The sequence below is a fragment of the Dama dama genome, chromosome 6, assembly GCF_033118175.1.
Source record: "Dama dama isolate Ldn47 chromosome 6, ASM3311817v1, whole genome shotgun sequence".
NCBI classification, from domain to species: Eukaryota; Metazoa; Chordata; class Mammalia; order Artiodactyla; family Cervidae; genus Dama; species Dama dama.
The window spans coordinates 32,427,185-32,499,273 of NC_083686.1; the positions used below are offsets into that span (position 1 = coordinate 32,427,185).

General features: G+C 38.3%; 1 protein-coding gene across 1 annotated transcript; it reads left to right on the forward strand.

Annotated features, from left to right (window-relative positions):
• Positions 1 to 343: 343 nt before the first annotated feature.
• Positions 344 to 58,276, forward strand: TMPRSS11A (transmembrane serine protease 11A). The gene is made up of 10 exons (XM_061145581.1): positions 344 to 471; positions 16,066 to 16,187; positions 17,877 to 17,995; positions 38,543 to 38,610; positions 40,558 to 40,718; positions 45,158 to 45,196; positions 47,122 to 47,293; positions 51,731 to 51,990; positions 56,124 to 56,266; positions 58,115 to 58,276. Exons 1-10 carry the CDS (start codon positions 344 to 346, stop codon positions 58,274 to 58,276), a joined length of 1,374 nt encoding a protein of 457 aa, XP_061001564.1.
• Positions 58,277 to 72,089: the final 13,813 nt, after the last annotated feature.

Consider the following 72,089-nt stretch of genomic DNA (forward strand, 5'->3'; position numbering starts at 1 on the left):
TAGAATGTAATGAGCAAATAGTTGAAAGAAGTTTTTTTTTTAAGTTTTACTCGGTCCCCCAGGACCCTGCCTTGCCCTATATTGCCTTGAGACAATGTTCACCTGTTTTTCACACCAGTCTAGACTCAGCAACCCAAACCACCAATTTTGGAAGTATCCAGGAAAATTCATACAAAGGAGAGAAACTTCTGGGAAAGATAGCAAATGATCAGATGCTTTCAGGTTTTCTTTTCCTCACCCTCACTCCTCCAGGCTTCCAGCACTGGTGAACTGAAGTCTAAGAACATGATTTCCTCCGAGTGCTGCTTCACTCTGAGAGCCCAGATCTGTAGTTATTAGCATCATGGTCAGCCTTCACCTGCAGAAGAGCGCCAACACTGAACTTCTTAGTTATGCCCAAGCCCCTCCCACCAGCTCAGTCCTGGTGGCTTTGGTAAGCGGCATGGGCCTGCCCACGGTACATATCCACCGGTGGGTCTTCTGTTTTCATATAACACCCATTCCAGAATGGCCATTTTCCTTGGCCTTTTTAAGTATCTGCCAGACCAACTAGGGAATTTCTGCTTCACTCAGTCTTAATTGTGCTTCCTCCAGACGGTTAAGATCTACTCTCGCAAGTGTGCCCAATCTCCTTGGTCCTTGCCAGGATGTTAAATTCCCTACCTCAAGAAGGTCAATGGATTCTTACTTACCCCATCTTCAATTCAGCCCTCCTCCATCAAGCAACTTCAGAACCCAATGCCAGGAACAGGAGTACTCCTCTGCCAGCACATACTCACTAATTCTTACAACTTCTTCTCCTTACCTCCTTCTCAGGCTCAGCGCATTCTTAGCTGAGTTATTGGCATGGTTGTCAATAGAGGAGGGGGGATATCTCAAGAAGCCATTGGTTGCACGTGAGGGAGAGAGCTCTGCAGCTCTTCCAGCCTGGGAGAAGTGTTGGCTCCTAAAAGATTGTTGTTGGCTCGTGAGGTTCAGGAAATCTGCAGGACTAATACCAGTATCTTTCCACCTGTCTCCATCTTACATTTCAAGATTCCAGGTTTTCTTTGTGTGTGTGTTAGTCACTCAGTTGTGTCTGACTCTTTGAGATCCAGGGACTATAGCCCACCAGGCTCCTCTGTCCATGGGATTCTCCAGGCAAAAATACTGGAATGGGTTGCCTTGCCCTCCTCCGAGGACCTGCGTCTCTTACGTCTCCTGCATTGGCAGGCATGCTTAAACTTTAACTGATTTTCAACAACCTTCAGTTTCTCCTTATCTCTCTGCAGGGCAATGATACAATTTAACAGTAACCAGCCAATTCTACTATCTTTGTAGGCATTCCCCCTTCTCATCCCTTAACTGCTGAACCATCACCCCTACAATCATGTCCCCTCCACCAGGAAGTTTTCCCAGATCTCTGGCGAAATCTTTAGCAAATTAGGTGTCACCTCCTGCCAGGGATTATCTGTGCCTCACATGCCACTCAGAATGTCCTCTTTACCAGTAGGTGGGGAAATGAGTTTTTTGGTCTTCAATTTTCTGAAATCACTCAATCAGACCCCACAGTTGGATTTAAGGCACAAGAGATTCATAGGGGTAAATTTCTGTGAAAAAAAATGAGACATATGTTGGAAGAGAAAAAGAGACCCTTCAGGATGCAGTTCAGGTCCAAAATTTGTGTAGTAGAGAGGGAAAAGAAGAGTTAGGAAAAAAAGTATCATGTGCTAGTGCAGGTGCAAGAAAATTTGACCTAGCCTATGGGGAGTCTTCAAATTAAAGTTAACCGTCAGAGAAGTCCCACATTTTCCAAGAATATGCTTGCCTTAATAAGCCTGCTGTGTGTTTGTATACTGCTTCTGTTAGGTAAATAACACCATGGATAGACTGGAAAAAAGATATTTAAAATGTTTAAAACTGAAAAGGTAGTGATATCTTTAGCAAAATACAAAATACTCTTGCAAATCAACAGGAAAGAAACAACCACATTAGAAATATGAACAAATGATATGAAATAGCAATTTATAAAAAAAGAAGCAAGCATATAAAGCAAATGCTTAAAGAATTGGTATTCAGATTATTCAAAAACAGTTAAAGCAAAGGTAAGGCATGGCTTTATACCTAATAAGCAAGGAGAATAATGGCAAGGGCAAGGAAGGATGTAAACCTTTCATGAACTACTGATATTTGCAGTTAGTCTTAGTTAAATTATGTATACACTTGTCCTATGACCCCCAAATTCTATAATATATCATATCATGCACAAAGTCAATTTCAAATTGTTTCCTTCTATATTTTCTTCAGATCAGATAACCTGGAAAAGTTTTAATTTTCCCATATAATTTCAAGTTCAAGCTAAAAATCAAGAACACAGGAAATCTTTATTTAACAACAGTTTAGCTATGAAAGTAGAAGACTTATGACAGAAGGAAAAGCATATATTCTCAAGTAATGTTGTCAGCCTTCGCAGTCTGGAGAATTGATGACCCATCTCTATTGTTGAAGGAAGGAGTGTTTTCTCACTTTGAATAAATTTCTCTAGGTTGTTAGAGTAAGCAGTAAATGGTGACCCTGGCATTCTATGCAAAATAAATGACATATTTTCATCTCTCAGAGGTGCAAGGAGTAAGGGAAGGTTTTGAACATTAATCTTTTAATTTTAATAGATTCTTATATTTATAACTAATACCTGTAACTGCATTAACTCACAATTTTGATTGAAATTAATATATTAACAAATTTTCTTCCTTTTTTCTATTTAATGTAAGATATAAACAGTATGATATCCATGCCAATGATATTCCTAGATTATAATCCAAGTCACTTTCTTTCTTTTGCATAGAACAGGGTAAACAGTCTTCTGAAACCTCTAGGGCAATAGCTTTCAAGGGGACCATCTCTCAGGAGACAGAAATGCTAAGTAAGTGGGATTCCAGTTATGCCCTGCTCAACTCAACCAGAATTACTTCAGTGTGATTTGCTCATGTATTTAATTTCAGTATAAAATTCATTTAGAGTAAATGGTTCCATTACTTCATCTCCCCCACCCCCAAATAACTGTTGTAATTCATTGTTTTAGGAGGATGTTTGTTAACATTTTGTGACTGAGTGGAGGTGGGTTATAGATTCTTATGTTAATGAGAAGGAGATTTTGAAAAGAATAAATGCAAGTCATGACAGTTTAATAGATGTAGAAGACCTGAGAATGGATGAAGGGAAATTAGAGAACAATATCTTGTTTGGGCATTTTAAATTTGAGATATCAGAAACAATACCATGTAGAACTATTCCAGAAAGCAGAACTTTAAATCAGAAGAATTATAATAAATATTTAAAGATATTTGTGGGTCAGATGCTTATAGATGATATCTGTGGCAGTGGATTAGAAAGAATGGAAGACAAATTTCATGATATGAATTTGGCAGTAATTTCTTCAACATGACACCAAAAGAACAGGCAACAAAAGAAAAAAATGGATAAACTGGACTATGTCAAAATTTAAAACTTTTGTACATCAGTGGACACTATCAACAGAGTGAAAAGGCAACCCATGGAATGAAAGTAAATATTTGAAAATCAAATAAGGGGTTAATAGCCAGAAATATATAAAGAAACCCTATGACTCAGCAACTGAAAAACAACCAACCAAATTCAAAACTGGGCAAAAACTTAAACAGCTATTTCTCTAAAGATACACAAATGGCAATAGGCACATGATATGTTGCTTCCCTGGTAGCTCAGCTGGTAAAGAATCTGCCTGCAATGCAGGAGACCCTGGGTTGATTCCTGGATCAGGAAGATCCGGAGAAGGGATAGGCTACCTGCTCCAGTTTGCTTGGGCTTCCCTGATGACTCAGTCAGTAAAGAATCCACCTGCAATGCGGGAGACCTTAGTGTGATCCCTGGGTTGGAAAGATCCCCTGGCAACCCACTCCAGTATTCTCGCCCGGAGAATCCCCATGGACAGAGGAGCCTGGCAGGCTGCAGTCCATGGGATCACAAAGAGCTGGACATGACTGAGCGACTAAGCACACACACGTGTTGCTCAATATCACTAATCATTAGGGAAATTCAGATCAAAACCACAGTGAGATACCACTTCACACCCACCAGGATACCAAAAAAAAAACAAACAGAAAATAGCAAGTGTTGGCAAACATATGAAGAAATTAGAGTACGTGTTCATTGTTGGTGGAATATAAAATGATATAACTGTTACGGAACGTGGTATGACATGTCCTAGTTCTTTCTGGCTGCTATAACAAAAATAGCATGGAGTGGGTAGCTTACTAATAAACATTTGTTCCTCATAGTATGGAGGCTGGGAAGTTCAAAGTCAAAGTGCAGGCAAATCCATGACTGTTAAAAGTTTGCTTCCTGGTTCTTAGATAGCCATCTTCTTGCTGTGATCTGACATGGCAGAAGAAGAAACAGAGTTCTTTGGAGTTTCTTTTATTAGGGTTCTAACCTCATTCATAATGACGCTACCCTCATGACCTCATCACCTGTGAAAGGCCCTACCTCCTTTATCATCACATGTGGCTTAGTGTTTCTATGTATGAATTTTGAGAAGACACAAACAGTCCATAGCCAGTGGTTCCTCGAAAAATGAAACAGAGAATTACCATATGAACAATGATTCTATTTCTGGGTATATATCCAAAAGAAATGAAAACAAGGACTGATATTTGTATATCCATATTCATAGTATCATTATTCTCAATAACCAAAAAGTGGAAGTAACTCAAGTTACTCAAGTACACCGACAAATGAATAAACAAAATGTGATATGTATGTATACAATGGGATACAATTCCAGTTTTAAGAGGAAGGAAATCCTGACACATGCTATAATATGGATGAACCTTGAGGATGTTAAGGGAAGTAAGCCAGTCACAAAAAGACATACTATATGATTATACTAACACAAAGTAGCTTTAAGGTCCTTAGAGTCATCAAATTAATAGAGACAGAAAATAGAATAGCAGTTTACAGAGTCTAGGGGAAGTAGGAAATTAGAAATTAGTGTATAATGGGTACAGAGTTTCAGTTTGGGAAAATGAAAAAGTTCTAGAGATGGATGACGGTGATGGTTGCAGAACATGTGGGTTCAATCCCCGGTCAGGGAGTTAAGATCCCACACATCTCAGAACCAAAAAATCAAAACATAAAACAGAAACAATATTGTAACACATTCAATACTTGGAAATCCCCACATCAAAAAATCTTTAATGAAATAAATAAAATGGCAAATTTTGTGATCTGTATTTTTATCACATTAAAAAAGAGAGACAGAAAAGGAAGGAGCACAAAGAGAACAAAGAAGATATCCATGTCAAGACTGAAACAGAGATTGGAGTTTTTAGATACAAGCCAAGGAATTCCTGGAGCCACCAGAACTAGAATAGGCAAGGAAAGGCTCCCTTTAGCCTTTGGAGGGAGTGCAGCTCTGGTGACACCTTAATTTCAGACTTCTGTCTCCTGAACTGTGAGAGATTAAATGTCTGTGTTTGTTGCAATTTGTGACAGCAGCTTCCGCAACCTAAGATAATCATGTAGGAAGCAAAGTCATCAGCTAATAGTGAGAAGTGAAGGGATTTGAGTAAAGAAGAGAGGTGAAAAATCGCTCTTCAGGAGTGTGAGAAAGGGAAAAGCCTATGAACTATAAATTGATTGCCTGCAGCAGTAGGAGCCACTTTAGAATGGCAGACAGAAATTTAAAATTAGATCTATCAATTTGTGTGTTTTTCTACAGGTTTGTATACCTGCATAAGTTACAGGTGTAGAATCATAAAAAGTTGGATTTATCTAAGGTTATCTTTTTATCAAGAGAGTACTAAGTGAGAAAGAAGTTGGCAGCATATGAAAGTGAAGTGAAGTGAAAGTCGTATCCAACTCTTTGCAACCCCAAGGACTATACAGTCCATGGAATTCTCCAGGCCAGAATACTGGAGTGGGTAGCTTTTCCTTTCTCCAGGAGATCTTCCCAACCCAGGGATCGAATCCAAGTCTCCCACATTGCAGGCAGATTCTTTACCAACTGAGCCACAAGGGAAGCCTGAGAATACTGGAGTGGGTAGCCTTTCCTTTCTCCAGGAGATCTTCCCAACCCAGGGATCGAATCCAGGTCTCCTACATTGCAGGTGGATTCTTTACCAACTGAGCTATCAAGGAAGCCCCAGCATATGGAAGGAAGCAATTTTTTTGTCCAACTAAAGTTTAACAGTATTTCATGAGTCATATTATAAATCTAGGCTTTAAGAATAACTGATTGTTTTTATTAAGAACTTTTTATGTGAAGGTTTCTTTAAGATATTTGTATACCTACCAATAATCTTCTTTAAACTCTTAATCCTAGTGCATTCCTAAGGTATTTCTCACTCAAATCCCTGGAACCAGTTTCTTCTCCTTTAATAAAATTAGTCAATATCAAAAAAAAAAAAAAAAGAAAGAAATATTGCTTTCTTGTTGGGACTATGCTCTCTCTGGGCTCTTTTCTTCAAGCTGTTCTATGGGTTGAGGCTTCTCTGTTCAGACTTGTCAAACTAGTTTCAAGAGCTTGTAATTCGTTTCCTTATTTCTTCCCAGTCGTAGACCTCTAATATATCTAGAGATGTCATACAGTTGATTAGAAGGTCAGATTGAGTGGGCACACACCTTGAGATCATATTCTTCCTCCTGCAGATGATGTATCGGTAAGTTCAGTCTTGTTTAGTAATGGCTTGTCTGTCTACTCTGTCAATGGCTAGATTCTCGGTGTTTCTGGAGGACTGCCTATGAGGTGTCCTCCGTGGATTCACTCTTCACTGGATGTTGTAAGAGTTCAGAAATTATTATAGCAGCTGGATTAATTAATCTTTACAGTTAAAATGAGTATTTTTGTATTAAAATCATTATTAGCTTTATTTCATGTTGCCAAATTCAATAGTTGGGATTTTAGAAGAAGTTAATGAAAACCTATATTATGTTGTGTCCTGATTGCTTCTAATTTTGGAGGGGATGGAAGAAGGTGTTAATTTGATTTAAGAAAAGCCTCCTTTCAGCAATCTGACTAAACTTATCTTCTGTAACACTTTACCTTCACCTGCTTTTTCTTACACCTTATTGTCAGACATTGGGAACTAATGCAGACTGGGAAGTCAAAAGCTGCTGAGACACTTGCCTTTAACTGGAAATGTTAGGACTTCTTGCTGAGAGAAAGAAGATGAATTAAGTTTGGGGAAAATATGTTTACTCCCTAAAATTTTTCCTATTAAATATTAAAGATAAAAGAAAACAATTATTTCAAGGTTTTTATTCAAAGTAAGGTTTGCTTACTGGCATAACCTTTGATACAATTAAAATAGTGGTTTCAAACATCCATGATGACAATAATATTTCACCATTGCTTATATGTATGCCATTTCCAAAACATTTTTACATATATTATTTCATTTATATGTGTATGACTATATTTCATAATAGTCAGGCCAACCCTGTGAAATCCGCAGAACAGAAATCAACTACCATTTTAAAATGAGGAATCTGAGGAAAACAGATGTTAAGGGGCTTCTCTGTGTCGACAGATCTGTGATACCAGAATCAGAGTACCGCAACACACAAATCCTTAAGTCCAGTTCTCCTGGACACTTGCAACCTCTCTAGGTGGCAAGGATTCCACCTGGGGAATTTCAAAGATGAGAGCTTGACAAGATCAGCCCCTAAGCCCAGTGAGCTTCACTGGATTTCCTTCCTCACTAATAAAATACACATTTGGATCAGTTCTTTAGTGAGCAAATAGTAGCTGTCGGAGGGTCTCTGAGATCCTTAGGTGGGGTCTACAGTACTTCACACAAAATTGGCACTCCACATATATTTGTTGAACAAATTAATGAATAAACAAATGCAAATGTCTAGCATTGGTGTTTTGCTTATTCAAATTCATTGAATTTGAAAATGTATATTCCATGCCTATGGAAATCATGATATTGTAAAGCAGTAGTTCCAATCTTTCCTATTTCACATTCTCCAAAGTATTCTTTTAAAAATATCAAGTCTCATGATTATAAACACCAAAAATTCTCCTTTTTAATGAATATTTATGTGTTTAGAGGAATGTTTTCAGCTTACGGGAAGTAAATTATAGGAGTAATACGGGGAATCAGTGCTATTATTTAGAACCTCCTTGAAAAAGGGGACAGTGAGAAACACTGAATTTTTATGTTTTCTTTAAGATAAATTCAAGGAACATTAATCCAGGATTTGGAGGATTTGCAGGAGTTGGCCAGTCAGGTTTAAAGATTGAGGCAAAGCAAATAATTACTATGACGCCCTATGCCTCACCTACACAAATTCTACAATACGCTCTAGAATTGTGCTGACCATCCTTACTTCTTCACTAACAAGAAACTCAATGTAGAAACTGTGTCAAAGTATACTTGATTCATATATTCGCTGTTTCTGTTAAATCTTGGACTTTTTCCTGTGGGTTTTGTCATCTTCTTCTTGACCTTTCAGAGATAGTCCTTAGTGTTCCAACTTTGCCATGAATATCCACTTGCATTTGCCTTTAGCGATATCCTTACCTCTACTCTTTCCTATAATTTATTAGTTGGGTGATGCAGTCACTTAAAATCTCAATTATTTCTCTTATAAAAGATAAAATATCAAATGACTTCTTCATCTGAGATTGCTGTCCTGCACCCAGACGACTGGCATCTCTTCCTGGGCTCCCCTCATAGCTCAGTTGATAAAGAATCCGCCTGCAGTGCAGGAGACCCCAGTTCAACTCCTGGGTTGGGAAGATCTGCTGGAGAAGGGTAGGCTACCCACTCCAGTATTCTTGGGCTTCCCTTGTGGCTCAGCTGGTAAAGAATCTGCGCGCAGTGCGGGAGACCTGTGTTCGATCCCTGGATTAGGAAGATCCCCTGAAAAGGGAAAGGCTACCCACCCCAGTATTCTGGCCTGGAGAATTCCATGGACTGCATAGTCCATGGGATCCCAGAGATTGGAGACGACTGAGCAACTTTCTCTCTTCCTATCACCTCATAAATGCAAAAATTAGATTTCTCCTTGTCATTATCCTCATTTAGAGAAAAAGACCTGAAAAGTCTTTGCAAGCATTCATGTTTTACACTTTAATTTCATTTTGAACACTCATTTTAATTGACTTATTAATTTGCAAGTTCTTTCTCTAATATACTCAAACACTGTATCTTCAGAGTTAAAGTCAAAATAACAGGCTAAAACCTCCATGTTACATACTGATCACTAAATTTGTATAAATTATCAATTAAATCTTACTGTCTTGTTAGTTTTTAGCAAATTCATAGTGCTTGCTAGGTGCTACATATGCACTGCATTACACTAGCTCATTTAATTATCACAACAATTCTTTGATCAAGCAGTACTATTATCTCCATTTTATAGAGGAAAAAGTAACTAGCCCTACATAACAGGCTAATGAGTAGAAGAGTGGGGATTTAAGCAATCTGGAGCCAGTACACGTGGATTCAATCATGCTGCATTAATGAAAACTAACATGTGACTCTGTTCTACCTCTAATCTGAAACCTAAATTCAATGCCATTTATTTAGACTTTGTGCTAAACTACCACAATAAAACTCCCTGTTTTGCTTATATATGAAGGTGAGAGAATTAAATGCCAGTCATTTCTCAGATTAAGGCTAGAGAAATCCCCCTTACTGAATCAGGACAGGGAAATCTAGAAGGGACACATTAGGGCTGGGTAGATGCTAGAGGAAAGACAGGATTCAGAGCAAATCCAGCCCAGCAGGAAGATATGATAAGCAGTGAGTAACTGTCTATGCCAGGAAGAGGCAGGGGTGGGAGGATCCCTCCAAGAGGGTGAGTACATTCATAGGGATTCCAGGAAAGGTGTTCTTAATCCCTTTAGTTCACGTTTTCTTCTTCCAGACTCAAATGCTGAGTTATGTTCCGTTTTGGTCAGTGAGATCATTTTTTTTGGACCAGGGTGAAGGTATTTCCCTAAATAGGTAAAGAAGTAGGGTCTTGCCTCTTCTGGTCTTCTCACTTTTTTTTTCTGAGTCACCTGAATTCAGTTCAGCTTGAATCTCTTCATTATTTTCTACAATCTTCTTTGGTCTGGCATCACAATGATGTTTTATTCAAGTTTGCCCCTCCTTCTTTGTCACAGCCCTCACTTTATTCACAGCTGAAAATTAAATACAGAATGAACATTGGAAGTTTTCTTTGTTTCTTTTTTTTTTTCCTTAACCTTCTAACAATGAAGCATTCCATGGAGTAGCACATCAGTGTAAATACATCTGCTGTTGTTGTTTAGTCTCTAGGTCATGTCTGACTCTTTTGCAACCCCATGGACTGTAACATATGACTGAGTTCAGCTGCTCAATGGGAATGATGATTTTTATTGATGGAAGGAGATTTTGGCACTTTGGTTTATAAGAATGTTCCTCCAGGGATGAGTGCCAGGCTAGGAAAAGAAGAGCAGTTTCCTATACTAATTGGCTCCCAGGAATTCAATGCATTTAGCACCTTTGACAATTATGTTACCAGTTAAGTAGACTATAGTTTGGCCTGGGAAGCTAACCAATAATCAAAAGGTTAACAATAATAAACCTTTTTAAATCATTTAGTGTATCTTAAACCTCAGGAAATTGTCTCTATGAAGATTTATGGGAATATAACCTGCCTGTAAATTGGCACTTGTATAATGATCACATGTATCTAGATTTGTATAATGATAACATGCAACTGCAAGAAAGCAGAAAACTAATGCTAAAAAGTAAAGATTTAGGGCTTGTAGATAAAATGATAAAGGGCATGTAGTTGACTATGGAATAAACCATATTCCATAAACCTGAAGGCCTTCAGGGGAGGTCTTTTTAGGAAGGGAGGAGGATCTTAATGGAGGAGGGGATTCATAATGTCTTTTGCTAACTCAAGTCATCTTTGAACTCACATATTTAAAAGTCATCAGCTTAGAGTTTGGTTACTGAGAAAATGAACATCCCAACTCTGATCATTAACAATTCATGCTGCTCTGTATATTCTTCAAGGTGTATATCCTTCAGTCTTCAAATTTGCAGAAAGTAAAGTCACAAAATTATGCATATTATCACCATGTTTTTATTGATAACATCTTTGGAAAAATCATACCATAAATAAACTCTTTTAAACAATGAATAATCAAACTTAAGGAAGGTAATGGATAAACTGGATTTCACACAGATTATAGGTTACGTTACTCTAAATAAATGTCTTCTGTACTTGTGCTTTCTTTAAAGGAAAGCAATGTGCTAATTAGGTCACAACTAGGGATTACTTTCAGCTCTTTTCCTACTTTATACGAGTTCACTTTGTATTCTCCCAAGTTGTTACTTGAATAAAATAGTCTTATGATTTATCATTAAAATAAAATTCCCTTTTAATAGTCTCTTCCCAACTCCACAAAAATTACAGAATATTTTATGTCTCACATGCTTTCCTCTGAAGACTGCAGATTTCTGTCCCTTTTTATGAAAGTTATATTTTCCATTGTGAAAAAAATTTCTAAGATCCTCCAAGATTTCCATATGTCTGTGTATGTATTCCTTCATATTTAAACACTAACCTAGGTGCTGTTGAGTGAGGATTTTGCAGATATAATGAAGATCTTAAATCACTTTTTTTATTTGTAACATTTATTTATTTGACTGCATCCGGTCTTGGTTGATTGTGACACGCAGGATTTTCATAGCACCATTCAGGATTTTTCCTTGCAGTGCATGGACTCTCTAGCTGTGGCATGTGTAATCCACAGCACACCAGTTCAGTAGTTGAGACACACAGTCCTACTTGCTCTGTGGTGTGTGGGATCTTAGTCCCCCAGCCAGGGAGTGAACCCACATTCCTGCATTGCAAGGTGAATTCTTGACCACTGGACCACCAGGGAATTCCCAATCAGTTGACTTTTAAGTGGAGAGATGACAGTAAGCCTAACCTAATCAGATGACACCTTTGAAAAGAACAAGACTCTACCTAGAGAAAGAGATTCAGAATGTGAGAGAGATTTGACGGGAGGAAGATTCCCCATAGCTGGCTTTGAAGATGGAGTGGGCCACATGGGAAAGAACATGGGTAACCTCTAGGAGCCAATAGAGGCTTCTGACTGTACAGTCAGCAAGGGAATAGGAATCCTGGTTCACTGTGAAGGAACTGAGCTCTGCCTAAAACCTAAGTGAGCTTGGAGGAGGGTCACAAATGTTAGATGAGACTGCAGTCCCAAACAACAGCTTGATTTCACCTTCATGAGATCCTGAGCAGAGAACTCAGCCATGCCATGTACTGAACTGTGAGTGAATAAGTGACTGTTGTTTTAAGTTGCTAACTTTGTGGTAATTGTTACAGCAACAGAAAATTAATACACCAGTGTTTGTTTAATGGGTGCAGGTAAAACAGGTAAAAAAACATGCTTAAGCATCTCTACTTACAAACAGGCTAGATTCCAAAAGGCTTTATGAAGTATATTTCTTTTCAAATCTGAAGTGATATGATGCAAATCACTAGCAGAACCTCTTCATAATGGGTGGTTGATGATGTATATTTGCTTTCATGCATTTCTTGTTCATATTCATCAGAGTCGATATTGAGTTGAAGTTTATTCATATAGGATTAAGTAGCTATGGCTTTAACCTATGAACCCTGCAGCTTTCGCAATTTGGCATTGTGCACCCAATACATACCCCAAAGGTTTTCTGAAAAAGGAGACATGCTCTAAATGATAATGTATCATCCCTGTCTGTTGGCCACCATCTGCCCCCCAATGTTCACAGCTCCTTTTATGGGCTTGGGGACGTGACTGCCAGGGCACTTGAAGAAGCATGTCAATGAGTGTTGAAACATTCTCATAGTCTGTAATAATGTGAGTCTGCATAACTCCTGATGGTGGGGATGTGATCTTGCTGTGTCTACTATCCTCATTTGTACTACTCAGAGGAACTATGTCATGATGGGAAGATAAACTTGAAAGTTTGTGAATTTCCTTGAGATCTAGTCTTTCTCCTTTGGTCTATTTTTAGTTTTGAATGAAGTGAAGATACACTGATAAGATTCAATGTATGGCAAAAACCACTACAATATTGTAAAGTAATTAGCCTCCAACTAATAAAAATACATGAAAAAAAATAAAATAATAAAAAAAAGATTCTCTAAGAAAATAAATGATCATATATGACCATAAATGAAGAATGAACTGACTCTTTGCGACCTCATGGACTATAGTCCACCAGGCTCCTCTGTCCATGGAGTTCTCTAGGCAAGAATACTGGAGTGAGTAGCCATTCCCTTCTCCAGGGGATCTTCCCCACCCAGGGATCAAACTTGGGTCTCCTGCGTTGCAGGCAGATTCTTTACCATCTGATACACCAGTGAAGTCCAATATGAATATATATGTGTGTGTGTGTATTATAATAATCTAGTTAAGTATTAAAATGCAATCAGCATTGGGGAGGGGAGAGTGTTACTCTGGCACTGAGAAAAAAAAATAGTGTCCCTGAAGTTAAAAGACAGGAGCGTGAGATGATTGCTAGTTCTTCTATATTGAAGAAGTCACTTAATCATCTGTAGGCCTCAGCTTCCTTAACTGGAAATGTGCTGCATTGTACTAAATAGTCTATAAGTTTTCCTTCATTTCTGAATTTAGATTTTAAGTCAACTAAGAGGCTAAGTAATGTAATCTCTCTTGAAGCTTCTGTCTGTTGTTTTTATGTTCTGGCACCTTAGCTCTTGTGGAAAGAGCTTTCCACAGGGAGTTGTCTAGATTCTTTTTAATCAGTCAAATGTGCATTGTCAGTATTTTCCATAACCAACAGAACTCAGGTCCTCAAATTCTACTAGGTTTATTGGCTAAATGTAATTCTTATGCCCAAACTATCACCTGACTACTTAGATCCAAATAGTTTGTATAAAGCTGGCATTTATATATGAAGATATTTTATATTTTAAAAGACTTACTGTAAATCAATTAATATTTGTTTAAAAGTCTATTACAGTGGCCTTCCTTGGTGGCTCAGTGGTAAAGAATCTGCTTGCAATGCTGGAGACTTGAGTTTGATCCCTAGGTCAGGAAGATCCCCTGAAGAAGGAAATGGCAACCCACTCCAATATTCTTGCCTGGAAAATCCCAAGGACAGAGGAGCCTGGCTGGACACAGTTCATGGTTGCAAAGAGTTGGATATGGCTTAGTGATTAAACAACATCTACTACTTACAGTAAATCAATGCACTAAATTTTGTAAAACATGAAAAATAGCTTCTGCCCCCAAAGAATTTAGCTTATCAATACACACACAAAAAAAGATAAATTCTAATGAAAGGGATAAATTGATTACAATGGCAAATGGCAGAGAAGGAACACTAGAAAATGAGTTACATGTCCTTTCAAGACTCTTGACTAACGAATACCATATCCTCTCTCTCAATCTCACTCAATTCATATGAAAGGCTGATGTAATACCTGCCTGATTCTCATGGATTTATAAAATTTTCACTTTGTACTAGATACCTTATTAGATCTTAATAATAAAAAAAAAAAAAATGAATAAGACTAGTTTAACTCATTGAGGAAAGTGTTAGCTGCTTTGCGACTAACACACAGAAAGTGTGTCTGACTCTGCAACCCCACAGACTGTAGCCCACCAGACTCCTTTGTCCATGGAATTCTCCAGGCAAGAATATTGGAGTGGGTAGCCATTCCCTTCTCCAGGGGATCTTCCCCACCCAGGGATCAAACCTGGGTCTCCTGCATTGCAGGCAGATTCTTTACCATCTGAGCCACAGGGGAAGCCCAACACATTGAGGAGTTCACAGGTAAGTAGAGGCTAATATACATGAAAATAAAGTTAATACAATGTGATTAGCACTATTCTTGAGCATATCTAGAGAAAGAGCAAAGATTTACTTCGTCCCTCCTAAACTGTGGTAATTTCCTCTAATTCAGAGGTGATGCAATATAAAATATATAGTATCACTTTTGAAATATTTTGTCAAATGCATTAAAATCTAATCAAGTATTTTAGATCTAAATTTAAACTCACAAGAAATGACAAATTAAATGAGATCACACAAAAACATTCAGAGAAGTCCAGAAGCTGGTCATTTTAAGGGAAAATTGGCTTGATCTCTTCAACAAGTCAATGTCATTAAAAATTAAAAAGTGATCAGTACTCAAATATTTAAAAAGACTTAAAAGACATAACAACCACACTACTATGAGGTCCTTGATTTGTACAAACCGTCTCTAAATATAATAGGGACAAAAAAGGAAACCTGAAGATGGATTTGGTATTATGAAAAATCATGATCTTCTATTTTACATTAAAATACAGAAGAAAAAAATGAGTAAAGCCATTATAGCAAAATGTTAACAACTGATAAAATGATGTTCTAGTATAATATTTTTTCTAAATTTCTGTATCTGAAAATTTTTATAATAGTTAAACATGAAAGATTAAAAAGTAAATAAGATAATAGATTTGAAATCACTTTGTAAACTTTAAAACTATAGATAGATAAAGAGATTTTTAAAAAGACTATTGGAGAAAGAAGGAATAGTTCTTTCTCATGCATAGGTACTACTTTGTACCACATGCTAAGACTGGCCACCACAGAGATCCATCCAATGCCTCTAGAAATAGAATCTAGGAGCAGTAGTATGGATTCTCAGATCCTGATCTTCTTAATACCTCCCTTAATGCCAAGGTGAACTTGATTAAGTGCTCAGTTGCTCAGTGGTGTCCAACTCTTTATGGCGCTATGGACTGTAGCCCACTAGGCTCCTTTGTCTATGGAATTTTCCAGGCAAGAATACTGGAGTGGGTTGCCATTTCCTGCTCCAGGGTATCTTCCTGACCCAGGGATCAAACCCACCTCCCTTACATCTCCTCCATTAGCAGACAGATTCTTTACCACTAGCACAACCTGGGAAACCCCAACCTTGACATAAATTCAAGACAACTGTCTTCTTGCTGAGGTAGGCTAAAGCAATATGCCCTTATCCAAGAAGAACCAGAAAGCCTGTAACCACTGCAACATGAGAGTAACTCATGAGTTTTCCTTTTTGCAGAGTGACAGGATTTGACACCCGGAGCAGAGGTCTGAAACCATGGATGATTGCCCTTCTCATTGTATTGTTACTGACAGTGGTCGCTGTGGCTATCGGTCTTCTGGTTCACTTCTTAGTCTCTGGTAGGTAAAATTATAGATTTTGCTCAGTTTGATTCATTTTTTCTGTAAAGCTTCATTTGTACATATGCAAATTTAATTCCATCCAAAAATAATGTACTTTCACTAGTAAATGTCCACCTTTTGAATTGTTTAATTTACAATCACTTCATCACCGACTGTCTATTATGTTCGAGTATTTTTCAGGGCACCAAGAAACAGCATTAAGCAAAGCAGATAAATTTCTCACCTCCTTGGAGCTCACAATCTAGTATTCTTTTGAGCGTCTACACAAAAGATCAAAATATTAATTGTCTAAAATTTACCAATAATCATAACAAACTCTAGTCATTCATATATATGCAAGTGAAAATTTTGATGAATTGGTGATTAAAATTGGCCTTTTTACTCAGCATTTTCTGTCTATTAGCATTTCTAGAGGAAAACAAATACATGTCCAATGAGATAATGAATTTTGAAATGATTAATAAACTACAAGTGTGATGCAATATGATTACTTATTTTTACAGAAAAAGATGTACTCTTTCAAAAACAATATTCAGGGATTATTTTTCTATTACCGGATATATTTATAATTCCACAAAAATTCATTTCAGAATTCTCTTTATATTTCATTACTCTGCAGAATGCAAAAACACTTTGGATAAATGCCCACAATGTCAATCTCCCACAGACATATGTGATAAAAACAACTAGTTTTTACTGGAATGGACTTATCTGTTGTCATCTTCCCCAGACTTGGTGGAACAGTGAAGATTCTTTTAGGAACTTTACAGGGCTTCTAAAAGCATAGTTCTGGGCCTCATATAATAACCCTATCCATAGTTTACACCAATGGCAAAAGATTCTCAGGTCAGTTCATTTAACATATAGAAGCCCCTTCACTATGAGTATAATGTTCAATTATAAGATGGACCATGTAGATTAGTTATTGGAGGGGCCAAAAAAAAGTGCTACCAAGTCCAGAGATGTCCCTCAGAGACAGACCATCCTGAGGCCCCCTTTCTTAACTAGATCCATGGCTCCCTAAGGAGAGAGTAGCTCTGTGGTTCTCCATTCTCTGTCTTGAACTCTGCAGGTTGCTTGCCCACTGGTACCATACTCCTAAGATTACCACATTCCTCAGGAGCCAAAGTTTTCTTACCTTTCCTGAGGGACAAGCAGAGATCTGATTGATTCATTCCTATTACATACTCTTCTCACCTGCAGCCTCAGACCATCTTTTCCCTGCCTTTCTTTTCACATCTTTCTTAGTGTCCCTTGGTCTTCCATTACAGATCAAAATTTACAAAAATACTCATTTACCTCTACTTTCAGTAGGGTATAAGGTGGTATACATTTCACCTCAGCAAGAAGCAATATAGTAATTAAATATGCCACCTCTAAAGCTACACATGTCTGGGTTTAAACTTGGATAGCCACTCACTAGTTGCATAGCTCAGAGCAAGTTATTCAATGTCTCTTGCTTCACTTTCTTCATATGTAAAATGAAGGTGATGCCAATCTTGAACCTGGTGATTGAACAACAACAACTATTAATAACATAGAGCATTAATCATTATTTTATTGTATTTAATATTATACTAAAGTAAAATCTCAGGTATATATTCAAGATTTCATCGTAGTTGGGCCTTAGATCCCAAAATCTATCCTCAAAACCACTTAATTTCACAACTTTTCTTTTCATCACAGACGAGAAAATGGAGTATTATCATGCCACTTTTAAAATTTCAGATCTACGAGTCAACCGTAATTCTGGACCAAATAGCCAATATCAGTTTATGGAATTACGGGAGATTAGTGAAAACCTGGTAAGTCAGATAAAATTCTATCATAAAATAATGCAGGTGGAAGGAATTTTTGTTAGCTGTTTCCCCTACTATTTCTTAAAGCATGATTTTAAGACCACTTGCACCATAATCATCTTGCAGATTCCAGGGCCCCACTCCAGACCTTCTGAGTCAGTGTCTGATGGGATGGATGGGTGGGGAGAGGGGGCTAAGGGAATCTACAATCTGGCAAATGGGTGATTCTGATAAATCACTCTTTATAGAACTCAACCACCTCACTTAAAAGTGAGAGAACAGAAGCCAAAGTATCCCAGTCCATCACTCCTCCATTCTACCACAATATTACCCAAATGAAAAGCTTAATCATACCAGAAGTGGTTATATGTAAAACCATATGCTTTTCTTAGACCACATTTTAAGATTTAAACTATTTTTTAAGAATGAAAAAAGAAAAGAGGATTATAAATGTTTATGTTATCTCATAAACATGCTAATTAAGATAGAAATCATAGACATTGTGAAATACTGAAATTTCAGTATTCAGTATAATGCCAACAACTTTGTTAAAATTGAAATACAGGACAGCCCTACATCCCCCCAAAAGGAACCTCATTTTGTATAATAGCTCTGCTCATGATGTGTGTGAACCCTCACTCAAAAACTAAGGTCAAGTTAACTTCCTTGACAAGGAGCCACAGAGCATAGAGTTATTTTAAAAGAGTGGAAATGTCAAGTATGTTGATTTGTTTTAGTCAAAGAATCTTTTTTTATTCAAGACATTTCCTTTCTTTCTCATCACTATTTGATCTTTGTCCATGTGGATACCCAGTTGCAACATATTTACAGTAATATTATTGATGGAGTTTATAAGTTATATTTTCAATTCTCATTAAATTATTCATATATGTTCTGTCTTGCAGTCTCATTCCCCCAAATCAAAAATTACATTTATAGATTGATATATACCCTCCATTCTTCTATATTCAGAGTACCTTAAAAATTAGCTTTAGCAATCATTTCTTGAGGAATGCCAGAAAAAAACTTGGTTATATACCCCAGTACCCCTTTTCTTCTTCTGACCCTGTGTGACTCCACAAAACCTCCTCAATGTGAAAGTACTAATAATTAATTAATGTTAGATAAAAAGACACGTAATTTCTTTGAACATTGAGAGATAGTTACAATTTATCAGGAAAATTTTAAATTTGTTTTATGTTTTACAGCCAACATTGCTGGTGTTGCTTTAGGCTGACATTGTTTCTACTGAAGTAAATGGAGAGGAATGCAGTGGATCTTTTCAAAGAAAGTGAAACAAATGCACTTATAGAGGTTCACCTATAAGTGTTAGAAAGTGGACTTCGAAACTTCAGTAAAGCATACATTTGTAGATGTGAAAGAACTTGAGATACAAAGGTTGTTAGGTGATAACATGAGATAATCATGTGATAAACAGGTGATAATCATGAGAGCATGCAAGTCCCTTCTCTACTTGATTTTTGGTGTTTTTTTTTTTTTTTTTTTTTGAGTTTGCGTGTGTGTTCAATCAAGTCTGACTCTGCAGCCCCATGGACTGTGGCCCTCCAGGTTCCTCTGTCCATGGGGTTTTCCAGGCAAGAATATGGGAGGGGGTGGCCATTTCCTCTCCCAGATGATCTTCCCAACCTCAAGGTTGAACTCATGTCTCCTGCGTCTCCTGTATTGTCAGGAAGCCCTCCTTCTCTAGTTGCTACTATTTATTTCTTCTCCTTTATTCTCATTCACCTACCCTTGCAGGAAACCATAATATATTTCACATATATTCTTTTGTTTGTAATAATTCTTACAAAAGTACAGTTTTTGTTTTGTGTGTAGCTCATGCTTTTAATTTATTGTGTTACAGATTCCTTGTTTTAGTCAGTTTGGACTGCTATTAAAAAGCACCATAGCTTGAGTGGCTTACAAACACCAGAAATTTATTTCTCACAATAATGGAGGCTAGAAGACTGAAGTCAGCACGCTCACACGCTCGGGTCCTGGAAAGGACTATCTTGCAGATTGCAGACTTCAGACTCCTTGGTGTATCCATACATGGCAGACAGCAGGGAGGCTAGAGGTCTCTGGGATATCTTTTACAAGGCACTAATCCGACTCATGACCTAATCACCTCCCAAAGGCCCCACCTCCTATGAAAGTCTTAGTTGCTCAGTCGGGTCCAACTCTATGTGACCCCATGGACTGTAGCCCACCAGGCTCCTCTGTTCATGGAATTCTCCAGGCAAGAATACTGGAGTGGGTTGCCATTCCCTTCTCCAGGGGATCTTCCTGACCCAGGGATCGAATCCTGGTTTTCTGCATTGCAGGCTGATTCTTTACTGAGTCACCAGAGAGAAAGCTACCTCCTGTACATGGTCTTTATTATGTTAAGTTCCCTCTATGCCCACTATTTGGAAAGGATTTTTTTTTCCCAAAAAAAAAAAAAAAAAAAAAAGCCCACTATATGGAGAGATTTTTTGTTTTTTGTTTTTTTAATATGCTATCTAGGTTGGTCATAGCTTTTCTTCCAAGGAGCAAGTCTTTTAATTTCATGGCTGCATGAGATCATGGTATATGATCCTTTTAATATATTCTTAGATTCAGTTTGCTAGTATTTTGTTGAGGATTTCTGTATCTATATTCATCAGTGATAATAGTTTGTAATTTTCTTTTTTTTTTTTAAATATATCTTTGGTTCTGGTATCAGGGTGATGCCAGTCTCAAAGAATGAGTTTGGGAGTATTCATTCCTCTGCAAATTTTGGAATAGTTTCAGAAGAATAAGTGTTAAATCTTCTCTAAACATTTGATAAAATTCATCTGTGAAGTCATCTGGTCCTGAACTTTGTTTGTTGGGAGTTTTTTAATCATAGTTTCAATATCAGTACTTGTGATTAGTCTGTTCATATTTTCTTTTTCTTTCTGGCTTAGTCTTAGAAGACTGTACCTTTCTCAGTATTTGTCCATTTCTCCTAGGTTGTCCATTTTATTGGCCTATAGTTGCTTGTAGTAGTCTCTTTATGATCCTTTGTATTTCTGTGTCTCTGTAACTTCTTTTATATTTCTAATTTTATTGATTTAAACCCTTTCCTTTTTTGTCTTGATAAGTTTGGCTAAAGGTTTATCAGTTACTTCTGTCTTTTCAAAGGACAAACTTTTAGTTTCATTGATCTTTTCTGTTCTTTTCTTCTTCTCTATTTAATTTATTTCTACTCTGATTTTTATGATTTCTTTCCTTCTACTGACTTTGGGTTTTGCTTATTCTTCTTTCTCCAGTTGCCTTGGTGTAGGATTAGGTTGTTTGAGATTCTTCTTATTTCCTGAGATAATATTGTATTGAACTTCCCCAATATGTTTAGTAACATATTGTTTAGCCTCCATGTGTTTGTAATTTTTAGTTTTTTGCTTATGTGTATGCTAAGTCACTTCAGTCATGTCTGACTCTTTGCGACACTATGAACCATAGCCCACCAGGCTCCTCTGTCCATGGGATTCTCCAGGTAAGAATACTGGAGTGGGTTGCCATGATCTATTTCTAATCTCATACTGTTGTGGTTGGAAATGAAGCTTGATGTGATTTCAATCTTCTTAAATTTACCAAGGCTTGTCTTGTGACCCAGCATGTGATTTATCCTGGAGAATGTTCCATGTGCACCTGAGAAGCATGTGTATTCTGTTGTTTTCAGACGGAATCCTCTATACACATCATTTAAGTCTATTTGTCCTAATGCATCATTTAAGACCCGTGCTTCCTTATTGATTTTCAGCCTGGATGATCTGTCCACTGATGTAAGTGGGGTGTAAAAGTCCCCCACCGTAACTGTATTACTGTCAATCTTTAGATGTGGCTGTGGGTTCTGGAAAGCTTTAGGAAGCCCGTCTGTTGATGGGTGGGGCTGTGATCCCACCCTGTTGGTTGTTTGGTCTAAAGTATTCCAGCACTGGAGTCTACAGGCTGTTGGGTGGGGCCAGGTCTCCATGCAAAAATGTCAATCCTTGGGAGCACACACCAAGGAATATTCCCTAGGGCCTCCATCATCAAAGTCCTTGCCCTGCCAATGGGCCACACCTGATACTTGGCTCCCCAGAAGACTCTGTAAGACTTACAAGTAAATCTATGGGCTCCTATGGAGTCACTGCTTTGCCCTCGCTCCCAGTTCATATGGAAATTTGTGTCCGCTGTCCCAGAGTAGAATCTCTATTTCCTCAAGTCCTGCAGAGCCCCTGCACACAAGCCCTGCTGGCCTTCAAAGATAAATGCTCTGGGGCCTCCACTTCTCAATGCTAGACCCCCAGAGCATAACATGGGGCTCAGAACTCTCATTCCTATTGGACAACTTCTGCAATGTAATTATTTTCTAGTTTGTGAGAAGCCTACCCAGCCAATATGGGGTTTGATTATGTAGTAAATGTGCTCTTTCTAGCATCTTGTGATATATTTTCTTTGTCTTTGCATGTAGAATATTTTTTTCTGGTAGATTCTACTCTTTTTGTGGATGGTTATTCAGCAGTTAGTTGTGATTTTGGTGTTTTTGTGAGAGAAGGTGAACTCACATCATTCTATTCTGCCATCTTTTCTCCAATCTCACTTACTGGCCCCACCTTCTAAGACCTTCACATTGTGGGTTAGAACTTCAACATATGAATTGAAAAATGAAAGTGAAGTCGCTCAGTCAAGTCTGACTCTTTGTGACTCCATAGACTGTACCTGCCAGGCTCCTCCATCCATGGGATTTTCCAGGCAAGGTTACTGGAGTTGCCATTTCCTTCTCCAGGGGATCTTGCCAACCTAGGGATCAAACCCTGGTCTTCTGCATTGCAGGCAGAACTCTTTACCATCTGAACCACAAGGGGGCTTCTGTGAATTGGGCAGGAAGCAAATATTTGACAATTGCATCATTTTTGTTTAATACTTTTTTAAACTTTTTTTTAAACTCTATCCATATTGATAAACGTACATTTAAATCATTTCTTTTAACTCCTATATAATGAGTTATAGTGTATATCTTGGAGAAGGAAATGGTAATCCACTCCAGTATTTTGTCTGGTAAATCCCATGGACAAAGGAGCCTGGCAGGCTACAGTCAATGGGATTGCAAAGAATCAGACATGACTTAGTGACTAAACAACAACAACAATAAAACCTTGTTTTCTTTGGAATCCTAACTCTATAATTACAGTCACTAAAATCCACAATGCAGGAAATGTGGGTTCAATCTTTGAGTCAGGAAGATCCTCTGAAGAAGGAAATGGCAACCTATTCCAGTATTCTTGCCTGGGAAAAAATTCCATGGACATTGAAACCTGGTGGGCTATATATAGTCCATGGGGTTGCAAAAAAGTCAGACATGACTTAGCAACTAAACAACAAGTGTATATCTGCAATACTGATCTCTTGTCCATCATCTCAAGAAAGACTGAACTAAACATCCTCCTACTTATCCCTTTATGGATCCATTCCAGTTCTTCTGGAAGCATAATTACTGGCTCATTGGGTGTGCATACACTTAATCTGACTAATTGATGCTGGATTGCTCTTCAAAATGGCTGAACTAGGGTGCACTCCCATCTGTAGTGCATGAGTATTCCTATGTCCCCTTATCTTTGTCAACACTTGGTAACATTTGGCTTTCTAATTACTTCCAGTGTAATAGGCATTAAAAGTGTATCTTATTCATAGTTTAATTTGCACTTTTCTATTGTATGTTTCAATTGTGTATCACGGCCATATACTTGTCAGCCTTTCGGACTTCCATTTCTAAAAACTGCCAGTTCTTCGAATTTGAGTCAGTTCTAGTAAGGTGGATGAACCTGGAGCTGGTTATACAGAGTGAAGTTACTCAGAAAGAGACAGACAAATATCATATATTCATACAGATATATGGCATCTAGAAGATGGCACTGATAAACCTATTCACAGGGCAGGAATAGGGACTCATATATTAAGAACAGACTTATGGACACAGCAGGGGAAAGAGAAGATGGGACGAATTGAGAGAGTAGCACTGAAATACATACATTACCATGTGGAAAACAGATAGCTAGTGGGGAGTTGCTAACGAGCAGGGAGCTACGCCTGGTTCTCTGTGACAACATAGAAAGGTGGGTTGGAGTGGGAGATGGGAGGGAGGTCCAGGAGGGAGAGGACATATGTATACCTATGGCTGATTCATGCTGATGTGTGGCAGAAACCAGCAAAACATTGTAGACCAATTGTCCTCCATTTAAAAGTAAATACACTTTTAAAACTGTTCTTATTGTTTGCCTATTTTTCTATTATAGCTGTTTTATTAGATTATTAAAATCTTGCAAAGCAAGATTTTCTTATGTTTTGTAAATTTGGAACAGTTTTTTGTAGTAGATATTGCACTTATCCATTCCATTTTTTATTAATTTGAGCCATATTGTCCTTCATAAAACAGAAGTCCATAATTTTTAAGTAATCATATTTACCAGTTTTGTCTGCCTTATGGTTGTATCTTTAAAGTTTTTAAAAGAATGTATTTCCTCTTTTTAAGTCATAAAATTATTTTACCATACTTTCATTCTATTAAACTTATACTTTTACCCTTTACAGAAGGTTTTTAAATGCATCTTAAGTCTATCTTTGAATGTGATGTTAGGTAGGAACCCACGTCATAAGCCAGTTTTCCCAATGTAACTAACTAAACAATCTATGAAATATATGATTATTCAGTTCATGACAATTCTTAGCCCCTGAGTCTTACAGAAAAGGAAACACAATCCACCTCTTCAAACTCCTTTCCATCTCTTTGGAGTGATAATAGTAACACACACTAAACTGAACAGCATGACATGATATAATTAAGGACTAACTTGTATATTGAGGGTAATAAGTGCAGAAGAACTTCAAAGAGGATCAACTAGAGTTCAATGATCAAGAAAGGCTGTGTATTATTTTAGCCCTGTTTAAGTTAGATGGTGTCCCTTTCCCTCCACTCCCCATGAATTTACCTTTAGGAGAATTCCAGGAAGTGTTCAGGCCTCATCTGGAGCCACCCCTGTGTATTGTTGCTAACTCCCAATGAATAAACCAGATTCTTCTCTCTGATCTATGTGAGGGCTAATTAGACAGACAAGAAAGACAGGTTGTAGATCTTGTTCTGCCTCATAATTGGGGATTTACTGATTTTAATGGAAATGGAGATGCAAAACTGAAATGAGTTCATGCTCAGATTTTACTAAAATCCATTCCAGTTACTAGATAGTAGCAAGGACATATCTCATCTTTCGTATTATTCTTCAGAAAAGACTCCAGTAACCAGACACTGTGATATTCCCAAATAGGTAGGTCTTTTCATTATTATTATAAATTTGAGTAGGATCACTAAGGGAGCATTTCATTTGAAGAAATATATTTCAGAAATATTTTTAAAGTATCAAGTCAGTTCAGTTCAGTTGCTCAGTCATGTCCGACTCTTTGCGACCCCATGAATCACAGCAAGCCAGGCCTCCCTGTCCATCACCAACTCCCGGAGCCTACCCAAACTCACATCCATCAAGTCAGTGATGCCATCCAGCCATCTCATCCTCTGTTGTCCCCTTCTCCTCCTGCCCCCAATCCCTCCCAGCATCAGGGTCTTTTCCAATGAGTCAACCCTTCACATCAAGTAGCCAAAGTATTGGAGTTTCAGCTTCAGCATCAGTCCTTCCAATGAACACCCAGGACTGATCTCCTTTAGGATGGACTGGCTGGATCTCCTTGCAGTCCAAGGGACTCTCAAGAGTCTTCTCCAACACCACAGTTCAAAAGCATCAATTTTTCAGCGCTCAGCTTTCTTCACAGTCCAACTCTCACATCCATACATGACCACTGGAAAAACCATAGCCTTGATTAGACAAACCTTTGTTGGCAAAGTGATGTCTCTGCTTTTTAATATGCTATCTAGGTTGGTCATAACTTTCCTTTCAAGGAGTAAGCGTCTTTTAATTTCATGGCTGCAATCACCATCTGCAGTGATTTTGGAGCCCAAAAGAATAAAGTCAGCCACTGTTTCCACTGTATCCCCATCTATGTCCCATGAAGTGATAGGACCAGATGCCGTGATCTTAGTTTTCTGAATGTTGAGCTTTAAGCCAACTTTTTCACTCTCCTCTTTCACTTTCATCAAGAGGCTCTTTAGTTCCTCTTCACTTTCTGCCATAAGGGTGGTATCATCTGCATATCTGAGGTTATTGATATTTCTCCCGGCAATCTTGATTCCAGCTTGTGCTTCTCCCAGCCCAGCATTTCTCATGATGTGCTCTGCGTATAAGTTAAACAAGCAGAGTGACAATATACAGCCTTGACATGCTCCTTTTCCTATTTGGAACCATCTGTTATTCCATGTCCAGTTCTAACTGTTGCTTCCTAACCTGCATATAGGTTTCTCAAGAGGCAGGTCAGGTGGTCTGGTATTCCCATCTCTTTCAAATTTTCCACAGTTTATTGTGATCCACACAGTCAAAGGCTTTGGCATAGTCAATAAAGCAGAAATATATGTTTTTCTGGGACTCTCTTGCTTTTTCAATGATCCAGCAGATGTCGGTAATTTGATCTCTGGTTCCTCTGCCTTTTCGAAAACCAGCTTGAACATCTGGAAGTTCATGGTTCGTGTATTGCTGAAGCCTGGCTTGGAGAATTTTGAGCATCACTTTACTAGCGTGTGAGATGAGTGCAATGTGTGGTAGTATGAGCATTCTTTGGCATTGCCTTTCTTTGGGATTTAAAGTACAGCATCATTACAAATGTGAAAATCAAAAACTTGTAATATTCTAACAATAACATTAGTTAATGTGTTGAATGCCAAGCTCTCAATTATCTTAGCACCTTAACCACTGTATCTGTATTATTTTAGTTAATCCTCAAAAACAAACTTATGAAGTAAGTACAATTATTATCACAGTTTTATAGATGAGAAAAATCAAGGTATCAAAGTTAATTTACCCAAGATCATTCATATAGTAAGCAATGTAGTTAGGATTTGATATTACATTTTCTTAATAAATTTTTGTCATCTTTAAGAATCATCTGCATGATTTTATTTCCTATCTACCATCCCACAAAACACCAGAAATCAAGTAATTATTCGTGTTATATTTTTCTCTTTCAATTACACTTGACCCTTGAACAACATGGGTTTGAACTGCACAGGCCCACTTATATGCAGATTTTTTAAATAAATACAAGCTATAGTGCTGCATATATATAGTGGTTGGTTGAATTCACAGATGCAGAACCAGGGATACAGAGGACCAACTATGAGCTACATGCATATTTTTGCCCTACCTCCCCACGTTGTTCAAGGGTCAACTATGTGCCCACCTTCTGAATTGACAATGGTAACAGTTAGAAACTTTCTTAGGGTTGTCTCAAAAAAAAAAAAAAAAAAAAACCCACATGCCTCCTGTACCCAAAGTAGTTATAAATTTTATCTTCTTTGTGCCCAGGAACACCAGAAACAGGGCCTGAAATGATCCTCAAACTATCCTTGAGATTATGTGTCTAGAGTTGTAGAGACAAAGAACTTGGAAACAAAGTGATATAAGGAGATAACATAGATTAGGAACACTCTATAAAGGATTTGAAGAACCAGTGAGAGACTTGGCTCTCTGAAGCAGGATGCTCTCCTCTTGAGAAAAGGCAACCAGGTCAAAGTAAAAAATTTAGCAAAGGTATTAGACTATCTAAAGTTTGGAGTTGCATAAGGTAATAGGAATAAGAGGCCCAATGCCTGGTGTAGGGTTATGGTCCTGTTCGGAGAGGAGTGATTGAACTTGCAAGCCTAGAGAAGAAAATAAGCAGCGAGTATTTAAAAACAAGAACAAGAACAACAACAAAAGCTTTGTGTTCAGAGGTTCAGAAAAATTGGATGAAGAATGTAACTGAACTCTTACTTGGGAGCTCAAACTCACCTTCATTTTGTAATTGAAGATTAGGAATGACTAATAGAGGAAAATGTGTATCACAACCTCTGCCTTCAGTGTGTTTAATTTGAATTCTGAAAGAAAACAGGTAATTGTATATTTCATATCTGATCTTCAATAAAACATTGCAAAGGAGTCACTGTTATTCACACTTTATAGATAAGAGAATTAAGCTCCTGAAGTTAAAGTCCACAGTTTGTAAATCATGAAGGTGAGATTTGGAGCGTATAGGTTAACTCCAACATGTGCTCTGTCCACTAAATTTTACTACTTGTCAGGAAGGGAGTCAACTATAATAGAAAGTTCAGTTCTACATCAGTTCTTCTCCCATTAACTTTTAAATCCATATATATTATAAATCGATGTGTTGTATTAGATCACTTTTACCCAGCCAACACATTGGGATTACATTACTAATTATATAAAGATGTCTTCATCTTTAGTTTCTTCATTTTCTTGTATCAATTTTTTCATCTTTATTAAGATATAATTGACATATAACGTTGTGTAAGTTTAAGATGTGAAATTTGATGATATGATACACTTACATTGCAAAATGATTACCACTGTAACATCTCCATAATATCACATAATTATCATTTCCTTTTTTTGGGTGAGAACATTTAAGATATACTCTCCTAGCAGCTTTCAGATATATAACACAATATTGTTATGTATAATCACTACAATGTACATGAGACCCCAGAGCATATTCATTTTATAACCAGAAGCTTGTACTCTAATCAATATTTCCCCATTTTCCCCATCCTCTAGCCTTGGTAACTACCGTTCTGCTACCTGTTTCTATGAGTTCAACTTTTTAGATTCCACATGTAAGTAACATAGTAAAGTATTTGTCTTTGTTTGACTTATTTCACATAGCATAATGCCCTTAAAATCCATCCATGTTGTTATAAATGGCAGAATTTCATTCTTTCTCATGGCTATAGAATGTACAGCTAACCTTTGAACAATGCAGGTTTGATTTGCAAGGGCCCACTTATATGCAGATTTTTTTTCATTAGCAAATTCAATAGGATTACATGATTCAACCATAGTTGGTGGAATCCATAGATGCCAAGCCATGAGTAGAGAGAAAACATTTATATGGGGACTGTGGATATGTAGGGTGAACTATTTGTTTTATGGGGACTTTCAATTGCACAGAGGTTGAGCACCCCTAGCCCCAACATTTTTCAAGGGTCAGCTATATCTTTAACCATTTATTTTTTCATGAACACTTAGGCTGTTTCCATATCTTAGCTATTGTAAATAATGTTGTGAGGAACATAGGAGTGCAAATATCTCTTTGAGATCCTGTTTTAATTTCCTTTGAATGTATACCCAGAAGTTGATCCAACCAGTCCATCCTAAAGGAGATCAGTCCTGGGTGTTCATTGGAAGGACTGATGTTGAAGCTGAAACTCTAATACTTTGGCCACCTGATGTGAAGAATTGACTCATTTGAAAAGACCCTGATGCTGGGAAAGATTGAGGGCAGGAGGAGAAGGGGACAACAGAGGATGAGATGGTTGGATGGCATCACCGACTCAATGGACATGAGTTTGTGTAAACTCCGGGAGTTGGTGACGGACAGGGAGGCCTGGCATGCTGCGGTTCATGGGGTCGCAGAGTCAGACATGACTGAGCAACTGAACTGAACTGAACTGAGGATTGCTGGCTCATATGGTAGTTTATTTTTAATTTTTTGAGGAATGTCCATGCTTTTTTCCAGAGTGGCTATATCAATTTACATTCCCAAAAAGAGTGTGCAAGGGTTCCTTTCACCAAAGTCTTGCAGTTTTAGTGTTAAGATCTTTCACCTCCTTGGTTAAATTTATCCCAAGGTATTTTATTGTTTTTGATACTATTATGAATGAGACTGTTTTATTTATTCTTCAGATATTCTGTTGTTAGTGTATAAAAACAAAACTGATTTCTACAGGTGAATTCTATATGTTTGATTTCTCCATTGCTATGTACGCAACTTTGTGGAATTCATTGACTAGTTCCAACAGCTTTTCGGTGGCATCTTTAAGATTTTCTATGTAAAATTATATTATCTGCAAATAAGGCAATTCTACTTCTTCTTTTCTGGTTTTGATGCTTTTGTTATCTTTCTTGCCTGTTTCCTCTGCTAGAACTCCTAGTACCTCAGTGAATAAGAGTAGTGAGAGTGGGCACCCTTCTTGTCTAGCTCCTGATCATAGAGGGAAATTTTTCAATCTTTTGTGGTTGAGTTTGGTGTAAATTGTGCCTTTGTCATACATGACTTTTATTGTGTTACGTCCCTTTACATGTGACTTGTTTAGTGTTTTTATCTTAAAAAAAACCTTGTATTTTTTCAAATGCTTTTTCTGCATCTATTGAGATGATCATATGATTTTCACCTTTCATCCTATTGATGTGTTGCATCACATTTATTGTTTTGCATATGTTGAACCAACTTACATCCCAGAGATTGTTGCTGTTAAGTCACTAAGTCATGTCCAACTCTTTGTGACCCCATAGACTACAGTATGACAGGCTTCCTTATCTCTCACCATCTTCTGGAGTTCACCCAAGTTCACGTCCATTGAATCGAAGATGCTATGCAACCATCTCATCCTCTGCCACTCTCTTCTCCTTTTGCTTTCTATCTTTCCCAGCACCAGAGTCTTTTCCAGTGAATCGGTTGTTCACATCAGGTGGCAAAAGTACTGGAGCTTCGGCTTCACCATCAGTCCTTCAATGAGTATTCAAGGTTTCTTTCCCTTAGGATTGGCTGTTTAATCAATTTTTCTCAGAGATAAGTCTCACTTAATTATGGTGTATTATTCTCCCATTATGCTGTTGAATTGCATTTAATACATCACTGAGAATTTTTGCACCAGGAATATTTGTAGTTTTCTTTTCTCATAGTATCCTTACTGGCTTTGATATCAAGGTAAGGCTGGTCACTCAAATTGAGTTTAGGAGTGTTCCTTCTTCTCTGATTTTGTGGAAGAGTTTGAGAAGGAATGTCATCAATTCTTATTTAAATGATTGGTAAAATTCACCAGTGAAACCATCAGGTCCTGGATTTTCCTTTTAAGAAAAAGGCTTTTCCTTTTTTATTACTGCTTTATCTCCTTACACATCATTGGTCTCAGATTTTTTATTTCTTCATGATTAAAATACAATCACATGATTAAAAATACAATTCTTCATTGTATTTTTCGAGGAATGTATCCATTTCTTCTAGAGTATCCAATTTGCTGGTGTATAACTGTTCACAGTGGAAAATTCTTAAAGAGATGGAATACCGGACCACCTGACCTGCCTCCTGAAAAATCTGTATGCAGGTCAAAAAGCAACAGTTAGAACTGGACATGGAACAACAGACTGGTTCCAAATTGGGAAAGGAGTACATCAAGACTGTATATTGTGACTCTGCTTATTTAACTTGTACGCAGAGTACATCATGCGAAATGCCAAGCTGGATGAAGCACAAGCTAGAATCAAGATTGCTGAGAAAAATATCAATAACCTCAGATATGCAGATGACACCACCCTTATGGCAGAAAGTAAAGAACTAAAGAGCCTCTTGATGAAAGTGAAAGAGGAGAGTGAGAAGTTGGCTTAAAACTCAACATTCAGAAAACTAAGATCATGGCATCCAGTCAGATCACTTCATGGCAAATAGATGGGGAAAAAAATGGAAACAGTGACAGACTTTATTTTGGGGGGCTCCAAAATTACGGCAGGTGGTGACTTCAGCCATGAAATTAAAAGACGCTTGCTCCTTTGAAGAAAAGCTATGACCAACCTAGATAGCATATTACAAAGCAGAGACATTACTTTGCCAACAAAGGTCCATCTAGTCAAAGCTATGGCTTTTCCAGTAGTCATGTATGGATGTGAGAATTGGACTATAAAAAAAGCTGAGCACTGAAGAATTGATGCTTTTGAACTGTGGTGTTGGAGAAGACTCTTGAGAGTCCCTTGGACTGCAAGGAGATCCCACCAGTCCATCCTAAAGGAAATCAGTCCTGAATATTCATGGGAAGGATTGAGGCTGAAGCTGAAACTCCAATATTTTGTAATTCTTTCCAATTCTTTGCACTACCTGATGCAAAGAACTGACTCATTTGAAAAGACCTTGATGCTGGGAAAGATTGAAGGTGGGAGGAGAAGGGGACAACAGAGCATGAGATAGTTGGATGGCATCACCAGCTCACTAGACATCAGTTTGAGTAAGCTCCGGGAGTTGGTGATGGACAAGGAAGCCTGGTGTGCTGCAGTCCATGGGGTCACAAAGAGTTGGACACAACTGAAAGACTGAACTGAACTGTCTTTATGATCCTTTGTATTTCTGTGTTATAACTTCTGCTCTTTCATTTCTCATTTTCTTTGTGCCTTCTCTCTTTTAGATATTCTCACTAAAGTTTTTCATCTCTATTTATCCTTTCAAAAACACAGCTTAAGACAAATGCATAAGAAAGCTGTGGTACATATATACAATGGAATATTACTCAGCCATTAAAAAGAATACATTTGAATCCATTCTAATAAGGTGGATTAAACTGGAGCCTATTATACAGAGTGAAGTAAGCCAGAAAGAAAAACACCAATACAGTATACTAACAGATATATATGGAATTTAAAAAGATGGTAACGATAACCCTATATGTGAGACAGCAAAAGAGACACAGATGTATAGAACAGTCTTTTGGACTCCATGGGAAAAGGCGAGGGTGGGATGCTCTGAGAGAATAGCATTGAAACATGTATATTGTCATATATGAAACAGATCTCCAGTCCAGGTTCGATGCATGAGACAAGTGCTCAGGGCTGGTGCACTGGGATGACCCAGAGGGATGGGATAGGGAGGGAGGTGGGAGGGGGGATCAGGATGGGGAACACATGTACACCCATGGCTGATTCATATCTGTATGGCAAAAACCACTATAATATTGTAAAGTAATTAGCCTCCAACTAAAATAAATAAATTAAAAAAAAAAGAAACCCTCGGTTCTGAAGTTGACTGAGCATCAACCTCTCCAACTAAGGCAATATACCTTTAGGAAGAAAAAATGTTTTCTAAGGATAGTGTTTTATTTTAAATTAAAACTTTTAAGTTTCCTGTGAGATGCTGCCTCTCATTTCCGACTCTTTGTGACCCCATGGAGTATAGCCTACCAGGCTCTTCCGTCCATGGGGTTTTTCAGGCAAGAATACTGGAGTGGGTTGCCATTTCCTTCTCCAGGAGATCTTCCCTGACCCAGGGACTGAACCCGGGTCTCCCACTTTGTAGGCAGACGCTTCACCATCTGAGCCACCAGGGAAGTCTGAGATGCTGCATAGGTCATTAATTATTCAGTGCTGGTTGGATGTCTTGTCAGAGTGCACTTCTACTAAAAACATGTACTCTCTCGGAAAATACTTCATTAACATGCGATGAATAAAACTGATCTATGTTGTGTCCACAAAAAAAACAAAAACAAAAACACAGCTTAGTTTTGCTGATCTTTTCTATTGTTTTTATGATCTTTATTTTATTGATTTCTGTTCTGATTTTTGTTACTTTTTTCCTTCTGCTATCCTTGGGATTAGTTTGTTCTTTTTCTAGTTCCTTGAGGGCTAAAGAGATCAAGAGATCAATAAGTCTCTAAAATACTGTGAGCACCACCAGTGCTCAAGTTGGCCATGTTCCATGCAGGCTTAGGATAATTATTCACAGTTTCTTAAATCTTGGATTTTGAAAAAGTCTGGATTTTATATAGATAGCTTAGCAACCTTAAAGGGTTTCAATAAGGACTATCAAGATTATCATCCTTATTTTTAAAGGGAAAGAATATAGACTGCTTTGGAGAGGGGTAATCATTACCCGTTGCTTGTACACGTCAGGAATCAAATTACTGAAAAAGTCAACTAGGAGAAAAAATTCTCCTCAAATATTCATGGGCAGTTTTATTTTTTCTCTAGGAGTATTGATCTCGATCTGGCTAAATCTCATTAAAAATACTAATAAAAACTTCCTGGTAAATAAATGCAAGCAATACTGTTGTTTAGTTGCTAAGTCATGTCTGACTCTTTTGTGACCCCCATGGACTGTAGCCCACCAGACTCCTCTGTCCATGGAATTTTCCAGGCAAGAATACTGGAGTGGGTTGCCATTTCCTTCTCCAGAGGATCTTTTCAACCCAGGGATTGAATCCGCATCCACAGATTCACCTGCTTTGCAGGCAGATTCTTTACCACTGAGCCACCAGGTGTGATCCAAATGCAAGGTAAATGCAAGGCTTTCTAATAAATTCTCACTTTTTTTTATTGATTCATGGCTTTTTGCCATGCTGCACTCCTACATATTGTAGACTATGAAAAGACTGATTGTCCCTATCCATAGAGAGTTTGCAGTTTAGTAGAGGGCTTCCCTTGTGGCTCAGCTGGTAAAAAATTCACCTGCAAGCAGGAGACCTGGGTTCGATCCCTGGATTGGGAAGATCTTCTAGAGATGGGAAAGGCTACCCATTCCAATATTCTGGCCTAGAGAGTTCCGTGGACCGTATAGTCCTTGAGGTCGAAAGAGCTGGACACGATTGAGCGACTTTCACCTTCAGAGGAGATAATGTATTTGCATAAGCAACTATATTAAGGAGTAAAAGACATAATAGGGATAAGAACAATTAAGGGAGGAAAAAGAAAGGTTACTTTGAGGTTTAAGGAATTAACCCGAAGTAGGTCTTAGCTGAAATAGACCTTGAAGAAGATTGAGAAAAGCAGAGCTAGCAGGATGAGAGAGGGAGCCACAGACCAAAGGAACAGTCTGAGAAAGGCAAGCATGCAGGGAAACAAGAGCCATGCCTGAGAAAGTGCTCCCAGGCATGAAAGATGATGGTGGTGGCGATGGGTGGCAGGGGGTTCAGTGGCAGATGGTGAAAGCATCTAAAATGAAAGATAGGCTACATGTGTGAACAGAGTTAGTTTGGGAATGAGAGCTCAATGGCTGGGTGTGTCTGTTTGAGCTGAAAGCCTCTCCCTAACTCTTTCATTAAACACACAACTAACCTTCAATTGCCCTCTTAATCTCAGTTCAACTTCCAGTATTTCAAAATCATCAAACATAAAGAGGTAGTACCCTGAAAGAGGGTCTTCTGTTCAATGTTAGGAGACTAACTCCAATTACAAAACTCTGCAAATGTCCCCAAAAAGGGAGCAAGATAGATTTATAAATCACTAAACCTATTGTTATGCAAATTATAAATTCATAACAAGCTGGCACACAGCTTTAAAAAAAAAAGTGTCCTTTGAAACTTCTGAGAATTCAGAATTAGAATGCCAAAGTGTTGGCAGATTATTTGATGAAAGAGGCCTTAATCTGCCAGGGAAACATCTTTAGGGGGTCTCTAGAAAGCAGGTTCATATATAAACTCTATTCAGCAATAAAGTTTACATTCATGTTTTCTCTGATTTCCCCTGTTTTAAATTCCTTTGGCATAGGAACTTTTTAGCCAGTCTCTGTGCCCCAGTATTTCTCAAACTGTTTTCCTGGCTACATAGATCACCTTAAGATTTTGGACTTCACACCAGACCAGGCTATATGGATCGCTTAAGATTCTGGACTTCACCCCAGATCCAACCAGTGAGACTTTACAGGGACAGGTCCTGGAATTTGAACTATAGAGAAGAAACTTCTATATTTCTGTGATTACAAAAGTTACTTCTACCTAGATTCTTCCTGTGTTATTCTTTTATCACTTGCCTTCTCAGACACCTGAACTATTCATAGATGGAATGGATGCTGGGGCTGGATATTCTTCTCAGCGGGCACTTTGCCAGATGAATGATGTCATCTGGAGTCAAAAACTTAATCCAATACTTTTACCAACAAGTCACAAACAGCCAAGGGATTTACTGTGGGTAGAATTTCAGAGGATAACTACAAACCAGACTTCTTTAAATGCCTAAAGAAATTAACTTTTATTCCTTTTAATATTGGTCACTTTTCTCCCCTTTTATTTTGGTTAGCCTTTTCTTTTCTTTTGTATTTCCCCCAAATATTGAGTAACAGGACTGGCTCTGAATACCACAAGAGAAATGATTAAAATAATATCGCTCTTACAAAAACATATCTTACCAAACAATTTCATTTCTAACATATGAACCCCACATTTCTTCAGCCCATTTAAACTTTTCTTATCTAAAGTCAAATAAGTATATATTCTGGATATAAGCAATTTCTCTGTTTTCTAAATACTGCCTTGGATGGAAAGTGTAAAAAATATATTACCAAATATATCTTTACAAGTTTTACACTTTAAGTCAATCAACTGTTTATGCTATAACTTATTGTCATATGTTCTTTGATAGAAATTGAAGTAAAATGTACATTATATATAACAAGGAGGTTGTGTGATTGATAAGAGATGAATGTAAAGACAGAAACCTACATTTAAGTTCCAGTTATTAATCCACATGATGCTAGGGAAATTCACACAATGTCTCCAAGTATCAGTTCTGTCTTCAAATGAAATAAGAATCAAAACTATTCTTATTTCATAGTTATTATAAGGAGTAAGGGAGATCATGTATATTTTGTTTCCTAATTAAACTTTTTATGAATGCCTGATAGTGCTAAGTCATAACTTGTTCCTTGATATCTGAAACCATCTTCTTTTTATTTTCATTAAGAGTTAAACTTTTCCTGTCTCCTCCTTAAGGATTTAGGACATAGTTTTTTCACAGTCGGCTCATCAATCAAATATGAAAAGCAGTGACTGAATTCAGATGACACTGGTCACTAGGGGATACTGGAAGCCAAAATCTACATGTGATAAGTCACAGCATCATTGTTGTTCAGTTGCTAAGTAGTGTCCTATTGTTTGCAACTCTATGGACTGTAGCTCGCCAGGCTCCTCTGTCCTCCACCAACTCCCAGAGTTTGCTGAAATTTATGTCCGTGAGTCAGCGATAGATCTAACCACCTCATCCTCTGTCGCCCCTTTCTTTTGCCTTCAATCTGTCCAGCATGAGGGTCTTTTCCAATGACTTGGTGCTTCATATCAAGTAGCCAAAGTATTGGAGCTTCAGCTTCATCGTTAGTCCTTCCAATGAATATTCAAGGTTGACTTCCTTTAGGATTGTCTGGTTTGATCTCTGCAGTACAAGGGACTCTCAAAAGTCTCCTGCAGCACCACCATTCAAAAGCATCAATTCTTTGGTGCTCAACCTTCGTATGAACCAACTCTCACATCTGCGCATGACTACTAGAAAAACCATAGGTTTCACTGTATGGACCTTTGTCAGCAAAGTGATGTCGCTCCTTTTTAATATGCTATCTGCGTTTGTCATGGCTTATCTTCCAAGGAGCAAACATCTTTTAATTTCATGGCTACAGTCACAGTCTGCAGTGATTTTGGAGCCCAAGAAAATAAAATCTGTCACTGCTTCCACTTTTTTCCCTTCTATTTGCCATGGAAGTGATGGAACTGGATGCAATGATCTTAGTTTTTTGAATGTTGAGTTTTAAAGGATCTGTTTCACTCTCCTCTTTCACTCTCATCAAGAGACTCTTTAGTTCCTCTTCATTTTCTGCCATTAGAGTGGTGTCACCTGCATATCTGAGGTTGCTGATATTTCTCCCAACAATCTTGATTCCAGCTTTTGATTCATCTAGCCTGGCATTTTGCATAATGTACTATGCATATAAGTTAGATAAGTAGGGTGACAATATTCAGCCTTTACATCTTCCTTCCCAATTTTGAACCAGTCAGTTTTTCCATGTCCAGTTCTAATATGATGCTTCAGCAGGTGATTAAAATTCTGCTCAAATAAACCCAAAACAGTAGCTTTCCTTCTACTTCCCCATTGACTTAAACTGAATAACACAACTTTGACCTAAACCTGCAAGACCACCTTACCCTTTCTTCCTCCCTTGCCCACTCTACTAGGGCTCACAGTCAACAACAATTAAAAAATCATTGGCTCTTTCCTAAATCTCTAATACTTCTTCCCTGCAGCCAAAGACCTGCAAAGAAATCTGAGACCTGCAATGCCAGGATGGGGGTTAACCTGATCCACTGACAGGCTACTACCAAAATATACCCAGCATTTTATATGTTTTTAATTTTTACAATCCTATGAGTAGCATATCAATATCTTTGTTTTAGATGTTAGGATATTGAGGCTCAAATTGACTCAGTAACTTTTCCACAGTCACCCAGTTCATGAGTAGCACAATAGGTTGGCTGCAAACCCAGTACTAAGCCAGGGTTCTCTTCACCCCCTCTCAAGGACTCCCTCTAGATCCCATCTCTGCTCTGCATCATTCTGCTTCACTTTCTATGGAGTTTTAGGAACATAATGTCTACCCCAAATACCTGCATCAGCATATTAGAGTCACCTGGAAGATTTTTACAACTACTAATGCCTTTAAGTTTCCTCGGGGTCATCTATAACCAAAACTCTGGCAGAGACACTCCAGCATCTTTAAGTCTTTTTTTTTTTCCTGCAAATGATTCTGTTGCATTGTTAGATTTAAGAACCACTGGTTTAAATAATGATATTACTCATGCTAAACATTTTTATATTGCTTTAACATTTAATCAGTGGTGTGTTCTTATTATAAAATATCTTATTAACACATAGTTTCTTTTTATTGTAATAACAGGTGGATGAGACATTTATAGATTCGGCCTTGAACAAGCATTACATCAAGAACCAAGTAGTGAAACTGACGTATGTATGCTTGGGCAAAGGTGACTTCATGGTCTAGAGTGACCAAAAGCACAGGACACAGGAACCTTTATACACTGTTGCCTCTACAAGACTGGCTTTTGGCCAGGATTTCTTATTAATATGATTGCAACAACAGTCTCAAGATATAGAGGTGACCACCATTTTGTAAATGCAAAAACTGAGACTCTGGGAGATTAAGTGAAATGTTCAAAATTCCCCAAGTGACAGAACAGGAATCAAATCCCATCAAGTGATGGTAAGGCCTGGGACTGCCAGAAACCAGGGCCTTGAGAAAACCCAGCAGCATGTCACTGCATGCACCAAATTGTATTCTTTCAATATATATGTCATTTCAAAAATATTAAGGAGCCAAAGTTGACTACAAAATGGGGTCACAAGTCTTTCCTGGATTGAACCCCTAGTGACAGGAGGCATGCCCAAACACAAATAAATAAACTTGAAATAAATTTTGAAATAAATTTCCATTTGTGGTGGTGGAGGAGGAGACTCATACAGGCTGAGAAATTGCTCAGAGGTTTCAGTTGTCTTATTTGGAAAGTTCATAGCAGAACATGTATGTAATAGATACAAACCTATGGGCCTGTGTGACTCATCTTCTTTTAAAAAAATGAGAATATTCAGATGGATATATTTGAAGGAAATAATCATCAGTTTTCTTATCAATAGTCTAATGCCCTATTGGTAGAATGACTCCAAGTTTCTTACACCTTTACCATAACTAGGTACCTCCAGAAGGATTTTACGATATAAATTTGATACATTTTATAATACATCTAGGAGAGAAAAAGCGTGTTTTTGCTGAAACTGTCTAGATTTCATGCCCTCCATTTTCAAATTCTGACTTGCCATAACATCTTAGCAAAATTATCATAGTCTTATGCACTCCTTTGAATGTGTAGTCATTATCATTTTGTAAGTTTTTGTGTGGGTGCATTCCACCTGGTAAACAATGTTTTCCCTCTGATTTAAGAAGAGGGAATATTTGCCAATTTGACATAAAATTCTGATAATTTATATCTTCACATTCCAGAGCCTAAATGAACCACAGTATATAAAATCCCTTCAAATTGATACCATTTCCTCTTTTTTAAAGTCAAGGGATTCAAGAAAATAGGGCTCTCATGCTTATTATAGCTTCAATCTTTTGAAGTGTAAAAATAAGAGATGTGGCAGATCAACATATAGGTTTCCATTTTGTACAAGACCTTTACTGTTTGATTTTCATACTTTAAGCATATATGAAAATTCAGCCCCTCAAGTGAAGGGACTTAAACATGTTTATATGAAAAAAGTTCAAGGAATTGGATATGCTTAGTTTGGAGAATACTGAGAGACCGAGAATATCACTGTCTTCAAATATTATACATGGAAGAGAGAACTGATGTTTTATGTATGTCCGAACTGGTAGACGTAAGCCTATGGAGTGGAAGCTTTAAGGAGCTATGTTCAACTCCAAATGAAGAATTCTCTTAAAATCAAAGCTGACCAAAGAGAAATAGCCTCTTTAGGGAAGTAAATTTCTAATCATTTTAATTACTTGCTGGGGTGAGATGACCACTTATCATGGAGGCTGTAGAGCTGATGAAGGTATCACATGAGGGACAGGTCAGAGATACCACTGAAGTTTTTTCCAATCTTCAGGGTTTATGATTTTGCTGATAACATTTTAGTTTCTGAGTCTTATACAAATACTATAACAAGCCTTCAAATTAATGGGAAAATTCACTTAAAGCAAAAAGAGAACATGAAGAGGGAATATATGAAACAATCTTGAGTCAGAGTAACATAAATGAGTAGCAATATGAGATAATCAACTGTTGACACTTTCAATTGAGGCATAATTCAAAGGAATAAAATACAAAAAAAGAGTGTAGGATAATACTGGATGTATTCTTTGAACAAGTACATTTCTATTCTATGTCATAGTCCAGAGGAAGATGGGACGACAGTAGATATCATTATGGTGTTTCAGTTCCCCTCTGCTGAGCCAAGTGCAGTGAGAAGTAGGAAAATCCGCAGCATCTTAGATGAGAAGATAAGGAACACCAGAGTCTTGCCAATAAACACCTCATCAGTTGAAGTTAATGGTAAGTAGGTACCTTTCTACGTGACGTGAAGTTCTCTATTAAGTCCTTTTTATGTCTAATCATAAATTTATTTACTATTATTTCCATTCCAAATAATAGCTAGAATTCAGGTGAAAAAAAATATTCAAGTTAAAAAAGTGGCTTTTAAGGGCTTTATTATTCTCTGATGAAAGCATATCTGAAATTAGTCAAGTGGCTTTTCCTATAGTAATTGACTGGCACTCATCCTGAAATAAAAGCAAACCTTTACCACTAACAGAGTTCATCTGACCCAGCCACTGCTTCCATGACTAAGCAAGTGAAAACACCAAGTGTTAAGCAATGGCTGTTTTTCTGTTTCAGAAACATAAACCCAGTTGCCTTTAGAAATAGGAATAGTTTCTGTGAATAGTGAAACTGAAGTTTGTGTTAACCTTTTTCCTGTGGGCAAGTGAAAACACCAAGTGTTAAGCAATGGCTGTTTTTCTGTTTCAGAAACATAAACCCAGTTGCCTTTAGAAATAGGAATAGTTTCTGTGAATAGTGAAACTGAAGTTTGTGTTAACCTTTTTCCTGTGGGCATTTGGGAAAACGGTAAACTAACTTTGGAGCCACTAAAGCCATCTTACAAGTAATGAATTAAAAAATCATGAAACTAGAAATCATAGGAACCATTATATCATCATTGCTTCTTTAAAAGAAGTAGCTTTTATCAAGGTCCTTCTCTATGCCCTTTAGATGCAGCATTTAGCTTCTTTATTCTTATGAATTAGGCAAATTCATCTTTAGAGATGTGAAAGAAGGGCTTTAGACCTTCTATCTATAGTGAAAGGACTCTGGCAACTAAAAAGGGCAAAGATTTAGTTAAGGACTCCAGTAATTTAAAAGAGCAGAGATTCAACTCTATTAATAGATTGCTAATTTCTTGAGAGGCTTTATGAGGGGGAAAAAAGTGTTCTTTGGTCAAACACTTTTTAGAAATGCAATCTACAATATTCACCTCTTAGAAATTCACCCCTTATATTAGCATACCAAAAACTCTCAGGAGTCCAGCCAGACAGAAACTGTTTGAAAGTGAAAGTGAAAATCACTCAGTCATGTCCGACTCTTTTTGACCCTGTGGACTGTAGTCTGCCATGCTCCTCTGTCCATGGAATTCTCCAGGCCAGTATACTGGAGTGGGTTGTTGTTTCCTTCTCCAGGGGATCTTCCCAACCCAGGGATCGAACCCAAGTCTCCTGCATCATAGATGAATTCTTTACTGTGTAAGCCACTAGTGAAACCTGAAAACCTGTTTACCCCTGTTCATTAAGCTGCTTCCACAAGCATCTATTCCTGAAAGACAAGTACAGATTTCCCCTTCACATTCCAGTGGACACCAGACTTAAGAGTCACAGAAGAGACTCAGAATAAGTGTGATTCATATCAGACATGAAACAGAAAGCCCTGCCCTTTCAAGTGTCTGGCTGACTCTTTAGGAGGAAACCTGACCAGGAAATAAAATCTGTGGGAATGGGATGGGCAGGGGTTTGCTGATGAGACAAAGAGTCAGTTAATCAGGAAATGAACCTGGGAACCTCTCCCAACCCAGGAGGGAAGAACCTCTCAAGGGCTTAATCCGCCTTCTTTGTTTTTTCCTTTATGGAGAACAAATGAATCGAGGTTGTAAGATACTGGAAGTTCTGATAAGTTACAAGACGTATTCTACATAATTTTAAATAACCAGTTAATTTGCAAGGAACTTAAAAGCCTGAGCTATCTGAAACCAGAAATGAAGCATGAGGTGGTCATTGGGTGTCTGGGCTTTTTATTTCCTATAGGTTTAGTCTGTGACCTGTAGTCTGTTTTAATGTCTATAGTAGATTAAAGGGCAGGACGTGCTGATGAAGAACCTGATTTGAGAGTTACCTGATTCTAACTCCACTGAGTCACTACAGGACTACCCAAGTTCTGTAAAGGACTTGTATTTACAAAGTCCACCAAAGGACTACCATGACTTTTCCTCCACTTTCTCATCTACAATCTTGCAATGATAATATTTGTTCTTCCTGAAGTCACAGAAATATCAAGAATATATACAAGAAAACAAAAAATATAATATTGAACATATAGGCTATCAGAAAGTTAGAAAATTGTGCATATACTTTGGAAACCTGAAAATATTAATGCAAATAATTGGTGGTAGAAAAAACTAGAAGCCTGGAGGTTTCCAAATTTCCAAATATGAAAAGAGCAGTGTGAACTAGCACTTAGGAAAAGCTCACTCAGTAGAAAACTGATTCAAATCCTCAAGGCAATCCTTGTAGACAAAAAAACTGCTCTCCAGCAATACTTAGTTTGGGGGATTTCAAATGAATGGAAAATTGCAGAAATTCTAGACAAAATCTAGAAATAACCTCGCAGCCCCAGATTTACCCAAAATCTGGCAAGTATCTGTGTTTTGGTTTGACAAGTAACTGTGTGGTGTGCGCCTTCCTGTGATGTGATGTCAGAACAAAATTAATATTGACTCCTTTGAACTGCAAATGCCATGGCTGTGGAAGAGCAGCTCCTCGCCCATGGGCTGTTGATGTGGGAAACGTAGAAAGTGAAACCATTTTGTCAGAATTGGTAATTAGCAATAGTCAGTCACTTGTATATGGGCAGTTTACCTCCAGGTATAACCATTCTGTCTAAAATTCTTTCCTCAAAAATCCAATGAAACTCCCAATACTACACGTACCCTGGTCTCATTCCTGGAAAGGGCTGAGTTGCATCTTGCTCAAGCTAAGCAGAAGCTCTAATTGAAGAATTCTAAATTTATATCATTGTAATGCATTACTAACATGGGGCATATTCAAATAACCTCATTTTATTTCACTTCACTTTATTGCACTTCACAGATGTTGTGTTTTTTTGTTTTTTTTTTTTTACAAATTGAAGGTTTGTGGCAATCCTGTGTTGTCAGATGATAGTTAGCATGCTTTAGCAGTAAAGTACTTTTTAATTAAGGTATGTATATTGTTATTTAAAACATAATGCACCCTTAATGGACTACAAAATGGTATAAACATAAACTTTTAAATGCACTGGGAAACCAAAAAAATTTTGACTTTTCTTATTGTGATATTTGCCTATTGCAGTGGTCTCGAACCGAACCCATAATATCTCCAAAGTATGCCTATAGTTTTAAAAAATAAAACAAGAAATTTACTACCTTAAAACTACATTTGACCAAAAATTGAGTTTCTTCTATAAATAAAGACTGAGAATCTGTACTGAGCAACTGATTCTTCACTATATAATGATTTAGACATGCCTTTTATAAGTTTATTGGATATTCTCAAAAGCTTCCACTTTGTGTAGTTCATCATCATTAGTTTCCCAAGTGAAATTTATAGAAGGTAAGTGGAAAGAAACATTGTCGTTGTGCATAATGGGAAGTTAAATGTGGAGAATATGGGTCTGAGACACATGGTTTTACACAAGTAAAACCATCCATCCTCATTCTACCTATTAAGCCCTTTTGTTTTGAAAACCATCCCACTTTTCACACAACCATTCATCAACTTAATTTTAAATGTTCGTATTTCCTTTATCAGGTTACCAACTTTGTTGGAAATGACAGAATTTTATCTTAGATTCTGTCCAATAATTAGCCTCTACCAGTATCCAGCAGGTGTTTGATAACAATATATAGTAGTTCATTCATTCCTTGAGGGGGGGGACATTTTGATAATTTAAGAACTGTGTTTTAGAAGTATTTTAACTATAGTTTGTGTGGTAGTTTTCAAAGTTGGTTTTTTTTTTTTTTTTTCATCCTTAAACCCTTGAACCAAAGAAAGGCTTAAGTGAAATCTTAAACAGAAGAGATAAAAGCAGACTTGTTCTTGTTGAGGCTGAGTTTGAACCTAAAGACTCCATTAGTTGCTCCCTCTTTCCCTACTTTCTCTATATCCTTAAGTTAAATCCAAAGATTTATCCTAAGCCATTGGAAAGCCACTGTTCCGTATTACTACAAACGATTTGTGGGTTTTGATTATACATATTTGAGCCTTAATCACTCACTGCTTACTGTCTGTATGTGCAGTGCTTAGTCACTCAGCCATGTCCGACTCTTTGCGACCCCATGGACTTTAGCCCACCAGGCTCCTCTGTCCATGGGGTTCTCCAGGCAAGAATACTGAAGTGGGTTGCCATGCCCTCCTCCAGTGGATCTTCCCAACCCAGGGATTGAACCCAGATCTCCCACATTGCAGATGGATTCTTTACCATCTGAGCCACCAGGGAAGCCTAGAGTTGCCAATAAATCTCTACAAAAACCATACATATATCCTGTTATATCAGCTGTTTTCCTGACTCATCCATAAGCTCAAATTTCTGGACTCCATTTATGATGAGTATTCTCTGATAATTTCTGGTCATTGAGACCAACTAGGAGAATATCAAATTATCATTCTTTGTTCTATCTTCTTTTTCAGCAATGAGCTCATCAACAGGGAAGCTAACTGTCCAAGCATGTAAGTCTAGTTAGCTTATAAAGACAAATTCCATTTCCATCTCAGAAAGGATAATATCTTCAAATATTAGCTCATAATTTCCCACTCATGTTCCATTTTCTTTTGGAGAGAATAACAATTGTGTAAAAAATGAAAATACTTTTTTTCTAATTCTAAAACCAACCATTTTGTCATCTTCATCAAAAATATTTTACATGGTGGAAATCTAGGAGCAATTTGAAGAAATTTTATATTTCTGATTTGGAATAAATGGACTTGCCTTGATAATTTTTAAATGCTACTAATTATGCTTTCTACTGAGAAGTAAAATAATGAGAAAGTGAAAAATGGGAAAGAGATAGACCCTTTTACTTGTGACTGTCTATACAATTTACTGATCATACTCTTCTTCATGGTTGACAGCAGCTCCACTCACTCACTTCATATCATCATTTGCTTCATATCACTGTGACCTAAATTTTGAAAGAATTTTTTAAAAGTGGTGATGACTTCGAGCAAAGGTGTTCATTCATTTTCATCTCTCTTGAAAACATACTATACATTTTTACTCATTCATTCAATAAATATCCTTTTAAAATCTACCAAGTGCCAGAAAGTGAATACAAGTGTCACTAAGACATGATTCCTCCTTTAAAATTAGGGGTTTGAATTTGGAAGAAGACATAAATCAACCAGGAAATGTTAAAACAGCGTGATAAATGCTATGGCAGAGATAGTGCAGTGAAAGTCAATCCACAGAGTCAGCCAACCTGACTTGGTCTTGTGGGGTCTGAAAGTGATCCTTGAGACAGGAGAAAGGAAGGACCACAAATCAAGTGACAAGTGGGATGAATGTCCTGGGCAGGGGGAATGGTACGTAAAAATGTCTTTAGAAAAGCAGGAATACAATCACTTCTTGTAAGTGAAAAATGTCAGTGTGGCTGTAATATAGGATTGGGGGTTGGGGACATGAGAAAGGGGTGTGCTTAATAGTCATTAAGGACCAGAATCACGCTAACACATTTCAACTTTATCTGGAGGGCAATGAAAAGTCACTAAAGGGTTTCAGACACATCAGAAAGGCCACCCAGGTTTCAGGGTGGAGAATGGATTGGAGGAGCAGCACTGGAGGCAAGGAGATGATCAGAGAATGCAGTCCTCCAGCTGAGAAAAACAGTAGTCTAAACTAGAGATGGCAGTGACAGGGATTTCTCAACAACTGGCCACAGTAGCAGTGTCATCAGCACCAGTAAAGTGAATTTCCTCTTTGATACCCAATTTTTTGAAATAAAAATTGAATCTACCATATTTTCTTTATTAGCAGCATGCTTTAAACAGGCTTCATTCTTAAGTGGGAATCCTAAGCAGCAAACTCATCTCTGATCTGTCACAGATAATAGAGTACTTACTTATCCCCACTTATAGTGAATGTGATATTTATGTGGAAACATAGAATCCTCCACCCTAAAGAGTAAGAGACTGGTCATGATGCATTAACCATGCCCCTTTAGGAACTAGCCACTCAGAAAAATGTATGAGAGAAGGAGTTCCAAGGAACTGGCAATTACTTCTCTGATCAGTTCTTCTGTTGAGGACTTTTATGTCAAAATAACATGGTGGGATCACCTAAAACTAGGAAACAATAATCTTAGCAGGAGCTCCCAGAACATCTGGATAATTGACACTGCAAGTCCTCAAGACACACACTTTGTGGTATGTCAATACTTCTCAGACTTACATAGCTTCAGTGGCCAATGTATATCCATTCTCTAAAGAGAGGGAGCGAGCAAAACATCAAGGAGGAGGAAATACAGAAGGTGGATATTAATATTGTACATGTTTATATGATGCCAGATGCAAACATTGCACGGCAGCACTCTACTAATTTCTCTGTACCAAGAGTTATAGAGACATTTCTCATCAATTAATGATCGCGTCTCTTTCAGGTTGTGGTAAACGAGCTGTTCCATTAGTAAGCAACAGAATAATGTCTGGAGAGATCGCGGGCAAGGCTGCCTGGCCTTGGCAAGCTTCGCTTCAATATAATAACATACATCAGTGTGGGGCCACCTTGATTAGCAATACTTGGCTTGTTACTGCAGCGCACTGCTTTAAGAAGTAAGTGATTGATGTTAACTCACTGCTACTACTTAAAAAACCATCTGAGTTTTATTGTCTTCTGAGTAATAATCAATGTCCCCAAGTATTGCTGTGGTACAATAAGAAAAGCATCTTTCACGTCTTTTTCTAAAGTATAGTGTTGTACTTGAACTTATTTGGAAAGTTTGTAGGGGTAGTAATCACTATCCGAGTATATGCTAATCAGGTCCTTAGGGTTTTAAATAAAGAAATTATGGCTAGAGAAGGTTTGGATATAAGGGGACCCTCCTACACTGCTGGTGAAAATGTAAATTGGTGCAGCCAGTATGAAAAACACTATGGAAGTTCCTTTTTAAAAAACTGAAAATTGAGTTGCCACACAATCTAGCAATCCCACTCCTGGGCATATATTCAGAAAAAACCCTAATTCTAAAAGATACGTGCACCCCAATGTTCATTGCAGAACTACTTACAGTAGCCAAGATATGGAAGCAACCTAAATGTCTATCAACAAATGAGTGGATAAAGAAGATGTAGTATATATATGTACAATGGACTAGTATTCAGCCATAAAAAAGAATGAAATAATGCCATTTGCAGCAACACAGATGGACCTAGAGATTATCAGCCTAAGCAAAGTAAGTCAGAGAAAGACAAATATCATATGATATCACTTGTATGTGAAATCTTTAAAAAGATACAAGTGAACTTATTTACAAAACAGAAGCAGACCCACAGACATAGAAAACAAACCTACAGCTATCAAAGGGAAAGAGTAGGGAGGGATAAATTAAGACTTTGGTATTAACAGGTACTCACTACCATATACAAAATAAACAACAAAGACCTACCGTATAGCACAGAGAGCTATATTCAATGACTTGTAATAACTTAGAGTGTAAAAGAATCTGGAAAAAGAGTATATATGCTGAATATATATAAATGCTGAATCATTTGATGCATACCTAAAACATTTTGAGTGAGTAAAAGTCGTCCAGTTGTGTCTGACTCTCTACAGCCCCCAAGGCTCCTCTGTTCATGGGGATTCTCCAGGCAAGAATACTGGGAATTGCCATATCCTCCTCCAGGGGATCTTCCCAACCCATGAATCAAACCCAGGTGTCCCGCATTGCAGGTGGATTCTTTACTGTCTGAGCCACCAGGGAAGCCCAAAATATTACACATCAAATATAATTCAATCTTTTTTTAAAAAAGAAATAATTAGGTTGATAAACAAGTATCTCTATGCACAGCATTTGTATTTTCGCCTATTCCTCTTCAATGATGTTATTAATAGTTCACTTAATTTGTTAAGTAACATGAGTCAGTTCAGTTAAGACACTCAGTCATATCTGACTCTTTGCAACCCCATGGACTGTAGCATTCCAGGCTTTCCTGTCCATCACCAACTCCTGGAGCTTGCTCAAACTCATGTCCATCAAGTTGGTGATGCCATCCAACCATCTCATCCTCTGTCTTCCCCTTCTCCTCCTTCAATCTTTCCCAGCATCAGGCAGGATCTTTTCTAAGGAGTCAGTTCTTTGCATCAGGTGGCCAAAGTATTGTAGCTTCAACTTCAATATCAGTCCTTCCAATTAAAAGTCAGGACTGATTTCCTTTAGGATTGACTGGTTTGATATCCTTGCAGTCCAAGGGACTCTCAAGAGTCTTCTCCAACACCACAGTTCAAAAGCATCAAGTCTTTGGCACTCAGCTTTCTTTATGGTCCAACTCTCACATCCATACTTGACTACTGGAAACACCATAGCCTTGACTAGACAGACCTTTGTTGGCAAAGTAATGTCTCTGCTTTGTAATATGCTCTCTAGGTTGGTCATAGTTTTTCTTCCAAGGAGCAAGTGTCATTTAATTTCATGGCTGCAATCACCATCTGCAGTGATTTTGGAACCCAAGAAAATAAAGTCTCTCTCTGTTTCCATTGTTTCCCCATCTATTTGCCATGAAGTGATGGGACTAGATGCCATGATCTTAGTTTTTTCAATGTTGAGTTTTAAGCCAACTTTTTCACTCTCCTCTTTCATTTTCATTAAGAGGCTCTTTAGTTCTTTGCTTTCTGCCATAAGGGTGGTGTCATCTGCATATCTGAGGTTGATATTCCTCCTGGCAATCTTGATTCCAGCTTGTGCTTCATCCAGCCTGGCATTTCACATGATGCACTCTGCATATAAGTTAAATAAGCAGGGTGACAATATACAGCCTTAACATACTCCTTTTCCAATTTGGAACCAGTCTGTTGTTCCATGTCCGATTCTAACTGTTCTTCTTAACCTGCACACAGATTTCTCAGGAGGCAGGCAAGGAGGTGGTTAGTTGCCAAGGAACTTTAATCTTATTATTAATAATAGATTTTACTGGGAGATGGTATCCAATGAAGAACAGAGAGAGGCAAACAGACATGTGATACTAGGCATATAATTTAAAACATCTAGGCTCTATTTTCCTTAAGTATAAAACAAAGGCTTTACTAGATGACCTTTCATTACTAGATGATCTTTCCAGTCCCTGTATGTGCCATGATCCACCAACTGCTCAAGCCCACAAGCTAGAAGTCACTCACAATCATCTCTCAAAGGACCTCTGACAGCTTTACCTAACCCACTCTTACCTTCTAACAGTCTATTCTCTGGAAAGAACCAATGTGATTTTTTTAATGTAAATGAGACTACATTCAGTTCAGTTCAGTCGCTCAGTCGTGTCTGACTCTTTGCGACCCCATGAATCGCAGCATGCCAGGCCTGCCTGTCCATCACCAATTCCCGGAGTTTACTCAAACTCATGTCCATCGAGTCAGTGACGCCATCCAGCCATCTCATCCTCTGTCGTCCCCTACTCCTCCTGCCCCCAATCCCTCCCAGCATCAGGGTCTTTTCCAATGAGTCAACTCTTCGCATGAGGTGGCCAAAGTATTGGAGTTTCAGCTTCAGCATCAGTCCTTCCAATGAACACCCAGAACTGATCTCTTTTAGGATGGACTGGTTGGATCTCCTTGCTGTCCAAGGGACTCTCAAGAGTCTTCTCCAACACCACAGTTCAAAAGCATCAATTCTTCAGTGCTCAGCTTTCTTCACAATCCAACTCTCACATCCATACATGACCACTGGAAAAATCATAGCCTTGACTAGACGACCTCTGTTGGCTAAGTAATGTCTCTGCTTTTTAATATGCTATCTAGGTTAGTCTCTCAGTTAAAATCATCCAGTGAATTCCCATATTATTTGAATAAAATCTAAGCACTTTATTCAAGACCTATTTGTTGTTATTCAGTTGCTATGTTCTACTCTTTGCAACCCCGTAGACTGCAGCATGCCAGGCTTCCCTGTCCTTAGCTATCTCCCAGAGTTTACTCAAACTCATGTCCATTCAGTCAGTGATGCCATCCAACCATCTCACCCTCTGATGCCCCCTTCTCTCCCTGCCTTCAATCTTTCCCAGCATCAAGGTCATTTCCAGTGAGTCAACAGTTTGCATCAGGTGGCCAATGTCTTGGAGCTTCAGCTTCAGCATCAGTCCTTCCAATGAATATTCAGGGTTGATTTCCTTTGGTATTGACTGGTCTGATCTTCTTGCAATCCAGGGGACTCTCAAGAGTCTTCCCAGTACCACAGTTTTAAAGCATCAATTCTTCCACAGTCAACCTTCTTTATGGTCCAACTCTCACATCCATACATGACTATTGGAAAAACCATAGCTGTTACTATCTGGACCTTTGTTGGCAAAGTGATGTCTCTGCTTTTTAATATGCTGTCTATGTTTGTCATAGCTTTTCTTCCAAGGAGGAAGCATCTTTTGATTGACCTATAAAACACTCTAAAATCTGGCCCCTGCCTACCTCGCCAACCTCATTTCCCACCATTTTTCCTTTGTGTCCTGAACTGCAGCCAGTCTGTTTTGAGATATTTGCCTGAAAACTTAACATCCCATCTTCCCAAAGCTGACTGCTCATCAACCATGTCTCAACCCAAGTGCCATGTTCTCAAAAGTGACTTATTTAACTACCCCCTTGTACTCTAATCCACTGCCCTATTTACAGTCCTTATCGCTGTTGTAAGCTATTGATCTATTCATTCATTTTCCTCTTTTTCTGTCCCTGAAATCAAATGTACCCACCAGCAAGGGCTTTTCTGACTTGTTCACCACTTTATTACTGGCTCTTCAAATAAGATTCAACATGTAGATGATCGATAAATATTTACTGGAGAAATGAATGAACAACATTTTATAGGCTTTACAGTTCTAAAATTCAATAATTCTGTACTGGATTCCAGCTCAAAGATGCTCTTTGTATATATTTTATCTTTCAAAATAGTAGCAGTATGGTCAAAGAAAGCTATCATTGAATCCAAGTGTATTAGGGTGGAATTTTCTTTTTTAATAGCCTACATGAAATTATTGTAATGCAGCTCATACATTCTGTTCATATCTAAACTTTTCCAGTAAAGCAAACCCACATCAGTGGACTGTTAGCTTTGGAACAAAAATCAACCCTCCGTTAATGAAAAGAAACATCAGAAGAATTACTGTCCATGAGAGGTACCACTTCCCAGCAAGAGAGAACGACATTGCCGTTGTGCAGTTCTCTCCCAGAGTCACTTTTACTGATGACATCCGTCGAATTTGTTTGCCAGAAGCCTCTGCGTCCTTCCAACCAAATTCAACTGTCTATATCACAGGATTTGGAGCACTTTTTTATGGTGGTGGGTATCTAAAAACGAATCACGGAGCTCTAAGCTCTGTTTATGGCAGTGTTATTTAATGTCCATCAGTAACATCCTGTCAGACTTTTCCACACAGTTTGGATTAGGGCTCTTGTGCAAGTGACAGAAACTCCACCCAAACTAACTAAAGTAAAAAATAATAATATTATGGCAAATTTGGCCCTTGTAACTTGGAATCAAGAGGTGAGATGAGTCCGACTTCAGATACGTGTGGATTCAGGACTTTGTGTGACGTCGTCAGGCTCTGACTCCGGGTTTTTCCACGGGTTGGTTCGGTTTTCCGCGGGGCACCGTCGTTACAAGGGAGTCTAGCGCCACGTAGTGGTGAGGGCGGCCAACAGCAGCTCAGCGTGTACATCCCCTAGCTGATGCCAGAGAAGAACATGTCTCTCTCTTTGCCAGAATCTATGTTAATCCCTGAAAAAGGTCTCTTTTGGCCCAGCTTGTGTCCAGGGGTACCAGACTGACTGGTTGACTCAATTCTCACTCTTACGCCTACAGAAAGAAAGGCAGATATGTGACTGGAAGCCTGGTCAGAAGCACACGTAATGAGGGAAAGACAGCTCCAACAGGAAAGGCCTCAAGGAAGATATCAAGGGAAAGAAGGTTCCCTCCGAAACACTAAGGTCTATCTCTAGGTACCACTGTCTGTGCCATGCAATGCAGGTACACACTAGATATGCTAAAATACGCAGGCCCACCTTCACTCTGACGCCTTCACTTTGAGCCTCCTCTCTTTTTCACCTCCCCTTCCCTTTCGCTTGCTCCGTCACTTAGTTTCACTTTTCTCAGTCACCTCAAAAATGTTTCCTTTGCTCAGCTATAATTTCCAATTGCAGCAAAATCTGCTTCAGAACTAAAGAGGCTAATTAAGAGTGATTAGGGGTAAGAATACTGTATAGAGACAAATCATCTCTGATAATAAAGCTTCCACTGATCTCTCTAAAATGATTTAACTTGATATACTAATCTCCTAAGAAATAAAATTGGCTTCATGTTTTAAGGTTTTCAAAACATACTTAGACACATTCTGGATTCTAAAATCTGGTCCAGGCGCATACATATAACAACAGCGACTGGGTTTCTTTGACTCTAGGCTTGAGACGATAAGAAAGGATTTTTTTGAGAATGACAAAATTCATTCACAGAGCTCTATATAATTTATTAATATACAATAAACTCTAAAGAATAAATCATTAATTCTTATTCTTCACTAAAGAACCAGGAATACCTTTCACTAATGTGGTTGATGATGGGCTTGATGGTCTTTAGATTTTTCTCCAGATGTCCCATGTGGTTTCTTTAAGGTTATATTTCCAATCACAGAAATTATTATCCATAGCTTAATAAGCCCAGGGAGCTGTAAGCCTGACAATAATATGTCTTCTCTCTCTCTAATGGATCTTCTCTTAAAATAGAGTTGCATTCTTCATTTGATGAGGGGAGCATCTCAGATTCCCTTTGGCTTGATGGAAAGAAATAATTTCTGACCTGGAGTCTAAGGTTGGCATAGAAATATATCTGCCATAATAGTTTTTGAATAGCAATAAAATCTAATTTATGTAGAACACTATAATTAGCAACAGGATACCTACTTTTTTAAAGCACCAATGGAACATTCTCCAAGATACACTATATCTAGGTCTATGAAACAGTCTCTGACAAACTTAAAAGAATGGAAATCATATATAGTACACTCTCTGATGATAATGCAATCAAACTAAAAACCAGTAACAGAGAGATAATAGGAAAATCTCTAAATGCTTAAAAATTAAACAACACACTTCTAAATAATCCATAGATAAAAGAGGAAATCTTGAAGATAATTATAAGTATTAATAGAATGAAATGAATGCAGGATGCAGCTAAAACAGTACAGAGACAGGGAAACATAGCAAAACGCATGTATTATAAGAAAGCTCTCCTTTTAAGACACTAGAAAAGAGGAGAAAATTAACCTAAAATAAACACGAGGAAGGAAATAATATAAGTAAGAGTGGCAATGAATACAATCAAAATTTAAAAATGGAAAATATTGAATTTAAAAACTGATTCCTTGAAAAAAGATCAATACTTTCTGGGAAATGTCATTAAGCATTATCACGATATTTAAGAAATAGTTCAGGGATGTACAGGATTTGTAGGCTAAGCTTTTTATAACTCCTTGCCAATGAGTTTTATTAAAAAGTTATGAATTTACTCTGTCACCTATAATATGCATTTCATCTTACCTTTCCCAGCACTGGGCATGAATTATTTTTAATTGATAATGTAATAGTCAAAAAAATTACACTAATTGTACTCAAAGAACAGAATATCTTGAGCATTTTTAAACATTTTAGCAAATACCTGTCCAGAAAAAATCCTGAATTGATATTCTAGAGAAAATAGTGTCCATTATTAGTTTTCTACTGCTGTGTCACAAATTGTCACAAATTTAACAGCTTTAAAGAAAATGCATTTATTATTTCACAGTTTCTATGGGTCAGAAATCCAGACATAGCATAGCTGGCATCTCCTCTCAACGTCTCACAAATTAGCAATCAAAGTATTGGCTTGGGCTGAGGTCTCATCTATGACTCTTTTCCAAGCTCACTGGTTGTTGATGGAATTTAGTTTCTTGCACCTACAGAGTTTATGGCAGCTTGCTTCTCTAATACCATTGGGGAAAAGTCTCTGAACTCAGGGAAAGCCTAGTTCAGTTCAGTTCAGTCGCTCAGTCATGTCCAATTCTTTGCGACCCCTTTGACTGCAGCCCTCCAGGCTTCCCTATCCATCACCAGCTCCCGGAGCTTGCTCAAACTTAGGTCCATTGAGTTCATGATGCCATCCAACCATCTCATCCTCTGTCATCCCCTTCTCCTCCTGCCTTCAATCTTTCCCAGCATCAGGGCCTTTTCCAGTGAGTCAGTTCTTCACATCAGGTGGCCAAAGTATTGGAGCTTCAGCAGAAGGCCTAAACCCCTTTTAAAAGGGCTTATCCGATTAGGTCAGGCCCACCTTGGATAATTTCCCTTTTGAGGAACTCAGTGTCAAGCTGACTACATCTTAATTAATCTTCAATATTCCCTCACCTGTGCCATAGAATATAACCTAATCATGAAAATGACATCTATAATATTCACAGATCCCACTTAGACCTAAGGGAAAAGAGATCACATAGGAATCTTGGGGATCATAGTAGAATTTTGTCTACTGCAGGGTCAGTTTCCCAATCAGCGTGTGGCTGACACAAAGAATCCCTGAATATTTGTAAGATCATTGGTTTCTTTCATAAATGGTTGTCTTCTGCATTAGTATTGGTTTCTATAACTCAGGCTCTAGTTTATGACCTGGGGTCTCAAAATTATAATACATAATGAAATCATTGCCTTTACGTGCGTGTCATTATGTGTGTGTGTTCCCCATAAAATGTAAAGTATAAAATAAAGATATATAGCTATTTTATCAAGCCAAAACTGTCTAGGCCTACAAAGTTTCTGGGAACAATCTGGAATCTACAAATAAAAACTTATTTAAAAAAATAAATACCTTCCTAAATATACAAACTGACTTTTTAAGTAAAGGTACAAAGGCTTTCCAGAAAAAAGAAACAAAATGTTTTCCTTGCTAGTATAGGTATTTTAAAATGAGAAAAAAAAATTTTTATTTACATTTTCCAGAGAATAAGTAGAACTTTTTTCCTTAAGAACTGCTTATATTAACTGCATCTTGTTTGACAATTTTTGTTGATGTTCAGTCACTCAGTCATGTCCAACTCTTTGCAAACCCATGGACTGCAACATGCCAGGCTTCCCTGTCTTTCACCATTTCCCAGAGCTTGCTCAAACTCTTGACCATTGAGACAGTGATGCCATTCAACCATCTCATCCTCTGTCGTCCCCTTCTCCTCCGGGCTTCTATCTTTCCCAGCATCAGGGTCCTTTCTAATTAGTCAGCTCTTTGCATCAGGTGGCCAAAGTATTGGAGCTTCAGCATCTGTCCTTCCCATGAATATTCAGGATCGATTTCTTTTAGGATTGACAACTTTAGCTTGAAATAAAAAGGTCTGCACTTCATTCTAGCTAAGAATATTGGTTGTAAACACTAAAATTACTTTGCTTTTTCTTAAGGGGAATCCCAAAATGATCTTCGAGAAGCCAGACTGAAAATCATAAGTGATGATGTGTGCAAACAGCCGCATGTGTATGGCAGTGATATAAAATTTGGAATGATGTGTGCTGGATATCTGGAAGGAATATATGATGCCTGCAGGGTAGGTGGAGAGAGATTATTTTGATGTCATTAACTCAAAAATATTTACCTGGCTCAAAAATATTCTATGCTCTTTAATATAAAGAGCATATTTTACTAATATAGTAAAATCCAGAGATTATGTCCATGCAAAAATTTATAAATGCTAATTTCAAACACAAACATTTTAATGTTTTATTAAGCAAAACAAACAAACTAAAGCAAAACAAAATAACCAAAAAGCTTCCTTGATGTTATCAAACTAACCAATAAAATTTAATTCTAATACCAGAAATCCAGAGTTTCATAAAGCAGAGTCCTTTTCCTTAAAGAGTTAACATCTAGAAAGGAAATAATCATGAACAATAAATAATGATGTAATAAGTTATATAATGTAAAACAATTTTTTATTTAAAGTATAGTTGATTTACAATACAGTATTAGTTTCAGGTGTAGAGAATAAACATTTTTAGCTTGAAGGGAACATCTTTGGAACAAATATTAGAGAGATAATACTTCAATGAGGTCTGAAGGATAAAGAATATTCAGCCGGTTATAGAATAAGCAAAGAATATTATAGAGAAGAGGTAAAGCATAGCCATGTTATGAAGGTGTGAAATTACAATTCATATTTGAGGCAACTGCAAGTAATCTGTTGGGTCTCAGCCTAAGGAAGATGAGAAGTGAGAAGCAGTTAACGGTGAGAAGGTGTGTGAGGTCAAGTTGTATCTAGTCCCCTTTCCAGGGCCCTCCTCCTGTCCAGCATCTGTCCTGCATGTACATTTTCCGACAAATGCATTTGTAACAGGTGTTTCATCCTGTAGGCACTTGCTTTATAAGTGTTTACAAGAACACATGGGGGTTCTTGAAAACTCCAAGAAGGTGATTCCACATGGTGAAATGATGGGAATTGTATTGTCATCAGGAGGCAGAAAACCCTGCCCGGAGTCCCACAGATTACAGCGCATAGGCCACCTCTGTCAGAAAACCATGGGCTGGGCCAGAGCAGAATCTGGTACACATCTAGCCCCAGTTGCTAAGGGTGTGGAGGGAGGTAGCTAGCATTCAGGGATTCCAGAGAGAGGTTCATGCTATGACAGACAAGTGGAAGGCGGTGACTGGAACACAGAGGACATGGGAATCAAGGCGAATGGTGAGATTAGTGGTAAGTCTCTGGATAGACTGGTGGTCATAAACAGCTTTCACTGCATTGGGGAGCACAGGTGAGATTCCTGCCTTGTGACTATGCAGTGCATAATAAGGCAGCTCTAGGCAGTTCTAGTCATAAAAACATTGGGGAAATCATCAAGGAAGGGACTCAGGCACAATGGCAGCAGGAATCCAGGGATGGCTACTAAGGTTCATGGGGAAGGCTTTGGTCTATCTGTTTAAACAGAAGCCCAGGCACCCTACTTGGAGTCAGGGGAAAAAAACACCACCACAGCTTGACTTTGTGTGTTGTATACTTGAAATTTGCTAAGAGTAGACCTTAAGCATTCTCACCACACACACATGCTCATGCACACTTGCACACATACACACCAAGTAACTATGGGCGGTGATGGATGTGTTAATTAACCTGATCAGGGTAATCATTTCACAAAGTATATATGTCAAATTATCACAATGTACACTTTGAATATATATGATTTTATTCATGAATTATACATCTATAAAACTGAAAAAAATTTTAATGTGGAAATTAAACTTTAAGACTTTTATAACTACTGAACCCCATGTTTCAATGAATTATCCTATAATTGGTAGTCTATAAATATACTTTCTAATAATAAAATATGTGGTTCATCAAAATATCTAAAGTAATAAGTTTCATACTTAATTCATTTTCTTTCTCTTTTTTTCTTTTCAGGGTGATTCTGGGGGGCCTTTAGTTGGAAAGGACCTTAAAGATACCTGGTATCTCATTGGAATTGTGAGCTGGGGAGATAACTGTGGTCAAAGAAACAAACCTGGAGTCTACACAAAAGTGACTTATTACCGAAACTGGATTACTTCAAAAACAGGCCTCTAATTCGCTGTAAAACTTAAACACTGAGAGCTGTATGCAGGTCATACATGCATGAGAATCCATATATTCTGTGGCTGTAGTACAATGAAGTGAGATTAAATGACATGATTTATTTCCAAATCACTTTAATCAACCAAAAACCCCATGGCCAATTTGTAAAGGATTTAAATTTATAAGGTAGTGAGCCAGTTTAGCCTGGTTTAAAAAATACAACAGAGATAGGGAGCTTTTTAAGTCAGTGAGCTAGAATATGGAAGAGAAGCAATGCAAATTTTTGAGGATACTCCATAACATTTTTAGGGTGTCTTTGTTAGGGATGTCTTCTTAAACAAGAAACTTTTTAAACTCTCAGAGTTTAGGAAACCTGTGTATAATTTTCTATCATTTCTCCAGAGCTCACAAATACTTATTTTCCCCTTTTTTTCTTGTTCTTTCATGTTTTCCAAAGAGATTTTACATATTTTCTATTTATAAATCCATTGGAAGGATTTTAATTTTTTAAAAAGTTATATCTAAGAAACAAAGTCTGGTGATAAATCAAGCCAGAGATCTTCTAACCTTTGTCTGCTGTGAAATCTCCCTGCTTTTTCAGTGATAAAGATAACATAAAGACACACACATACCCCACACACATGTGCACACACAGAATATCCCTATCTTCAGATATTCCCAGAAAAGCATTATTGATAAATAGAGACAGTAATTAGCTAGTCAAAAATGTATTTTTGTTTCAAATATTTGGGGGAATGTGATAGTAACTTCAGGAGCTGTCCCAAAACAATGGCACAAAAAAATTGAACATTTTATAGGTGCATTTACATGCTTTGACCACCAGGGGAAGCTTTGTAAATTTTTGTTAAGATTAAATGCCTAGAAAAAATTGAGACTCTGTTAATATGTTGAAGAATTAATGAGCATTATCTTTCCATATGGGATTTCCTGGTAGCTCAACTGGTAAGGAATCTGCCTGCAATGCAGGAGACCCTGGTTCAATTCCTGGGTCGGGAATATCCTCTGGAGAAGGAGTAGGCTACTCACTCCAGTATAAAAGTTTATTCCTTTGTATTACTGTAGCCAATTGTCTCCTAAGGCTTGTGGCAATAGCCTATTGCAACCATGAAATACTAGGTATTTTTTCCTAATTTAATAAATGTAGATTTTGATGACCTACCATACAGAAGATATGAACAAAGTGATTTGAAATAGCCAATGAACCCACTAAGTGTCTCAGGAAGATATCAGGAGAGTCACGCTCATGTATTCCATAATATTAATACAATTAGATGATGATTTTGTAGAAACTGTTACTCTGTGTGACAATACTTGTTAGACATCAGGGTTATGCATCATTTACTCATATAACCCAAATATAAACCAAGCCATTAGAAAATTGAGCTATTTTATAATTCCCCTCATGTGCTACTGATAAGGCATAAAAATAATGCTAAAATAATCTAAAGGAGATTTAAAATTTATTCACCATAAAAATTAATCCATAAGATAGACTTATAGTATTTGAAGTGCAGGAAACACTCCAAGTCCTGTAGGCCAGTACAGTTAAGAGTTCAGAGAACTGAAGCCAGGAGAAGTAAATGACTTAGTGAAGCTGTAGGTAATTTGTATCCCCAATGGGCCTAGGGCCCAAGGCCTAGGACCCACCAATTTCACATACCCTTTTCTTACAAAGTATCTTTATGATCATCTATATTATTTAATCATCAGCTGTATAAAAATTTCAGTGAGTCTACTGAATCTGTGTTAAATTAAGAAACTCAAGAATTTTAAATGATGTGATTCACTAAGGCAGCTGGCTGCCAGTTCTCAGAACTCACTTAAGGATAAAGTTGTTTCTTCATGCATAAAGATATACATAGGCATATAAATTGTTCAATATTATGGTGGTAAGATACAATTCTGATTTCTGGTGTTAAGATTCAAGGAACGATCTTAGAGTTATAACTTTGTGTTTCTAAATAGTCTTGTGAAACATTTAATCCTGGATCACATATAAGCAAATATTGGTGTATCATTTAAAATCTAATAATAAAGTTGGTGATCAGAGCATTCTACAAATAATATCATTGAATCTGTGTTAGGCCAACTGAATAAATCTTTCTTTCAACTTTTGTTTAAAATTACATTTCTTTTAATTAACTAGTTTGGGTTACTCAAACTAGTTTGGGACCTAATAGAATCAGAAGATATTAAGAAGAGGTGGCAAGAATACACAGAAGAACTGTACAAAAATGATATTCATGACCGAGGTAATCACGATGTGTGATCACCAACCTAAAGCCAGACATTCTGGAATGTGAAGTCAAATGGGCCTTAGGAAGCATCACTACAAACAAAGCTAGTGGAGGTGATAGGATTCCAGTTGAGCTATTTCAAATCCTGAAAGATGATGCTGTGAAAGTGCTGCACTCAATATGCCAGCAAAAAATCTGGAAAACTCAGCAGTGGCCACAGGACTGGAATAGGTCAGTTTTCATCCCAATTCCAAAGAAAGGCAATGCCAAAGAATGTTCAAACTACTGCACAATTGCACTCATCTCAAATGCTAGCAAAGTAATGCTCAAAATTCTCCAAGCCAGGCTTCAACAGTACATGAATTATGAACTTCCAGATGTTCAAGCTGGATTAGAAAAGGCAGAGGGACCAGAGATCAAATTGCCAACATTTGTTGGATCATCGAAAAAGCAAGAGAGTTCCAGAAAAACATTTACTTCTGCTTTATTGACTATGCCAAAACCTTTGTGTGGATCACAGCAAACTGTGGAAAAATCTGACAGAGATGGGAACACCAGACCACCTGATCTGTCTCCTGAGAAATCTGTATGCAAGTCAAGAAGCAACAGTTAGAACTGGACATGGAACAACATACTGGTTCCAAATTGGGAAAGGAGTACATCAAGGCTGTATATTGTCACCCTGCTTATTTAACTTGTATACAGAGTACATCACGCAAAATACCATGCTGGATGAAGCACAAGCTGAAATCAAGATTGCCAGGAGAAATATCAATAACCTCAGGCATGCAGATGACACCACCCTTATGGCAGAAAGCAAAGAAGAACTAAAGAGCCTCTTAATGAAAGTGAAAGAGGGGAGTGGAAAAGTTGGCTTAAAACTCAACATTCAGAAAACTAAGATTATGGCATCCAGCCCCATCACTTCATAGCAAATAGATAGGGAAACAATGGAAACAGTGACAGACTTTATTTTGGGGGGCTCCAAAATCACTGCAGATGGTGACTGCAGCCATGAAATTAAAAGACACTTACTCCTTGGAAGAAAACCTATGGCCAACCTAAACAGCATATCAAAAAGCAGAGAGATTACTTTGCCAACAAAGGTCTGTCTAGTCAAAGCTACGGCTTTTCCAGTAGTCATGTGTGGATGTGAGAGTTGGACCATAAAGAAAGCTGAGCGCCGAAGAATTGATGCTTTTGGTGTATTGAACTGTGGTGTTGGAGAAGACTCTTGAGAGTCCCATGGATGGCAAGGAGACCCAACCAGTCCAGCCTAAAGGAAATCAGTCCTGAATATTCATTGGAAGGTCTGATGCTGAAGCTGAAACTCCAATACTTTGGCCACCTGATGCAAAGAAATGACTCTGGAAAAGACCCTGATGCTGGGAAAGATTGAAGGCGGGAGGAGAAGGGGACGACAGAGGATGAGATGGTTGGATGGTATCACCAACTCGATGGATGTGAGTTTGAGTAGGCTCTGGGAGCTGGTGATCAACAGGGAAGCCTGGCGTGCTGCAGTCCGTTGGGTCACAAACAGTCAGACACGACTGAGTGACTGAACTGAACTGAACTGAACTGAATTTGGGTCACTCTGAAGCAGGATTTTTCAACTTTAGCATTCCTGACATTCTGGACTAGATAATTCTTTGTTTTGAGAGGCTTTTTTTGTTTGTGCATTGTAGAATTTTAGCAGCATCCCTGACCTCTGCCTTCTAGACATCTGAAACACACTTCTCTCAACTCCATCCAAATTATGTTAACTGAAAATATCACCAGATGTTGGCAAATATCTCATAAGGGGTGAACTTCTTCCTTGTTGAGAACTATTATTCCCAAGGCATTTGATTATTTTCAAAAATGCCAGAGATAATCTGAAAATTTTTACAGTTATTCAAAAACTATAGTCTGCTGGTCGAACTGTATGTTCACTATCATGTTCCTAAAAGAAATGGCAGAATAAGTGAAGGATACTTTAATCGGTGACCATTTCAGATGTAGAGTGATCTCCTCACACACAATGTACTTGGAGAGTTTCTCATACTCTCACTTACAGTAAATTCATAGAGCACCATCAGCTATTGCTATGAGGACAGGCTTTCTATGAATACATCCTCTAGTAAGAATGTCTCTACAATGACCGCAATTCACAGTAAGAAATATATCTTATATCACAGCTCCATAAATATGTAACAAAATACATAATATAGATTAAAAATAGAAACATGATTCATAAAACAATACCTCTCTTACTAAATACAATAAAATGTAATATTTATATTCTATTTTGCTTTTTAAAAATGCTTGCCCCACCAACTAAATTGATTTCACAATCTATTAATAACAGGTTTTAACCTGTGGTTCCTATAACACATTCTGGAATAATCATTCACCATTATTAATGCCATAGTGTTATGATCTCACCTGTTCCCACTACATTCCCTACCTTCAAACTATATTTTTAGCAATCTGTAGCTAGATTATGGGGCTTCCCAGGTGGTGCTAGTGGTAAAGAACCTGCCTGCCAATGCAGGAGACATAAGAGACTTAGGTTCGATCCTTGGGTTGGGAAGATCTCCTGTAGGAAGGCATGGCAACCCACTCGAGCATTCTTGCCTGGAGAAGCCCATGGACAGAGGCGCCTGGCGGTCTAAGGTCCATAGGGTCACAAAAAGTTGGACATATTGAAGCGACTTATCACAGCTAGATTATGACGCTGTAAAATACTGCTATTCCCATGCCCTCAAATCCACTGACTTCCCCTTTGCCTGATAAACAGAGTATAAATCCACATCACCATAGCTTGTAAGGCCCTTTACAATCTGCCAACAACCAAGTAAAATTTTGTTTCACTCGTTCTATGTTCTTGTGACACTGAATTTTACTCTTCATTTCCTAACACATAGGTAGTAGGTTATGCAAGATTCTCTTCACCCTGTAAGATCTAGCTCAAATATTACCCTATCAATAATACCTTTACTATCCAATAAAAATTACTCTTCATCCAAAGTTTTTTTGAATGCTTTTTTCTTTCCCTAGAGCTTTTCTCATACTTCACTTTGTATTATAACTTTTATGTACGTTTATTATCTCTAAAAACATACTAAGTTCCGCTAGGCTAAAGACTGCTTTATTCGTTTTTGTATTCCCTACAGCTTTTAGGACAATAATCTGTGTATATTATGGTTCATGAGAGAATAAATTAACAGGCTAATTATGATTTCTATGAAGGAAAGACAGCTCAGTTCTCAGTTACTAACTGCTTTCTTCAGCTCACTTTCTTTTACACTGCTTTCTAATCTGTGCTGGCCCCATCTAGCATATTCTTGAATGTTTCTAAGGAGTTCCAGCTCTCTGTCTATACTAGAAGCAATTAAAACACAGTAAGACAAGTCACTAACCTTTCAGGAGACCCTCTAAATCAAAAATGTTGCCCCATATTCCCTTAACTGAGCACATTCTAAACCCATAGGGATATTTGGAGATAAGATTAAAAAGCACATCTCCCATTTTCTTTTTTGTGTTTTTATTTGATCTACAAGGACTGTCCTTTCATCTTTTTTCTTTCATGGACCTCACATATATGGGTGCTTCCAAAAGGTCACCTTAGATCTCCATGATTGTATTTTTGCAGTTTAGGCTCATCTTTGTTGAATTTGCCCAATGAGAGATAACAAAGATAAAACTAAAATTCACATACAATATCCACTTTTGAATGCTCACAGAAATAAAAGGATTGGAATTTCAGGGGAAAAAAGATGACATTTGGTTCACCAATGTTAACTATCCATATGCCTGTCCTTTCCTTTCCATTAGTAATCAAGATTTAAGTGATAAACTAACATTTTTAAACTGATTTTGTTGTTTTCTAGGTTCAGGAGACTCCTCCCACACCAGAAGTCAATAAAAAAAAGTGAAAATAAATCCCAAATGTCACTTAGAAAGTGAGGGAAAATCAAAGATAAAAATGTAGGCTTCAGGAGTCAGAAAAAGAAAGAACTGAAGAGCAGTTCTTCAGATTACCCTACACTGTGTCTCGCCTTGAAACAGGTGTTACGGGTTAAAGCATATAGACAATGTTATGTCATATACAGGGCCCCTGAAAATTACTGCATAACCTGTTGAATATTTTGCATGGGCTATAATGATCAATTAGGGTAACATCATGGTACAGAAAAAACAGTAGATTGAGCACCTCTCTGATTGAATTATGTGGTAACTGCCCTCACAGAGTGGACCAACCACCTCTGCACTCTGGGCCTCCCAGGATCATCTCAGGAGGATCTGCCATGTAGAAGCTCATTGCTGCTTTGTTTAAGTGACCAAAGCAGAAAAGTATGAAATGACTCACTGGGGAACTTTAAATTTTTTCACTCAATCTTGACGATTCCCACATATTAAACTGTTGTCAATCATCTTGCTGGGATCATGTCTGGATAGAGACAGCATTCAGGATTCCTATCAGTGCTCTTCTTGAAATTGTACTATACTGCTGCTGCTGCTAAGTCACTTCAGTCGTTTCCGACTCTGTGCGACCCCATAGACGGCAGCCCACCAGGCTCCCCCGTCCCTGGGATTCTCCAGGCAAGAACACTGGAGTGGGTAACTGTACTATAAATGGTAACATAATCTGGCTCACGATACACTGCACAGTGAGGGTCAGCACAAGCCTTTAGCTGGGCCTCCAACACCCGAGAAGAAGGCAATAGCCACCCCACTCCAGTACTCTTGCCTGGAAAATCCCATGGATGGAGGAGCCTGGTGGGCTGCAGTCCATGGGGTCGCTAAGAGTCAGACACGGCTGGGCGACTTCACTTTCCCTTTTCACTTTCATGCATTGGAGAAGGAAATGGCAGCCCACTCCAGTGTTCTTGCCTGGAGAATCCCAGGGACGGAGGAGCCTGGTGGGCTGCCGTCTATGGGGTCGCACAGAGTCGGACACGACTGAAGTGATTTAGAAGCAGCAGCAGCAGCCAAGACCCGAAGCTCCTCTTTCTTTTCCTGGAGGGACAACTGGGAAGTAGGATGGAGACCATTCTAGGTCAAAAGTCACACCACGGCTGACCACAGTTCTGTTTCCTCTCTCTCTCTCATGCAATGAACACTACTCCTGGTACAAAGGCACAACCTTTTCTTCTGGCTTTTCATGAAAACCACTCCAAAAACAGCCTAACCTTCACATTGCCTTTCATAGGGTCATTTTAAGAACCTAACCATCAAATAGGAGATGCTTACGCCATCTCCTAATTCAGCCGCATTTCTTATTTCCTTCTCCTTTAGATGCCTCTGGAAAAAGTCAGATCAACAGATTCTAGCACAGACAAATAAAACAAACAAATTAAAAAAAAGACTAAATTCCAAGGTGAGCTGGTAGCTTTTCCCTGTTCCATGACTACAGACTATTCCTAATCCTCAAAATGATCATAGTATTAAATGTTCTTGTTCAAAAGCCTTGGAAAACAAGTAAGGATGAATCAGTAGAAAATCACCAGTTTTACTTAAAAAAAAAAAAAAACAACTCAAGTACAAGTTATTTAAACAGTAAGTGAGAATTGTTATCTTTGTGTCAAAAGGATGTTATGATGCACCTTCATGGTTCCAAATGACCTCAAACTCTGTTCAAGTACCTCCCTACCATCACATATTTCACAGCTTGGTGAAAGAGTTCATTACTCATACAAAGCTAGTACACTGATGTTAATTTAAATCAACTGGATTCTTAAATATAGGTTTAAATAATCTTGAACAAACAAAAAGCTATGTGGCAGTCTAACATAACATTATGTTATGCTAATGTTGCATGTATATATATTATATATACATACATGATGTTTTATATATGCATGTGGAAGGGAAGCTGGGGGGAGAATGGATACATGTATATGTATGACTGGATCCAATTACTGTGCCCCTGAAACTATCATGACATTGTTAATCAGCTATACTTTAATACAAAAATAAAAAGTCTTAAAATATTAAAAAAATTCTGAAAACAAAATCCTGTCTAGACTTTAAAAAATAATAAAATGAAACACAAAGCAGAAAAAATAAAACCATCAGAGAGCCTTTACTTTTTACTACATCTGTCAAAACTACTCATGTATATTGGCATAATTTTTACATTTGGTATAACGCCATCACCTTTCTATCATTTATCTCATGTTCTTGAGCTAATTTCTTCATAATCTTTATTTTATTCCCCAAACATGCACCCACTGTCAGCAATAAAGACCTTAATAAATATTTCTAGGTACTTTCTTCCTTTGGTGGGAGATTCTATATATCTTAATCCTAACAGGGTAATCATTCTGTTTTAGATATGTAAATACTGTTTCCTTTAAAGCATCTAAAAACAAAAATGAAAAGACATGTTTTTAGCTAATACTTAATGTAATTTTATCTCACAAAACATTCCTACTTGCCTCACCTCTCCAGAGAAATTTCCCCTACTGTGACTTAACCTTGGTAACTGGCCTGGCAGCCAGGAGAGGAGATGCCTGCTGCTCCTGGAGAGAATGGCTACCAGCTCGTAAAGAAGAGGCCTGCGCCGAGTCTCTGCACAACGTGAATGCATGCTAAGTGGCTTCAGTCTTGTTCACCTCTTTATGACCCCATGGACTATAGCCCACCAGGCTCCTCTGTCCATGGGAATCTTCAGGCAAGAACACTGGAGTGGGTTGACATGCCCTCCTGCAGGGAATCTTCCCAGACCAGTGATCGAACTTGTGTCTCTTACAACTCCTGCACCGGCAAGCAGGTTCTTTACCACTAGCACCACCTGGGAAGCCCATACCTGGACAATGCTAGCTCTCAAGGGAGAGAAAATTCACTTCTGCAAACTCAGAAGGCTCAAACAACAACAACAAAAAGTTTACAGAGTCAAAAACTTCAGGTTATCTAGCCCAGTAAACATCCCATGTTCAGGTCCCAAGTTTTCCCAACTAGGTCTCTGACTCCGGATCAACAGATCTGTCTATGTTGAGCATCCAACTGTCACAGGAGTTCAGACACTCTATCCAATCCTGCGCTTTGAATTCAGTTTTTCCTGCTCACCCACTGCATGAGATGAGAGCTTTTCAATCCACTAAGGATAATCTCTGGATCTCATACTCAGCTTTCAGTTATGTTAATTGCCCTCAACTTTTCATTATCCACCTCTTGCACACACATGCAACTAGTAGCAACCATGCAGTTCCACTGTCTTTATGTGTATCATCCTCACCCTCATTCCTTTCAATGCACAAACAGGCCCTGGTCCATGCACTCACATTTACTGTCATGCTGACCTGGTACCAGGGCTGAAAGTTGTAACAATCATACAATTATACCACCATCTTGTGCTGGAAGCTATTGGCATGTAACCTAGTGTCCATTTCTCACTACCAGCTGAGTGGTGATTGATCCAGTTCCCAAATCTAATCTTAACTCTGTCTCCTTGGAGCTCTTTCAGTACTACCTACTACAAATTGGCCTTTCTGGGTAGCAGAAACTGACAACATAAAAGAGAAAAGGTTTATTGAGAACTAAAACCTGTGAAAGGAGAAGAGAAGAAGGATCTGTCAGGGAAAGTTATCAGATGGCAACACCAACCTGACAAAAATGTCTTTCAGATCATCTGGGAAACTCTGGAGTAAATATTCAGTTCAGTTCAGTCACTCAATTATGTCTAACTATGCAACCCCATGGACTGCAGCATGCCAGGCTTCCCTGTCCATCACCAATTCCCAGAGTTTGTTCAAACTCATGTCCATCGAGTCGGTGATACCATCCAATCATCTCATCCTCTGTCTTTCTCTTCTCCTCCTGTGTTCAATCTTAGCCAGCATCAGGGTCTTTTCTAATGAGTCTGTTATATGCAATAGATGACCACAGTATTGGAGCTTCAGCTTCAGCATCAGTCCTTCCAATGAGTAAACATTCAGCTCAGTTCAGTTCAGTTGCTCAGTTGTGCCCGACTCTTTGCGACCCCATGAACTGCAGCACACCAGGCCTCCCTGTCCATAACCAACTCCTGGAGTTTACCCAAACTCATGTCCATTGAGTCGGTGACACCATCCAGCCATCTCATCCTCTGTCATCCCCTTCTCCTCCTGCCCCCAATCCCTCCCAGCATCAGGGTCTTTTCCAGTGAGTCAACTCTTCTCATAAAGTGGTCAAAGTATTGGAGTTTCAACTTCAGCATCAGTCCTTCTTCCAATGAACACCCAGGATTGATCTCCTTCAGGATGGACTGGTTGGATCTCCTTGCAGTCCAAGGGACTCTCAAGAGTCTTCTCCAACACCACAGTTCAAAAACATCAATTCTTCAGTGCTCATCTTCCTTCACAGTCCAACTCTCACAGCCATACATCACCACTGGAAAAACCATAGCCTTGACTAGATGGACCTTTGTTGGCAAAGTAATGTCTCTATAGATATGCTATAGGTTGCTATAGATAGATATGCTATATAGGTTGGTCATAACTTTCCTTCCAAGGAGAAAGCGTCTTTTAATTTCATGGCTGCAATCACCATCTGCAGTGATTTTGGAGCCCAAAAAACTAGACTCTGATAGACAGAGTGCCTGATGAACTATGGACGGAGTTTCATAGGAGACAGGGATCAAGACCATCCCCATGGAAAAGAAATGCAAAAAAGCAAAATGGCTGTCTGAGGAGGCCTTACACATAGCTGTGAAACAAAAAGAAGCTAAAAGCAAAGGAGAAAAGGAAAGATATTCCTATTTGAATGCAGAGTTCCAAAGAATAGCAAGGAGAGATAAGAAAGCCTTCCTCAGCGATCAATGCAAAGAAATAGAGGAAAACAACAGAATGGGAAAGACTAGAGAACTCTTCAAGAAAATTAGAGATACCAAGGGAACATTTCATGCAAAGATGGGCTTGATAAAGGACAGAAATTGTAGGGACCTAACAGAAGCAGAAGGTATTAAGAAGAGGTGGCAAGAATACACAGAAGAACTGTACAAAAAAGATCTTCATGACCCAGATATTCACGATGGTGTGATCACTCACCTAAAGCCAGACATCCTGGAATGTGAAGTCAAGTGGGCCTTAGAAAGCATCACTACGGACAAAGCTAGTGGAGGCGATGGACTTCCCGTTGAGTTATTTCAAATCCTGAAAGATGATGCTGTGAAAGTGCTGCACTCAATATGCCAGCAAATGTGGAAAACTCAGCAATGGCCACAGGACTGGACAGGTCAGTTTTCATTCCAATCCCTAAGAAAGGCAATCCCAAAGGATGGTCAAACTACTGCACAATTGCACTCATCTCACATGCTAGTAAAGTGATGCTCAAAATTCTCCAAGCCAGGATTCAGCAATATGGGTACCGTGAACTTCCAGATGTTCAAGCTGGTTTTAGAAAAGGCAGAGGAACCAGAGATCAAATTGCCAACATACACTGGATCATCAAAAAAGCAAGAGAATTCCAGAAAAACGTCTATTTCTGCTTTATTGACTATGCCAAAGCCTTTGACTGTGTGGATCACAATAAACTGTGGAAAATTCTGAAAGAGATGGGAATACCAGACCACCTGAACTGCCTCTTGAGAAACCTGTATGCGGGTCAGGTAGCAACGGTTAGAACTGGACATGGAACAACAGACTGGTTCCAAATAGGAAAAGGAGTACCTGTTGAGAAATCCACACGAGGTGGAAATGACCTTTATACCACTACATTGCTCAATCACAGGCTGAGGGCTACCCAGAAATAAAAAAAATGCTTTGAGCTTGAAAACTGAGGCAAACCTTTACAAAGTTAAGAGCTAGAATCTGTCAGGTTATTTTAAGCATATGTTTTTATTCTGATACTTCAATATCTGAGGGCTTGCCCACCCTTGGAGGGACTGCCTCTTCCAGGGATAGCTAATTCCCAGAGACAGCAAATAACTACACAGTGAGTATGTACTCCACAAACACAAACTGACCGATCCAGAGCCTATAGCCCTCCTTTTTTGAAGTCTTACACTCTGGGCCATTATTCCTTTTCTGGGAACAGTGTACTCACAATTACAGTGTACCCATGCCAGAGTCAGGTGTCAGATAACTGGGCACAGTCCCTGTGTCACAGAGCCCACGGAAACTATTCAAACTAGCCAGTCTGAAGCCTGTTCTTCTGATGGAAGTCACGATGGAGGCTCTCGTACACAGGTGTTCCTTTTTCCCTCTGACTCTGAGTGACCCCGTGCTTCCCCGTGTGACCCTGCGTGATGTGCATGTCCCCTTCTCCGGAGCAATAAATAACAAACTATCTTTTCTATCAATGGCAATCATCTTCTGATCTTCTACCCTCACTTTACTAAATAAAAATGAAATCTGTGCTGTAAAACACACGTCCTCATACTCTCTGCAGCTGAGTAGGTTGTCTCGAAGGATGATCTGAAGACGACCTCCATGTGTCTTACGGGAGTGATTTTTTTAAAGTGGATCAAATATAGCTATAATACCTCAGAGAGAAGTAAAATTTTATTCCTTATTTCATTCAATAGTTTTTTAAATTAACCTAGTTATACATGTTAATTACAGATGATTGGCTCTCAAAGTATAGCAGTTCTTTTTCCCGTAGGCCATTATGGTCTACTGTAGAATGATTTCAAAAACGTGCTGAAGGAAACTATTCAGTTCAGTTCAGTTCAGTCGCTCAGTCGTGTCCGACTCTTTGCGACCCCATGAACCGCAGCACGTCAGGCCCCTCTGTCCATCACCAACTCCCAGAGTTTACTCAAACTCATGCCCATTGAGTTGGTGATGCCATCCAGCAATCTCATCTTCTGTCGTCCCCTTCTCCTCCTGCCTCCAATCCCTTCCCAGCATCAGGGTCTTTTCCAATGAGTCAACTCTTCGCATGAGGTGGCCAAAGTATTGGAGTTTCAGCTTCAGCATCAGTCTTTCCAATGAATACCCAGGACTGATCTCCTTTAGGATAGACTGGTTGGATCTCCTGGCAGTGCAAGGGACTCTCAGGAGCCTTCTCCAACACCACAGTTCAAAAGCATCCATTTTTCGGCGCTCAGCTTTCTTCATAGTCCAACTCTCACATCCATACATGACCACTGGAAAAACCATAGCCAACTATAAGCAAGGTGAAAAGACAGCTCTCTGAATGGGAGAAAATAATAGCAAATGGAACAACTGACAGAGGATTCATCTCCAAAATATACAAGCAAATCATGCAGTTCAATGCCAAATAAACAACCCATCAAAAAGTAGGCAGAAGATCTACACAAACATTTCTCCAAAGAAGACAGACAGACGGCAAACAAACACATGAAAATGCACAACATTGCTCATTATTAGAGAAATGCAAATCAAAACTACAATGAGCAGTCTCACACTGGTCAGACTTGTTGTTTAGTCGCTAAGTCATATCCAACTCTTGGCAACCCCATGGACTATTGCAAGCCAGGCATCCCTCTCCTTCATTATCTCCCTGAATTTGCTCAAACTCATGTCCATTGAGTCAGTGATGCCATCCAATCATCTCATCCTCTGTTGCACCCTTCTCCTTCCCTCAGTCTTTTCCAGCATCAGAGCCTTTTCCAATGAGTTGGCTCTCTGTATCAGGTG

Coding starts and splice junctions, on each gene's coding strand:
- TMPRSS11A (XM_061145581.1), top strand. CDS start 344: ATGGTCAGCCTTCACCTGCAGAAGAGCGCCAACACTGAACTTCTTAGT. Junction 16,188..17,876: donor GGTTCACTTCTTAGTCTCTG/GTAGGTAAAATT, acceptor TTTTCATCACAG/ACGAGAAAATGGAGTATTAT. Junction 47,294..51,730: donor GCAGCGCACTGCTTTAAGAA/GTAAGTGATTGA, acceptor AAACTTTTCCAG/TAAAGCAAACCCACATCAGT.